The following is a 60,948-nucleotide window of genomic DNA, read 5'->3' on the forward strand; positions in this document are numbered from 1 at the left end:
TTATGAGTTCTCCGAGCTTTTGTCTCGCTGCGCCGCTGCTGTTTCCTTCATTAATGCGGCTGTATTCTCGTGTTTCTGTGTGTTTTTTTCAGGACAAACACGCCGAGGAAGTGAGGAAGAACAAGGAGATGAAAGAGGAGGCCTGCCGGTAGACGAGAGTGGGAAGGAGCGAGACTGGGAGTTTTAAAATAAAAAGAAAAGATGTCAAAAAACCAGGAAAAAAAGAGAAGAAAAAAAAAAGGAACTCCGCAACTCAAATTAAGAGGAAAAGGCGAGTTTTTCGTATTTGATGTAACGATTCTGAATAAGCTGTACAAAGTTTAGCCGACTCTTGATGTTGATTTTTTTTTTCTAAATGAAAGTGGGTTTAAAAAAAAAAAAGGAAGTGTCAGCTTGAATTTTTTTATTTATTTTTTGGGTGAAAATGTCCCTTAGAGCTCTTCATTTTAGCTTTTTAGCATCAACACCCGAGCTGTGTGTTTTTTTCCTGCGAGACGCTTGGAAACAAACAGTCTCGCAGGTGTAATCCGAACAAAAAGGATTCAATTAAAGTGAACACACAAGTGCTTGTTTAACAGTCAACCAAAAGGCCCCTAGAGGTTTTGAGTCGCAGGATGATTACGTGTGTTTTTGCTCGCCTGCGCCACGAGAACAGCGAAGACAAGCTTCTGCTGTTTATGGAGCAAAAAAAAATCACTCCACCCCCCCCAGTCCACCGCTCTCCTGCGTCGATTCTGGAGTCGTTCGGTCTGAAGCTCGGAAAATCTCCCCCAAACGCTTCATGAATACCAAATAAAGAATGAGTACTTTGTTTGTCTCTCCAGATGCGAAGAGGAAAAGATAATTTGAAGAATAACAGAAAAAAAAAAAAATAAAAAAAGCCTAAAAACTGAGGTCGTTCTGCTGTAATCTGCCGTCTGTGAAACTTTAGCTGTAGTGTAGTCGTAGATCAGTGACATGCATTTGAGCCTCTTAGATTTAGAGCACTGATTGCACTCTTATTTCATTAAGCACAACTCCAAAGCACATATGCATACGGGCAAGACGGTCCATGGTAAAAAAAACAAAAAAACAACAACACCACCACGAGGAGAGGAGTGACAGCAGTTTATAGACAGACGGGGGCGTAGGGGGCGACTCCGAGGGGGCGACTCCGAGGGGGTTTGTGGCAAACCAGCAGTTTCCGTTCGCTTTGGCATGTGTCGCTGTGCTCTTGATTGTCAGTTTGTGATTTACCCGACGAGAGTAAAAAGAGAAGTTCAGTTGTTGAGTCATACTGACTTGATTGAAATGTGTGAGCTGTTTGCACTGTAGCTGGGGGGGTGGGGGGGAGTCGTGATATGGGGGTTTGTACTTGCTGTAACTGTGTGTTGCTGTATATCTTCAAGGCTGGATTGGTTCTCTCTATTTGGCATGGTCAGTAAAAAAAAAACAAAAAAAAACAGCTTGAGTGATTTTCGTCTTCCTGTTTGTCTTTTCTTGCTGAGTCAGCACATTTATAAATTAATACTGTGTGTTATGGGTTATAAGGCCCCGTTTACACGATAACATTTTGAAGTGAAAACGTAAAAACTGTGTTTTGGGTGTACGATTGCGACAACAGTGCTCGGAGCCACCAAAAAAATGCATTTTTTTGAGAGACAGCTCCAACTCTGTCTCCGTGGAAACGATGGAAAATGCAAGTTTTTGAAAACATTGTGTTCGCAGTCCAACTGTCATTCGTCCATAAAAATGTCCATGTAGTCAGTGTTTATACCTTCTTGTTCTCTGCGCGCATGCGTGTGTGATTTCATACCAAACACAACCAATGGCACCCACTAGTGGCCCTACAGGAAAACTACTTCACAAAAAACAAAAATAACCAGAGTCATCATGTAAACAAAGCCTTAATCACACTTTTTTTTTTTTGTTTGTCCAGTCATATGACTTATATATCAAGCTATATTGGGACATACCTCCTGTGACCACTAGATGTCACTGTATGAAAACAGAATGCTGCTACAGTATCACAGAAAACCCTCCATTACTACTGGATTTGACTGACAGAGCAAGAAAAGTGTATTAAAAAAGAAAATCTACATGGCAGAATTTAAAGCAAAACTGATATAAAACGTGCAGCAGAAAGAGTTCAGAGTGTGTGAGAAACTGTTTCCCGGAAACACGGTACATTGCATACATAAAGGCTAGGAAACTCTTAAAATATGTAATTGCAATTATGAAATAAAAAAGTAGTTTAACATTCTATAAACACAGCGAAATCATAAAACATGTAATATTATTTGCTTAAAAATTGTTTCAAGAAATAATTTGCTTTCAACAGCAGAGCTTCTATTACAGAGTTGGAATTAATTTATTTAACAGAAAATTTAGAAAAGACAATAGAAGCACCTTAATGTTTCATCTACCTGGTTATAGCAGAATAAGTAAGAGTCCAGAACTGCCTTAATGACACTGTATTAGTCTGTTTTTAACATGTTTTTGTTTTCCCTGGAGGAAGCAGGGTGGTCATCGGCCACGTTGACACGACAACGAATATGAGTGTATCCGCAAACCGGAGTCCGTTTACGTGACAGCGGTGTGCGGATCCACTGTATCCGTGAAGTTTTTATACCGGCTCCCAAGGTGGAAAGACTCTTTCACGGCCACGATTCCCCCTCGCAAAGACTGCCGAAGGCTCCTACTGCACAAGCATTAAGGCTTCAATTTCCAAGATTTGCAGCTCTAATTATACTTCATTACATTATTGGCTGTACTCATTACATCTTGAAAGTCTTTTTTTAAAACTACTTTAATCATGTAAAAGCATATTATATTATTAGCAAAATGTTATTACAATATTGGATCATGTTAAATGAAATTATGTGAAAATTGCTTTCTGAATTTATGGTCAATGAATTTCACTTTTATAATTCTTTTCCACAGCTTGAAAAGTCCCCAGCGCCTCACACTCTTAATTACATTCACACAACAATGGAGGCAGCAGCCGTGAAAGTTGCTCAGTCCATCCATTGGGGCAATTTGGGCTTCAGTGTCTCGCTGATGGGGAATGGAACCTGCAACCTTCTGAGTGCGAGCGGACCGCTCTGCCAACTAAGCCAGAGTTCGGCCGATCTACACAGTTGTTGTTAGAAACAAAGAAAGTTGTAAATTAAAATGGAAATAAACAACGTAGAATATTCAGTTTTGAAGCAATAAGAGTATAAATAGATTTAAAATGGATCAAATGAAATAAACACTGTTTGAACAGTGTATGTAAATATATACAGTATGTCCACCTATAAGTTTACCAATTGATGCATTTATGCCACAATGGCATTAAGCATTAACTTGGATTAATACAGTATGACTTAAAGTTTAATTTATATGAGTATAAAGGCAACGGAATCTCTGTTTTGTCATATATTTCCTCATCTAGATTAAATTAGATATACATTAATACGAGCACAACACTGAGAAACACGTTTCCAATATCACCAGACTCAGGAAATTGAATATAATTGTGTTTTTTCTGCTTTGTAAAAAGCTTGTTTTAGTTTACCTTTAGGTTACACCTGCAATGAGCAATAACTACCACGAAAGGGAGGCAGAAAAACTGAGCACGCTTGAAGTTATTTGCAGGTTTTTGTTTTATATTATGCAATAAACTCCTTCCAGAAAATGCCTTACGTTCTTTACATTGTCAAAAAGAAAATGTTAAAATGACCTAAACATGTATAAAACCTGATGTCTTGAAATTCAAAACAACTTGTTTTGAAGTTTTATGTAAATGAAACTTGCAGCACTTCCCAACTAAGATCTGTATATGAGTACAATAATTAAAAAAAACAAACAAAAAAAAACAAACAGGATTCATCGCTGTTACTGTTGCACTAAAACAGTGGGCCTCACGCAGGTGCAGCCCACTGTGATCTCCTCCGTCCCCAGTCGGAGCTCATACTTCTGCCTCCGTCTTCTTCTGGTGGGGAGGTTTTGTCTCGGTACTCTGCAGAGAAAGAACGTCAGGGCAGCCTCGTCAGGGAAGGAGGCAGAAACAGGAGGAGAAAAGCTATTAACCCTTTACCGCACACGGCATGAAACTCCAGTGAAATCACACTTTCCAGGAAGTGCATCGCCAGTGTTCTTAGAGTGACTGAATAATAACACGGGCGTTTCAATTCATTCATCCAAAAACAGTGAGGAGACTCAAGCGGTCCACGTTTGCCTCAGTCAGAGAGAGGACAGGGCCCTGAGCGTCTTCAACCGCCCCTGGACTCTTTATGCCTGAGATTTAAAAAAAAAAAACCACTCCTGCACACAATGAGGCCCGACTGCGACACTGGGGCGGCCAAGCAGAACAGCTGGAGAGTATTTCATCAGCTGCAATCAAAGAAAAATGATTTGTGACATTTTATCTCATGTCAGAGATTGTGTCTGGGTTTTTTTTTCTGTTGGATTTACACTCGGAAACCGAGTTCATACTTTAATGGCTTGAAATTGCAATTTTCAAAGAAAAAAAATTAATCCTTCCATTCAGAGTGTTTCAAAAAGTCCATCAAGCCGCCAAAAAGTTTCCCCACATCTGAAGACGTCCGTGAATCGATACGTGTTGAGGAATGTAAAAGGACTCCACAGAAAGATTAAAATTTCCGTCTGTTTTGCTGAAATGAGGCATTTATGTGAATGTTCTGACACTTGTTTGTCCCACATTTCCTACATCTTTTTTTGTTTAGTCTCTGTGACTCACTGAATCTTATTTCAGAACAATTCCCTTTTGTGGAAAATCGTTAAAAAAAATAATAAAAATACCACATTTTCCCTGGAGATTCTAATAAATGACCTCAGTAATACAAAAATGGAAATGTAGAAGTCAGAGAACTCAGCTTGATATTGTTTTGATATTTCATGTTTTGTTTATAAAAATTACAAAGGACAAGAAGTGATAGTACAAGAAAATACAAAATTTTAATATTCTTGATTTTTCTTTCATATAGTAACCATATGGACGTCCTGCTGTGCTGAGATTTGTGGAAATGTCAAAAAAAAACTAATATAGATTCAATAATTAAACTAAACTACAGAAAAGAGCAATTAGATTAATGAACAGCACTGCTTTTGATTCCATAAATCTATGATTGACACGGTTCTGCTCTTTTAAATGTTGAAACATTGAGTAATTAAAAACGTTAAATATATTATTCTGGGGTCGTAATAAAAGATTGTATTTGTAAGTATTTGTTACCTGTAAAGAGTTAAACCAGGTTAAAATAGGGGGCTCACGGGGGGTGCCTCTTCCTGAAAGGCAATGTTCTCTTTCTTTTGTTTTTCAATTTTCCAGAAGATTAGAATAGTAATTATTATAAAATACATGTCAGTTTGAAGACATGAGTATCATAACAGTTGCAGACGATGGAGGAAGCCATCAGGGTTCAAATGTGAAGCCTCTAAAACGCATGCAACACTCTTTTTCTTTGTCTCGACAGTCAATGAAGTGATACGTTTCAGTGTGTTTACTGATCCACATTAAAGCGGGAGCTCACTTGTGGAGAACCAGGACTTGGTATTTGATGGGCCGGGCCTGCAGGTCTGTCAGCTCCTCTCCACCCCGGGGGTCCAGGCAGCTGGAGGTCAGACACTCGGCCTGCGAGATCCACTTGGGGATCCGAGACGCCACAAAGGAGTCTCTAAAGAAGAAACCACATGTTTGATCGTGATCCAACTCATAACTCACAATCACTATTTTTGTATTATTTATTTATTTTTTCTAAACGAGCCCTCGGATCCCTCGGTTGCTCCTCACCTGTAGGTCCAGGGTGACAGAGACATTTTGGCTGTGGTGGGGGTAGACTGGATGGAGACTTTCTTGAGCACTGAGGGGTCCAGAAACAGTTTCACAGTCCTTTGCTTCGGTGGAGCTGTGTTGGGGGTAGACTGGCTGCAGACATTATTGAGCACTGAGGGGTTCAGAAACAGCCTCCCGGTCCTTTGCTTCGGTGGCTTCTGAGAGACCGCCGGCTCCGTCCTGGAGGGGGGCAGCAGCGAGGCCACAGCCAGCAGGAGAGCAGCTCTGAGCACCTGAGACACAAGAAGATCATTCCACTCCTTTTAAAGCAGCTCTGACAGGATTGGGAGGAGTATCCAGAGAAAAAAACATGCAAACTCCAGAAAGACAGACCCCAAACTGCAGATTGAAGTGCTGAACACATGAAGTAGCTGAAAGCACTGCACCACTGTTGGAGAACATCTCACACAATATTGCCTAATTGTGAACAAGTGTTGCAGAAAATCGAAAGGATTTTTGAAAACAAAGCAAATAGAAAGACTTGGTGCTGTTATTGTTTGAATTAAATATTTTATATTTGCTACTTTCCAACCCTGTTTGAAGTTATTTGATTCCTTTTAGAGTCTTTATTTCAAACTGCTTGTATGACCTTGAAGTTCCTATATTTTTTTCATTTCTGCTTCATTTTGTCTTTTGTTTCCACAGCTTTTTCTATCTACTGCCTGCATTTGGACACAATCGTCGAACTCCTGTGGCTCAGTGATCAAACATGACAAACAGCATTTCTTATCGGTTCACAATATTTAGGAAGAAAACAGACAGAGAACATGTGCAAGGACACGTTGAAGCTTCTGGTTTCTTTTCTCATTTAAACAATCATTCCATAGTGAACACATGTTGCTGGTAATGTTTTTTTTTTTTTATTATTATTATTTACACAGACACCCTGCATTAAGCCTCTCAATGTCAAGTGTTATCAAATTGAGGTAGGTGCTGCCTACATGTTCTCAGTTCGTCTGATTGATGCATTTCACTTGCAAATAAAATACATAAACTATGAAAAAAACAACCATTATGGTGCAGAAGTTTTAAATCTTTTCTAATTTAAGGTACTTAATGTGCAAAGAGAGCATTATGTAGTCGGGAAGTGGTGTTGAATGGCGTGTAGCCAATCTGTTACTAAAAACCCTTTTTAAACTAGATATAGTGAAAGATATAAAGTTTTAGTAATTCCAACGAGTTTCAACATGACTTGAATTAATTCCCTATAAAAAGTGAAAGACTCACCAGCAGCATGACTGCAACGCCTTGGATAATCAGTCCAAATTCAACTGTGAAGCTCTTCTTCTGCATCTACTTATATCTGTGTGTGTGTGTGTGTGTGTGTGTGTGTGTGTGTGTGTGTGTGTGTGTGTGTGTGTGTGTGTGTGTGTGTGTGTGTGTGTGTGTGTGTGTGTGTGTGTGTGTGTGTGTGTGTGTGTGTGTGTGTGTGTGTGTGTGTGTGTCTGTGTGTGTGTGTGTGCAGCATTTCCGCTCTGACTGTGTCTGATTATGAAGATTGTACTTTTGTCCAAAGCGCTTCTCCATTCGTTCCGTGAACATTTTCTCCATCGTGATGAATTGTGTCACCACAGGATATGAGAGAAGAAAGAAAAACAAAAAAGAACATCAATAAAACTTTTACGTCTTCACACGTTAATCAGGCAGCAGAAATGTGTGAGAATGTTCCTTTCGGTTCTTGTTCAAGAACAGAGTAAGAAAGTGGAAATGTGTAGAAGAAGCAGCAAAAAGCTTGAACCCGTCACTGCAGCGGTTGGTATTTCAGAGCTGTATCTCCAGAACTCGGCATTACCTTTTAGAAAAGAAAAACTGCTGGATTCATTCAAATAATTTACCTCTATGTGGGTGTTTGTGTCTGTTTATTATTGCACCTTCGGCGTCTTTGCATAACATGTTAGTTGTAATTCTAAACCAAATTGCAGGTTATAACTATGAACTATTTGCATCAACTCAAATACCACAAGAGCTTCAAAACGCTTCAGCCTTTATACTGCAATTTTACTTTATTTAAAAATGTTTAATTTTTAGTTAAAGAGTATTTCAAGACCTGATTGTTTTTAAATTTTCTGACTGGATTTTATTTCCAGTTGGAAAATGTCAAATTGACCAAAATGACGTCGTATTTTTAGACGCTCAACTCTGAATAGGTTCAAATTCTCACTGGATGTCTTAAAAAAAGCTTTTGCGATGCTGTAGTCTCATTCTGATTACCACATGGAGATAATGTCCTGCAAAATAATGTGGTTTGATCTCATAAGTGATGTTATAAGCTTCTAATGGTTAGTTTAAATTAAAATTTAAAAAAAAAACTATAGGTGAACATATGCATTGTATATAATCTTCAAAATCAACTTTCACTTTGTAGTATTGTAGTTGAGTACAGTTCAGTTTCCTTAAAAGAAGTTGCATCAATACGTTCACTTTAGCGTATTTTTTTGACAGAAGTGTCTGTACTTCTAACTAAAGTAATCTCTTTGATCACAGCCAGACTGAAATGAATTTGTTTAACTGTAATCTGCTTTAATCTCACGGACGATATAATCTGGGTCAGAGAACAGTAGCTGCACCTACACAACGCTAAGAGAAATGTAGGTCGAGGAAACGCTGACAGTGGTTCTGGTAACTTATGAGCACAAACCTGAACTGGGTGATAATAATCTTCTGCCCACATGCTCCGTTTGAGTAAAGATCTGAAAACTGGAGCACGACTCCAGTGGCGGAGAATTTTATCAGCTCCACCGAGAAGATCTGCGGCATTAATGCTTTAATATCACACGTAATTCCTTAACGGAGTAAAATGAAATGTTGAAAGTGGCGTCTGTTTTCGCCCATCGTTGGCCAGGTTTAGCTCCAGCGTCTCAGAGAATAACACGTCTGTGAATTCTAAGGTAATCTTGAGACTTTGGGCCTGATTTACTAAATAATGCTTAAAATAACGGCATAATGCTGAATTGCAACAATCTGAAACTGTCAGATTGAGAGACCACCCACCATCTGCATAAAATCCAAATATGGTGTTTTCGCCCGTCAATTTTGTTTTATGTTGATAGTTATTCTCAAAATGGTAAATAGACTCAGCGGTTCAACGCCGCAGTCTCTCACTTGGCTACTGAACTAGTCTAACTGTCGGCTCATGATTTGTTTTTCCCCTATATGCTAACTTAAAACTGGTTTTATTCCAGTTTATCAAAGAGAAAATAACACTGTATTCATTCAATTGGTTTGGAGGAAGGTATCTCTGTTGCAGGGCATCCCCCAGGGTTCGGTGCTCGGCCCACTCCTGTTCATCCTGTGCATTCTCCCCCTTTGCAATATCATATGCAAACATGGTCTCCATTTTCTTTTATTATGTGTGTTTACTACTGTTTTTGATATTTCTCCATTTTCTGCTGGTTGATTTTACATTATGATGATGCAAAATGTATTTGAGTGTCTTGAAAAGCGCTATGCAAATAGAAATGTATGAAGTGGTGGCCGAGAGGCTTGGGGTCCGGAGTTCACCCGTTCGACTCGGTTCACCACCAGAGGGCCCCCGAGCATGACCCTTGACCCCCATCAGCTCCCCAGAGAGCCTTAATGTAGGTGCCCGCCGCATCACACAGGTTAATGTGAAAAAAGGGAATTCCCCGAGGGGATTATGACTGAAAGGTTGATCGCAAACTCATGGTCTGAGGTCGGTGCAGGACCCGACAGTTTCCCGGTTTCATCTTCAGTTCAGGACACGATATGAAACCGAAACCTATTTAGTTTGACGCCTGAGTGTGGCATCCGATGAAATACTCGATAGTCAGTTATCAGGCGATCAACCAGAGCAAGTGAGAACTAAAGAGTAATCGACAGACAGGCTTTCACACTTCCACTTCAGAGAGTCTGGTTAGTCAAGTTGATGTGGCTTTGTGGCTTCTTGCATGTTCTCCCCCTGTCTTTGGATAAGAACCTAAATGGTGCCCGGAACTTTCCGGTCTGCCTTCAACTTAATGCTAACTGAACAACCGGCGACACTGCATTTATTGAACACTTAAAAAAGAATGATGGATCAAAATTATGACTGTCATATGAACTGAGCAGAAACTATCCATCAAAAGCCTCGATTCCACAGTGCCCCTTGGTGCCGGTGCCGGTCGGGTGGGGTCGGCTATCCGTAACCAGACCCATATCAGTGCCGCGTTTCCATTAAACGGGGTTCGGTTTGAAATGTAGGCGGGGTTATGAACGGTTGTGTAATCATGCAGGATGTGATGCCATAACCGGAGGACATTTTCAAAAAAGTTACCTGATTGCTGCAGAAGAACTGATTGGAAATGGCTGCTTGCTGGGAGTCCCCTGGCTAGCTCAGTTGGTAGAGCAAGAGACTCACAATCTCAGGGGTAGTGCGTTCGTGTCCCACGCCGGGCGTCACCTTCCCGTGGGCTCACCACCTGCAGGAAGGTTCTTAATCGGTGCATTGTGATCTGGGTGACAGTGCTCAGACCGCGACCCGGAAACGGATAAGCGGAAGAAAATGAATGAATGAATGAATGGCTGCTTGCTGGGAGAACAGCGGTTGTCACGGACCAATGAGCAGATGGCAGTTTTGAAGCTCCTCCCCCTCATATCTGGTACCCCAAGTGGAGGGGTAGCGAGAAATGGTTACCAATGGTACCGGTTGGTAACGGTTCTGAGTCAGTGGAAACGCACAACAACCAGTTCCGACCTGACCCGTACCGGCACCAAGGGGCACTGTGGAAACGAGGCTAAAGTCATCCGCACACTCTTCCCCAATTTATAAGCGTCATTATGTGCATCATACATAGGGTGAACGTTATGAGTGACGTTCTCAGGCACTTTGCATTCCTGCTCTGCAAATAAAAAAATCAATGGATTTTAGATATCAAAGAAAAGTGCCACTAACTGCAATCAATTCATGAAGATTGTGCAATTGAGCGATCAAGAATACGTGCTGCTGTTTAGAAGAACAAATCTCAAATCACAGAGACATTAACTTCCAGGACTTCTACACACAATGGGAAAGTCAATTTGGGTTTTTTAAACAAGGCAAATCATTTTGTAATATTACAAGATGAGCTCAGGTTTAGCTTTCCCAATGCCCATAATAAGACGACTGGTTTCCTTGACACGTTTTCTTAGTGGAGATAAAAGTAGTACATGTTGCTGATATGTCGGAAAGAAAGTGGTTGTGATGAACAGCAGACAATCCTTCCATCTTGTATACAGCTTTCTCCTGTCCAGAAAACCAGTCCATCACAGAACAAACACAGAGACAAACATCCACACTCACAGCAGGTGGCAATTCATAGCTTAACCCATTAACCTCACATGTATGTTTTTTTTTTTTTTTTTTTTAAACCCACAAACACACAGGTAACTTGCAAACGCCACTCAAGAGAGGCCTTGCCCGTATTTGAACCCACTGCTTTCTTGCTGTGACGTGAGAGCGCCACCGATCGCTCAGCTGTTCAGCCCGTCGTCACCCCTCCTAACAACCGTCTACTCTACTACATCTGTTACACTGCAGACAGCACGCAGTCTGAAATGAGCAGATCCTGGATTCTTCAGTGGTAAAGTGACAAAAACAAAAACAAAAAAAATTCATTCAACATTGATTTCACAGATGGACACTGGCCTCTTCTCACAGCCTTTGCAAAAACAAATCAAAACCCCTCCCGAGCAGTTTCCTCATTGTTCTTTTATCCCCGGTGCTCCTGATTGGCTGGACAATCGGGCAGACAGGTGATTTCAATCTCTATCTCCCTGCAGCTGGGGAAGAGCCAACTGTTAAACGCCACAAAACAATCAAAACATCTTTCCTTATTTTATCTTATTTTTTAAACAAAATAAAACAAAACTTCCAACCCTTCTTTAAAAGAAACTTCAAATATCAACATTCATGTGATGGCGAGTGGAACGTGCACCTTCTTTTTACCCAAAGATCAACACTGATCCAAGATCTATTATTTGATAAATCTATTTTTGATAAGCAGTGTGCAGAAAATCCCCCACAAAAAATTTGCTTTTACTTCCAAAGAACATGCTGCTCTATTTATGCATTACCAATAGTGGCTGTTTTATAAATACTGCTTCAATAATATAATACATAATACAAACTTGGTTCTCTACCATACCGAGTCATGACAGTGACTTAACGATCTACTACCATCATGAACCCTCACTGAATGAATCCACCTCAACTTTAATCATAGCGCAGCTTTTAGAAAATTAAAAATGAGAACTAAATTCATATCGTGAAGGGTGAGGGGGAATTTAAAGAGGTACTGACTTAAAAAGTCTGGGAAAGTGAGTTCTAAGAAGCTCTTAGAGGGAAAATTCAGATTCTCCTGATGGAAAAGGTTTGAGGATGGAAAACATCTGTCATGGAGATTAAAAACAGTCGAGCTTCAAAGGTAACAAATAAACGGGCTCAAATTGTGATGTGATGACATCCCGTTAAATCTTGTCGCCATTAATTGGGAGGAAAATGTTTAACATCAGTCTCAATCCACAAATAAACACATCTGCTCACAAAAATCCAGTTTTACAGGAAATCTTGACCTTTGAAAGTACAAAACTCAGTCGAATAAAAAAAAAAGCCCCAAAAAGACGTTTATAGTCAAGCATGTCAATTTATTTTTAATACACAAGAAAAGTTCACTCACAAGGTCACAACTCAACTATTTACAAATCCAGACAGGAAGGTAGATTTACTTTAAAGCATTTCTACTGTAGGTTTCATTGTTTGTACAGAAAATAACCCAGCAGACAAGTCTTCTTGTTTGTGCTTCTTGTCGAGACGCGAAGCAAAACTACCCAGAGGAACCCAGAGGAACAGAAAGGCGGGTGATGCTCATGCGGTCAGATGAGGAAGACGATGTCGTCGGCCACCATGACCTGGTTGTCATCCTGCATGCGGGCCAGGGCGGCTCGGACCTCGGCCTCCGAGAACAGCTCCTGGCGCGCCTTGTTCACGTCGTCCATGAGCGCCGCCATCTTCACCGACTGAGCGTGGGCGGACTGGAAGACGGCGAACAGGGAGGACTTGAACTCCTTCAGCCTGGAGCAGGGACGGGGGAGGACAGGTTAGATTCCGAGGACTGATCGGGAAGCTGCTGCACCGAAGCCGGAGCCTCACCTCTCTGCAGACAGCTCGGCGCCCCCAGCCTGCGGCGTGGCGTCCATCGGCTCCTCCTGAGGCTGCTTGGCTGGTTTTGGGGTCCCTGCTTGAACTGCAGAACAGAAACCAAACGGTGAAACAAAGTGATGGAAACATGTAAATTAAAAAGGTCTAATCTTTTGTTTTTTCCTTTTAAATTTGAAACTAACTCCGGCTCAAAGGAATGGGGACGCAGACTGATACTCACTCTCTGGCACCTCCTGATCTTCACTGAACTCGTATGGGCTGTATGGCTCACCGCTCTGAGACGTACGACGCCCCCTGCAGGAAACAAAGAGCTACTGACAAACCATCCCAATAAACCTGGCGTCCAAAAACACCAAACTGAGACGTCACCTCTTCCTCTGGGTCCTCTGTGATGGCTGTGTCTGCGATGGCTGCGTCTGCTCCGCGTCCTCGTCCTCCGAGGCAGAGTCTCGCTCCTGTCTGGACCGTTTCTTCACCTTCTCCAGGACCTGCACAGGAAGCAGCTCATCAGCAGCTCATTCACAAAGACACACCCGTCAAACCGAGGGAGACCGGGATGGTGAGCGGGGCCGACCTTCTTGAAGTAGGCGAACTGGACGAGCTCCACAGCCACCTCCGAGTCCTCCAGCTCCACCGCTTTGCTCATGCGCGCCTTGGCGTGCGCGGTGGAGAGACGGATCAACGTCTCCAGAGACCGAGCCGTCACCGGAGCGGTCTGAGGAGGAAGAAAGAAGATTATATATACACTTACTGTATGATAACGTGTGTGTGTGTGTGTGTGTGTGTGTGTGTGTGTGTGCGCTCACCCTGGCGATGTCTGCTCCCATCTGCTCCTGGCTCCGCAGCCTGGTGTACTCCTCTGCGATGTGCTTGGCCGCCTCCTCGGTGAGCACAGGTGAGACGGCCTTGGCGATGTGGATGTACTTCCTCATGAACTCCTTACTCACGATCTTATCCCTGAAAACACCACACACACACGTGACGGGAGGACCGGTCGAGCTCGTCAGGGAATCCAAACAAATTGAATTTGTAGCTTTTTGTTTGTCCTGTCCCAACTATTTTGAAAAGCGTGGCTTCCATTGAATATGAATTCAGATTTCCAATGAAAGGGTAAAATATATTTGGTGTTTTTTTACAAACATTTAAAAGTCCATGCGTTTAGTTTTCATTATATTTAGGGTTTATTTATTGCATCTGTAACATAAACTTAACAAAAAGTATCTAAACATAAAGTATATGTGTTATTTTACTTTGAAATATTGTACTTTCATACTTTACCTAAGACTACATACATATAGGCAAACAGAAATACTGTTCAATAAGTTTTATATATACAATTTATAATGTCAAGCAGTCATTCAATACATAGAAATATTACTGCAGCTAAAATCACAACTGCATTTGTGGGATGGGCTCATTTGTCTGTACTTTCTAATCATATGTGCAAACATTAATAAAATTTAACCACTGGTCACTCTGTCCTCTGAAACCTCTCCTCTTCCTCTTGGAGCCGTGCAGCAGGTTGTTGTGTTTCTCGTAGACCTGCAGCTCCTCGTGTTCCTCCACCATGGCGTCTGGATCTTCTGTGGCCAGAACGTCCACCGTCCCGCCCAGAGCCATCGCTGAAACGACAAGCGCAACGTGAGACTCTCTTCTCCTCCTCACGCCGGCGTCTGCAGTGCAGCGATTCGGGTCTCGAGCGCAGCACCTGTGCCCTCCTGCTCGTGAGGGTCCCGGTAGCGGTGCATCCTGAGCACGTGGTCGGAGATCTCCCGGTCCTGCTCGGGGTCCATCTGGTCCAGCATGATGAAGAGGAGGTCGAAACGGGACAGCAGGGAGTCCTGCAGGCCGATGTTCTCCATGGGGGTTTTATACTGGTCGTACTGCGGAGGAGGAAGAGGAGGAGGAAGGTGAACGCTGTGTCAGAGTCTCACTCAGATTAAACTTCGGTCACAGGCGGATCCTCCGCTTACCCTGCCGTACACCGGGTTGGCGGCGGCGAGCACGGAGCAGCGGGCGTTGAGGCGGGCGTGGATGCCGGCCTTGGCGATGGTGACGCGGCCCTGCTCCATCACCTCATGGATGGCCGTGCGGTCCATGTCGGACATCTTGTCAAACTCGTCGATGCACACGACGCCGCGGTCAGCCAGCACCATGGCGCCCGCCTCCAAGCGACGCTCCCCTGTTGGAGGGGGAAAGAAAAACACCGTACGTGAGATTGGAAGCACTTTGTGCATTAGGGGGCAGCAGCGAGCAGGAGTGAAGGCTCACCCGTCTCCTGATCGGTGGTGACGGCTGCAGTCAGGCCGACGCCGGACGAGCCCCGGCCTGTGGTGGGGATGGCCCTCGGCGCCGTGTGGAGGACGTAACGCAGCAGCTGAGATTTAGCCACTGAAGGATCGCCTGGGAAAGAAGAAAACGTCAGACACGCCTCAGAAGCAGCCCGAGAGGGAGGACCGGCGTTCTGACCCGCGGCCGTACCGATGAGCAGAATGTTGATGTCCCCTCGGATTCTCGAACCGTTCTCCAGAACCTTCTCCACGCCGCCCAGTAGCATGCATAGGATGGCCTTCTTGATGTACTCGTGTCCGTGGATGCTGGGAGCCAGAGAGCGAGCCAACTGATCGAACACATCCTGCAAAGAGGCGAGAAAAAAAGCCAACAACATTCAGTTCAAATCTGACTTTTGTGTTGGAAAAAATAAAAGACAGCGACAGATGGAGATTCAATTACAGAATGTGTCAGAGGTCTCGAAAGTGCCTGAGTTAACACTTCAACAATTACAAAGGAAAATGACTACAAACTTAACAGGAATCCAATTTAGTGAAACATTATACATGTTTTTACACACAGAGCATGGCTTTTACTCTAGTTTTCAAGGTTTCATGGCAGCATCACCAACATCTCAGCTCGGGACTCAATATTGTGTCCACTACTCTTAAGACATTTGTTTAAAAAAAATAAAATAATCCAATTTGCTTGGTTGCTTCCTGGGTCGGATCGGAGCCTCTTGCAGGCCGGTTCTAGAATGCGTCAGAGAAGTTATCTGAAATAGAGTTCTTACGATGGAGCGGCTCTGACTGAAGTTCCTGATTTTGGCCACGTCGCCCGCGGAGAAGTGCGGCGAAACCTCTTTGCTCATCTGCTTGACGTTGCAGGCGATCATGATGGTCCTGAAGGGAGTTCAAACATCATGAGGAAGAACAGACACAGAAGTTCTGCTGCTCGTCTTTCCAAACTGAAATGACCACGTCAGAGGGCTGAATAAGTTCTGTCTCACCTGAACGTGCCTGAGGTGAAGCCCCCCTTCTTTCCTGGCAGGCAGCGGTACGTCCCGACCACCTGCACTCTGTCCCCCGGTTTGACCACGTCCACCAGGTCGTTGTCCAGGATGATGTCGATGGAGCGAGGGAGCTGCCCGGCGGGGGCTTTCTCTGGCATCTCCTGCACCGTGATGGTCTGGTGGTCCTTGTAGATGGACAGACCGAACTCGGTCTCCAGAGGGTTGTTCTCCTCGTCCTGTTGGGGGGTGAAAACAAAACAAATACACAAAAGCTCTATTAGTCTTTAGAGACTTCACACCTGCCTGAACTAAATAGAATTCCTGAAATATATTGTGGGTATGCTTAAGTACTAAGCACTTCACACTCTTTTGTTTCCCCAGAACGCTGTTTTAAAACTGTCCCTTACTCGGGTACTGTTGGGTCTCGAGGTCCAACTAGTGGCAGGCTGGTGCATAACAGTTAAGTCACTGCCCTAAAAATGGACACTGATCAATACTTCTGAAGCTGATGGTTAAATATTTGTCAGACATAAGAAAGATACGAAAAAACCGTTGCAACTAAAAAGGAGGGAAAACAGTGAGAAAAACAATAAAATGGTATAATTAAAAAAAAAAAGGATGAAAAGACAGAAAGAAAATGTGAAATTGCTGAAAAAGCAAAACCAGAACTAAGATAAGATAGTTGTTGTGAATAAAGAAATTATCATTATGTATTGTGTATGTAATTTTTCTGTGTTTGTTTTTGTTCTGGTTGTGAATGCCCCCGTAGTGATATTATTTGGTGCGTTGGAAAGGTTTCTGGATCTTTAATGGACGCAAGACTTCTCTGGACCACAGGAAGACTGGTTGTCACTACTGTGGTAACTAATGGGGATCCTAAAAACAAACTTAAGTAGCTAAAATGTTTAAATCCTCTTAAAATGGCCCAAAAGAGTAAAATCACTAAGCTAAAGATACACAGAACTTTAAGCTCGGGTCTAGAATAAGTTTGTGGCGATACTTGGAGAAGAAGAGCAGAAATAGAGAAACTTGTACCATCACACACACATACGTACCTTGGTGGGATAGATGGCGCTTGAGGGGAAGGCGTCCAGCGAGGTCATGTCCGTGTATTTTCTCTCCATGGTCTTCTTGGTGGCGGGGCAGTAGTGAACGCTGCGCACCACTTTGGGCCGGACCAGAGAACCTGCATTAGAAACACGGAGGGGGAATTAATGCCGCCATGAAGCATCTTCATGAAATCTGGAGACGTGGTCACAGAGACGCTCCCTCACACTTTGTGATGATGCCCTCCACACAGACCATGCTGCCCAGCAGTCGGGAGGTGAGGGTCCGGGGGGAGACGTGCTTGGATCCGAAGCTCCCCTCCAGCCCGATGAAGAACTCCTCGTACTGCTTGGCGTAGGTGGCGTCCACCGAGGCCACCAGGTCCTTCAGGGCGCGCTGGAAGGCCAGCAGCTCCTCGAAGGCATTGCTCATCAGCCTGGGACCAAGAAATGAACAGAAAAAAACCTTATATAACCAAAAAGGGTTTTAGCTGGCACTCATCAGCATCGATAGACATAAACAGAGCTAACACGTTGGATTTTAATTAAAGAGTGGGTCCAAAGTAAATCATATCTTGTTAAATACTTCTAACAAGAAAACCTGCTGATCCACAACAAGCTCAATGATGCACTCTTAAAAATCACTTCAAAACTTTACTGTATACATGATCACTAAAGAGACAAGTATGTATTTTAGAGGGGCCCAAACCATTAGGGAGCAGCATAAAGTCTAGACAAAGAACAAGAACTATTAATTTAATGTTTTATTGTAAACATGTAAACGTGCACAGCTCAAACATCTCAATTACACAGACGACCAGGGAAATAATAGAAATATGTGACTCGATTAAATAATTCATCTTCACGTTTTTCTTTCTTCAAACAGAATTTCTTAAGACACTGACTCCCTAACTGTTGCTTGCAGGGCTCACATTTTGAGAACCACGAAGTTAAAACAGTGGAACTGTGCGTTACAATCAAACACCGTGACCTCCCGTTCCACACACACGGGGGCTCTCCTCCTTACTTTGCAGCCCGGGTGTCGTTGCGCCTCCTCAGATCGTTGATGTTGACGATGAGTCGGGCTTTATTCTCACTGATCATGTCCCGCACTTTGCTCTGGTAGACGCCCTGATCCTGCTGCAGATCCCACAAAAAAAAAAGGACAAACATTTCACCAGGGTGCGGGCATATTCACCTGAAAACACCATAAACGACACTCGCTTCTTTTGTTACGACCTCATGGTTTCCCCTCCTCATCTATAATTCTTCAACGGAGAAAAGTATCACTTACGTCGTCGTCCAGAAAGTCCAGGTAGTCCCTCTGAGCCTCCCGCATCGCCTGGTCATCCACCACGTCGGTCGCCATGATGTCTCGGTCTTTAGTTTCTTTATAAAACAGTTTATAAAGTTTCGCAGTGCTTCCCCACCTCTCTGCTCCGCTGCAGTCAAACCGCACGACTGACGGGGTTTCGCGCCACTGCGTGTCCCCGCGAGCGCAGCGTGCTACGCAATTGGTCCTTGGGCCCGGGAAAACGCCGAGCTGGCCAATAGGCTTATCATGACGCGAGAAGCCCCGCCCTCCTGAAAAAGTCCCGCGCAAACAGCAGGAAGTGACGGACTACTGAAAAAACGAGAAGGAGCTTCATTTGTATAATCTTTTATTCCAGCAGATGGAGACAGAAACTAGATTTGTTTGGGATGATTGTCATCCTCACCCTCATCCTCATCCTCACCCTCATCATCATCCTCATCATCATCATCATCATCCGAGGTGTCAAACACATTTTAGTTCCACACAATTTCATCTGGAGTGGGTCATACAAGTAAAATAGTGCCATAATCACATTAAAATTTAAACTGTAAAGTTTTTCTTTGTTGTGATGCAGAATGTGAGGAAAATTATGATATATTTGCAAAGCCAAACAAATACCACCAACAATTACTGCAATCTCAACAAAAAGCTCATTCTAATGAAACTTTTATCTTTCTAATGATGGCTAAGAGGTATTAAGGAACTAGAACTGTCAATTAAACGTTTTAAAATGAGTGTAATCACACAATTTTTGTAAATTCATTTCAATCAATCTAACATTTCTTTCATATTTAATATTTTGTCATTTGGATTTTGCAGAGCATCAAAGCATAGTGTATGGAAACATCTTTTATTGTAGTTCAGTCAATCTTTTTTTTTGCCATAATGTGCATGTTGATATTGAAATATAGATTCATTTGGAATACTGCACAAGAAAATAAGCAAACCTCGTAGAGAAATGATTTAAAACGTGGAGTCAAACCTTGGCTAAATTGCTGTGAAGGGGAAGTGCCAACCACTGCGTCCTTGTGTTTGATGCCATTTCAGAGCTGCACACTGATGTAGTTCACAGTATCAGACGGTAGGTGGGGATATTTGTGCAGAATTAAAAGTACATACCAACATCTTTCCCCGTAATTTATCACTGATATTAAAATTTTCATGCCTGTGAGGATCATACCACCAGTCATTATTAAGAATGGCTCATTGTCTTTTGAGGACAATAATGCATTTTACTGACGGAAAAGGCAACTTTTATTGAAAACTTTTATTGAAACTAACAGTGTGAATTGTTTTCCAGTAATTGTAATATTTCCAGTTAGTGTCACACAGTGAGTACTAACTCTGACCTCTGAGAGGCGGATCGTGCGTTTTGGGGGCGTTTCTGGTCTTTTTTTTTTTTTTTTTAAACCCCGCCCACCATTCCCTCTTCTCCGGGCTGTGCTGACAGCTGAGATTGTCCTCTGTCGTTACTTTCGTGGACATCACCTTTTCTCCACAGCATGTGACAGCCAGCTCCATCTGCAGGTAGGACGGTCTCACACACACACACACACACACACACACACACACACACACACACACACACACACACACACACACACACACACACACAGCTTCGTCTGTGCTTGCGGGGATCATCCCTCCTGAGGTCCACAGGTGTTCAGGCGACGCAAACAGGTGAGCTGATGTTTCTCCTGCCTCCTCTCAATCAGGCTGACAGTCACTTTTAAGACGCGCAAAACACATTTTCTGCACTGGAGGTTGTAGATTCCTGCTCGTGAAGTCAAAGTCAATGCGTTGGAAGTGACATTTGGCTTTGTTTTGTGAAAGATAAATCCCACAAAGACGTTTTTCCCACCACAAAATGATTCAACTCTGTATATATTGTAGGATTTTATACAAGGACCGAGATTTGATGTCAAAAACTTGTTTATGTTGCACCAAATGACAGTGACTTGAGCAAGACACACCTCTTGTGTTTTTGAAAAAGAAAAAGAAAAAACACATGACAAACCTTTTATTTTTCCCTTAAAATGACACGTGGATTGCTCTATACAATACTCTGTACAAGTTAAATCAATCATGACAATATCTCTTGAATTGTGTTTATTTTATTAGAAATAATTTATAATAATAAATGTATCCTTTGACATATTCCAATGTGTCATATTCCATCGATGTGTGTGGCTCGGACCACAACTATACCAAACATAGTTCAAAATTTCAAAAGTTCAGAAGGGATCCTGAAGCTGTGCGAGTGATGAGTTTGTTTTCTCACATGAGAGGGTGCTGCGACGCTCCTTCACTCTATAGCAACAATGCTCTGCATTCCTCTGTGTTCTTGGCGATGGGCGCAGGTTTGACTACATACCTGTGTTTCCGGCGTGCGTGACGCTCGCAGAGAAGAATGAACGCGGAGACGTCCGTGTGTTGGCTTTATTATAGATCTCCATGTGTTGGATCGCAGTGTGCCAACGGATGTGTCACCAAACTACAGAATCTACGTCGGCGTGCCTCGTGTGGCCTGGTTACCTCTGTGTCGTCGTGTTTGAAACGGTCAGAGTTACTTCCGGAGGCAGTGTTTTCGGGGATTGCAGAGCCAGCCTCAGTGTGTTCGTCTGATCTAGGCCGACTATAGGCGACCCGCATGTTACACCCTGGATACACAGATTCAGAAATACAAGTAATTTACAGTCACTAATTAGGAGGGTGGAAACCCACACACACACAAAACATGCAAACTCCAAACAGAAAGCCCCCCCTATGCTGGACTCAAACTGAGGATTAGCAAAGAGTGCTATATAAGTAGTTTTACTCTTAAGTACAGCTGGAACTGAGTACACACTGAAGTTTCTATCTGTAACTAATAAGTTCATTATTTTAACTTCCTCCTTTAATTCTACATTTGTGTACATTTGTCATTTTTCTATAATAAAATGCAAGAAATGAGCTTTGAGTACAGATATTGTATTGATTTAAATTGATTTGAATGCCAGCTGCTGATAATGCAATTACATGTGGTCAAAGATTATTAAGAAATAATTTAAGAAAGTGTCAAGTATCAATTAACTGCAAGACTTACAATTATTCGTTAGATCTGTTCTTAATACCAGTGCTCTTTCTCTTGCCCCTAATTTACACCAGCTATGACTGGCCTGTGCTTTTGTCTTTTAACATTCTCACCCGTTTTCCCGTAGTTTGTTGTTTTTGGTTCTTTTTTCTTGGTTCTTGTGCTTTGATAAAGTGAAATGTGCTCCATCGTCAGGACGCCTTCATTCGATTGATCTGAACTGATGTTTATGTAGAAGATGAAAGTACAGTGCTGGAAACAATTGATCACAGTTCAGTCACTCTTGCTGACATTGCAATGACAATAAATCTGCGATAATTTATGCAGCCCTTAATTTAACCATCTAAATATCCACTTTTACCAAATTAAGAGTTCAAAGGAGCAGCCTCCTCTATAACGTCATTTCACCGTCTTTCCTCAGTGTGTCATCAAACCAAGATGGCCGATGTTCTGCAGCGACTCAGCACTTTGACCCTGAGCGTGAAGCACCTCAGTCGCCTCCCTCGCCTCACAGACCTTGTCCTCCCGTCTCTGCCATCGCCCAGCCAAACCGTCGCCGCCTCGCAGGTTCCCAGCCTCTTCCGCGAGCCCTACATCCTGTCGGGTTACCGTCCCACCAAGCAGGACTGGCGCTGCTACCTCCTCAGCGTCTTCCAGCGGCACAACGAGTCCCTGAACGTGTGGACTCACCTGCTGGCGGCTCCCGTCCTGCTATTCCGCTGGTGGGCCAACGTAGGTGCCCTGGGGTACGCCCTAGATGCAGCCTCTCTACCTCTCATGCTCTTTTTGTTGTCGTCTTTCACCTACCTCTGCCTGAGCGTGACGGCACACCTGTTGCAGTCTCACTCTGAACGTGCACACTACTTCTTCTTCTTCCTGGACTATGTGGGCGTCGCTCAGTATCAGTACGGCTGCTCTCTTGGGCATTATTTCTACTCGTCGGAGCCGGCGTGGAGAGAAAGCGTGGGGCCGCTGTTTCTACCCGGGGCGGCCTTCCTCGGGTGGCTGTCCTGTGCCGGCTGCTGTTTCGCCAAGTCCAGGTACAGACGGCCTTATCCGCCGCAACGTAAAATCTGCCAGCTGATCCCCACCAGCCTGGCGTACCTGCTGGACATCAGCCCCGTAGCCCACCGCCTGCTCACCGCCTCCTGGACGGACGAGCCTTCGCTGCTCTTCCACGCGCTGCAGGTCGCCTGCTTCATGCTGTCGGCGCTGTTCTTCTCCTGCCCCATCCCCGAGCGCTTCTTCCCGGGCCGGTGCGACTTCGTGGGCCAGGGCCACCAGATCTTCCACCTGTTTCTGTCCCTGTGCACCGTGTTCCAGCTGGAGGCTCTATTCAGGGACTACGCCAGGCGGAGGGACGCGGTGGTGGAGGTGTTTGGAGAGCAGCAGCTGTGGTGGGCATGGGTGTCCTTCCCGTTACTCTTCATATGCTGCATCCTGACCGCTTTATTCACGATGAGGCACGTCAGTAAGAAACTTCAGAGCAAACAGGAGCAGGGCAAGTCTTCATAAGAGCCAAAGTGCTCCATAGAAACATGTCGAGTTTACTGATATTGATGTTGTAAAAATGAAGCTAAAATTGTTTTTAAATTGTATTTGTATAAAAGATAAATTGTGCAATAAAATATTTTGAAATAGCTTCTCGTCTTGTACTGTTATCTGAATTATTCCCACATCATATGCGTCATGAAAAGATGTGTAATTAGAGAAGAAAGTCAAAGTTAGCTGACGGTTCAGTTTAAGACATCCTTAAGGTTCAAATACGCAATGTAAGTTTTTCACAGTGTAACAAAACCTGAATGAAAATCTGAAGTAAGTGGCATTCGGTGGTATTTTTTTTTAACAATAGACTTGGATGTGTAAGTTTGGAGGTTGCCATATAAAGAACCCATCAACACAAATCCGCTATATGGCGTGTGTTTGCGTCTTGTCAGGTCAGTGAGAGTCAGTTTTAACAAACATATCGAGGCCCAGATATTTGTTTGAATATGTCACTTTAGCCCCTTTTATGTAACCTGATATAGAGCTGTTGTGCTCTTGTGTCGCTTCGCTGTTCTGCATAAAAAGGGTGAGATAGAAGCTTCATTGTTCCTGTTATGTCGGCTGCAAGGGAGGAATCTGCCAAAACAAATAGAAAAGAGAGACCTACTAATGCCGAAGCTGGTGTGTTAGAAGTTTTGTCTTTGATTGCAGAAAGCTGGTGAAGTACTTCAAATCCAACTCTGGGATTAATTTCATTTATTTCTTTATTTATTTTTGTTGACATCTCAGTTCCACATCTAATCATAATCATTTCCCTGAGCTATGAGTGATTCTCATCTGTGTCTTTTATTTTATTTTAATGCAAAAGTGACCAAAAAATTTAGAAAATATTGTACACTGCAAGGAAAAACAGTGCCTTGTCATGCTTTTTTTTTTTTTTTTATAGAAAAGGTCACGAGGTGAGAAATGTAAAATATTTTTCTCTCAAGGCTTGGAAGAATTGTCAGTGGCTCTGAGCTGCGTTATCATGGCAGCGGACCCCTAAAACGCTACAAAACTTTTTCGGTTTTCACTTGAATCTATTACCGTGAAAAAAGAGTCCTCAATTGTGGTCTGACTCCGCCCACATGGCTCCACCTCCTCAGTACCCTTAATTGCTGTCCGCTGTGCCTCATTAAGCCCTCGTGCCATCAACAGGCTTTCTGGTTCATCTTCTCTGCTTTCTCTTTCATTTGTGTCCCCGTTCTCAGTTCCTCGCCTGATCTTTTTTTTTTTTTTTTTTAATTTCCTTTTGGTTTAACATTAGTTTCATTAGATTGCTTTATATTTTCCAAGCCTCTGTCTACATCTTCTGACTTGAGCATCACCTCTCGGAGATGTGAGTATACCCCTGTTTCCCAACAATCTTCAGTCTTCATGCAAAGCAAGCTGGTTGTCAAATTGACAGTTTGATAAATAATACATGGTGTGAGTGAAAAAGTGGCGTCTCAGTGGTGTAATAATAAGCCCTTTGACAGCTTTACTAGATGCGTGTACACACCCTGATCCCACTGTTCTCTGCAGTGTTGGCAGCGTGTGGAGGGTTATTATTTTCTCAATTTGCCACAAACAAGAGAGTATTTGTGAACTGGATTCATCCCCATGTGAGCAAATTGTGCTTTTGAGATTAGGTTACAAATATTCTAAATTGCCCCCCCCACACACACACACGCACACACACACTGTGAAAAGAGTGGCTATTGATTTCGTCTATGTGCCCCCAGAAAGCAAGTCTCACACAGAGCTCAGTGTAGAGAACAAATGAAAATCTCTGAGGGGAATGAGACGTATGGATCGAGCTTCAGGAGACAATTATGACACAATGGAGCTGTAAAGCAAGGAATGGGCGTGGGCGTCACAGCTGACGAATGTGTCAGTGAAGCGTCTGGGTGTATTGGATACACAAGTGGAATTCTTCAATCTTTCCTCTGTGTCTTCATAAGTCTAACGTTCCGTAAATGAACTGCGCTCAGGATCAGTTTCTAGACTCCATGTATTGAACTATGCGGTGAGAATACATTCAACATGCACTCGCACTATGACAGAAGTTTGCTTTGAACTGTGATAACAACCTGGATCGTTCCTCACGTCCTAAACATAGAGCATTACTGCTAAACGTTGCTCCTACTGTACCTGTCTGCATGTTTTAGATGTTTTCCTGCTCCTGCGGGTGTATCGAAGCAGGGAGACGTCTGAAACCTGCAGGCCAGTGGGACATGAAGGGAAGGGTTAGGAAGTTTGGCCAAAGGTCAATGAGAAATGATTGATCAAATGAAAATCTGTGTTCATGTTGCATGCAACAGAATTACTCTGCTCTTTACCTTTTTACCAGACTAAAATGTGGGTTGGTGGTAAATAAAAGAAGCAGAGACTGTCTGATGCAGAACCAAATCACAACACCTAATCAAATCCATACAAGTTACAGCTTTTTTTTTATAAAGAAATGTATAAATATTGAGCAGAATTGAAGGACATATATGACTCGGGTCTTTTGTAGTGTTCCCAGGATGTTTTTTTTTTTATGTAGCCTGTTTTATTTTTAATTTTTTTTAAACCGGATTGGCCCATTGTCGTTTAGTTACAGTAATGCGATGCCACTGATCCCCTTTATGACTCGAAAGTAAAACCAGAGCTTGTGCCACAGACACCAATGCAATGCCTCTATTGTGCAAAGCTGAATATCAAAGTGTAACCCTGAGCTTATGTAGGAAGAAAAAGGTATTTTGTTTCAAATTGTAGAGATAATAAAAGGCCGACTATTTAGTATTATGCTTGATCTTGACTCTAAACATGACTGTTGGCAGTGAGACATCATCTGGACACTTCTCAACTTCTGGTGAGTGGAACTATAGCATACAATTGGACTTAAATGTTTTTTGGTTTTGTTTTAACTTTCAAAGACTAAACACATCTAAACTATTAAAATGTGAACGTTGCTATTTGAACAAGAGCTGCCTGCCCATATAGATGTTTCCTCTCCAAACATTTCCTGTCCTAACTATCTTACGTTTCCATGTTCTTCCTGTGACTACAAACACGTCTTCGGGTATTTCAGCTCCCTCCCACAACTTAAAGCTTCTCCTGTGACATTAGATTGACTGCAGTTTGCTTTCACCCAGTGTTGGCTGGCATTGGGTCCAACCTTCAAGACCCTCACTCAGATAAATATACTGTATAATGGAAAAATACAGAATTAAACACTTGGCTGTAACAATTGACCATAGTCTGAGAACTGCCGACAGGACCATGAAACTATCATGAAAGCTATCGTGATAATTTACTACACTGATAACTTTTCGTATCAGGATGTTCTCAGATAAACGTCTTCCCACTATTGCTGGAATATGAACTCACATTTAACTCTTAAAAGACCCAATCATGACTTGTTCTTCAGTTGTCTCTGGACTCTTATCCCATATACATGCAACTCTTTGCTGCAACTTAAATTTTAACTAGGCCTCAAGACTCCATTGTTTCTGTTCGTCTTTTTTGTTTTTAAGCGAAAATCCTTCTAATAATGTACAAAATATAGATTAACTGATGGATTTTACCTAAATAATCAAAAGTTCTTCCAAATTTCACATTGGAAAACTCACTACTCCTGCAGATTTCAGACAGTGACGAACACCTCCTGAGTCTGAAATGCTTTGGGCTCAATAATGTCCCCGACCTGCTAAATACTTCAATAAGTGGTGAGAAGTTACACTTTCTGTTTGGAAATTTGTTGCTGACGTCCAAATAAAAAGAAAATGCAGCCAGCTTTGTTCTGCATTTGATAATCTGTGTTGTGCTATATTCACTGCAATCCCGAGTTTATATTATATCATTCTGCACAGTTTTTGACACTTTAAAAGTCATAACATTAGTGACAATAAGTCTTTCTTCTTAAAAAAAAAAAAAAAAAAAAAAAGATTAGATATTAATTTAGGGAGCTGTTGATATTCAGTAATTGCTAAATATAATTCCACGCTGAATTATTACACTAAAACTGTCTGCAGGAGGTTATGTTGCTGTGCCTTCCATAAACATTGTAACGCTACACTGTGTTGTCGTCGCCACCTTTCACACCCACTTTTGCACAGTTTTCATCAGTCAGCATGTTTGGTCTGACTCTGTCCGTCACGTGTTGAACCGGTCCTTCCGGTCTGATCACTTGGTATCCACTGTTGACCACACCGAGGAGTGCTTCAACCCCCAAGAACTGGCACTGCAAGCCACAACCACAGTAATCTAATTACACCAGATCCGAGCTGCGCCCAGCGTCAGGACAAAGATTTTTTTTTTTACTGTAATACCTCAGTTGTGAGATTAATTTCAGGGTTAAAGTCTCTGAGCCAATCAGCACTTTGTTCAAAGAGTAATATAAGGGAACATGCAGCACATGCAGCAGTCAATTAATCACTGTAATAATTAATACTGCACGCACTGTTATGTGTATATATTGGCTTTGGCACATGATAGTGGATCTCCAGTTTAATTTGAAATGTTACGAAAACAATTACCACGTGTATAAACATTTACAATGTCTACTTAAACACGTCACTTTAAGCTCAAACAGTATGTGATGGCTAAGATATAGATATGTATAAATATTAGTGCTGTCAAACGATAAAACATTTTAATCAGATTAATCACAGGGTTGCCGCGGATTCATTTGGAATAATCATGATTAAATATTCATTCTTACAAATCTGAATTAATTGTGTTTCATTTTGCATGAGCAAACAGACTCAAAAATATCTGCACTCAACGTGTTTATTAAACATTATTTACCAGTTCATGTTAACAGAATTTCTGTTGGTCAAAACAAACTTTACTCCACATTAAAATGGCCTTGGTACTCCTTCTTCATTCAGCTACTAAGACAAACTAACTGGTTTACATAGTCCAAGAGGAGACTCGTCACTCTCTGTCTGTCTGCTCCTGGAGTTCAAACCAGACCAACATGTTGCCTCCGTCACAAATGTTTGGTTTTTTCTTTTAATCACTAAAACAGTTTAGCGAAAAGCATTTCTGAAAACATTTGAGGCGAGAAATACGCTGTACAGTTGTTGAATCTGTCCTCGTTTACAGCTAGTTGAGACGTTTTACGAAGGTATCGTGATGCGCCGGACCATTTGCATAGAGGTGGCAGGATTCCATTTTATGAAAAATTAGCAATGTGGCTCGAAACGCGCCACACTGCACACAGCATGCACCGCGGTGCGTTACACATAGACAATGAATGGGAAACGGGAAACTGACTGATCCTGTGGACACGTACTTTCATTCTGCACTGTAGATAGGTTAATTGCATTTAAAAAAAATTATCAGATTAATCATGACAATGGATTAATCCATGTTAATGCGTTAATTTTGACAGGTCTAACACATATATACTGTATTTACTGTAATGTTTAATATAAGAGGAAGGGCTATGGCTGCTTCTTTGTGATGAGCAAGTCCACACATAATACCCTGTTTAGCTTTTAAAAGGCAAACACAAAACTACACACATTCTTCAATCCATTTGATTAATCTCTTAAAGGGGACATATCATGCAAAATCCACTTTTTTAGCCCTTAAATGCATTTTGTTGTATATTTAGAGTGTTTAGAAGTACAGAAAAGTTCAAAGTAGTCTCTTCAGGTGCTCCGTTGATATCTTTATATTCTGTTTTGGTCATATTTTGCGATCGGTTTCGATTTTTCTATTCTCTATTACGTTTTTTGAACAATGACGTCACAGTATTCTCAGCGGAACTGCCAAATTAGGACATCGACATTTCGAGCAATCCGCCATTTTTGTTTCTCGCTGCGATTTTGTAGTCCAACCGAAGTTACGAGAGGATAAGTCGAAATGTTCGGTTGTTGGATGTAGTAACCCACAAGCTTCGTTACACCGTCTCCCAGCATCAGAACCTTTTCGAAGTGCCTGGTTGAGTTTTATTTTTCACAGAAATGTACCCACATCTGTGGGTAAGGTCATTTTTGTGTGCGCGAATCACTTCAAGAATGACTGCTTCAGCAACCTCCGCCAGTATAAAGAAGGATTTGCCGAAAGACTTCGTCTGATTGAGCGGTCAGTTCCTTCTATCTATGGAGACGACGAACAGAGCACTTCGGTAAGCTGTATATAACGCTAAAAAGTGTGATAAGACGTCCCTGTCATTGTTTTGTTAGCATTAGCAGTTGCACCGTCTTCATATGTTAGCGCTGTGTGCTCGTTTTAGATTATAATGTAACTTCTGTGTTAAATAGTCGTTGTAATACAGGCAGTATTGTAGTAGTGGGCATGGATGGAGAAGTTAGTGTAAATATAGTAACACACCATTGCGTTACATCCATATGAAGACGTTGTTCTGAAGGTGCATCATCGTCATTTTCATCTCGCTCCGCCGGGTCCGACTCTGGCTCCAACATGTATGGCTGGATGGACAAATCTTCCGTTGTTGACATTTTGTAAATAATGTGTGAATATAAAGTTTCTGCGCCGCTAGATAATTGTATCTGTTCTATCAAACTACAAAGATGGCCGAACAGGGTGGCGTTGAACCGAGTATCACCTCTGCAACCTGGAGAGGAGGAGGGGTATGAAGTGTCTCATTTGCATTTGAAGAGACCGCCCCAAAACGAGTTGCTCTCAGAAGCACATCAGAAAAGGGGTTGAAAAGGGGCCTGTGGAGCTCTAATAATGAGGAATTCAGACCCAAGCATTGCAGTTCCGCGTTGTATAGACCACAACTGTATGATTTATATGTAAAAAGGAAGGATTTAGAAGCATGATATGTCTCCTTTAAGTTAAAATCAAACTCCAAAGTTCAGTTTGTGACTTCAGACGTTACGGTTTCCATTTCTTTCTCTCTTCCGTTTTTTTTTTTTAAAGTCTTTTTAGTTCAGTTATTGACACAAAACAAACAATTCATTACAAAACAAAGTTTCCAAGTTATGAATGAAAGGGAGCATAAGGAAGAATGATCTTATCTAATGGGCTCCATTGTGCATCAGCGACATTCCTGTTCACGACGGGGTCGGCAGGTGTCCAGGTGCTCGGGGCCGGTTTCAATTGGCCTCAATAAACAAGACAATGGGCTTTCTGTGCGTTGGTGTCGGCACCTCCTTCGTACCAGACAGGATACCGATGAGCAGAGCCCCACCCTAACTCACCTTTAAAGCTGCGAGTTACACAGTGCGGGCTCAGTTGACTGACGAGGTTGGTGACGGAGCAACAGGCAGGGCAACATCTGAGCCAGGCAGCGCACACTGTAAGTGATAAGAAAAATATGTTCTACCTGTTGTGTGGGAATGTTGTGAAAAGACGCTCATCTGAGGGGGTGGTAGTTATCGCAGATACTTTGAAGTGACTTGAGGGAAGCTTCTCTGACCTTGGACCACAATTCAAAGCGTTTGTTATAAATGTCACTTTTGAATCGGGTGAATACTTTTGCTGTGATTCTTTCCAGATCTCCAGGACAATGGCTCCTCCACTAGGAATAAATGATGTGGTGAATTTGCTCGAAGGTCGTTCGGGTGGAGGCTATGGCGTCGTTGCACTTGTCGGCTTGTTCGTTCTCGGCATCATTTGCGTCGCATTGTGCATGGGACGCAAAAAGTAAGTTTATGTGGTTAATTCACTGTTTAGATGAGACACTGCTAACGACATTTCTTATGTTTGCTTCAAATCCGACCGTCCTGGACAGAACAAGTCTGCCCCTGTTAGAGGAGTGGAAGAGATGATTCATTTTTCAGCATCAGCAAGACTAATTGCTTGTGAATGGCTCCCAAAAGCACAGAAGAGGGACTTGTTTGACTCGATCGGTGGTTTCAGATGAAGGGTGTTGCCAAACTTCAACTGAGGCCACTGAGTCAAATGGGCTGGGCTCAATAAACTTGACTAATCTGACGTCCCGGTGACATTTTAGAATGTGAACACATGCTGAAGAGGGTGTTTTCAGTGTATGACGTGCTTGTTTACTCGCCCTTTTCTACGGTTGACACGCCAGACATACCAGTGACCCTGTGGTGCCTCGGGCAAAATCAACAATCTTTTTTTTTTTTTCCTGCAATCTTTTGTCACGCTTTCCAGGTGTTGTTGAACTCAGAGGAACGAGACGACCGTGATAGGCTGTAATCTTAAGCAAAAACTAAAGACTGCTGATGACTTTGTCTTTTAAGGCAAATATATAGATTTAGTTAATTGTGGATCGTACTTTTCTTCTTTGGATAGGTCAAAGAAAATCTCTCAATAAAACAAGTCGTGGCTCAACCTTGGGTCTTTTAGAGTTCAGTCGATGGACTTAACACTCAAATCCTGACAAATCCGAGTGAAATCTTAAACACTGTATTCTTTTTAGATAGGGGTTGTAACGTTGGCCAAGTATCTTGAATTAAGTCTTGCCAAATAAATTACAGGCCTCATCTCAAGGCTGATTTTGTGCACTAAACTATTGGTGCACATTCCAGATGACCTTTTGGTTCAAGTGAACTTAAAGTGAAGTCACAATTTAAACCAAAACAAGTATCAGGAAGGGTTTCCCAAAGCAAAGCTGAAGTCACATGAATTTTTGATCGTGATTCCCAAAATGCAATTCAAGTCCATAATCTCTTTTCAACGTAAAGGTCCATTTAAAATCTGTCCGAATCAGATTAAAGAGAAGTCCGAAATGAAGCAAAGCCACTTGATGCAACCAGTTCTAAAAATAGATGGAATCAAAGTCCCGGTTTCAAAGTCTTGCCCTAAACTCGGCAACTGAACTAGAAATGCAACTTTGGATAAATCGGTCAGATCTTATCGACTTCCACTCGATTCATGCGACCGGAATGCACGGTACGTGCACCAGATGTTGGACCAGATCAGCGATGAGTGTTGAGAGCACGATAATGACCATGATCGTACAATATTGAAGGGAGTAACGTGTGAGCAAAGGAGCCGGTGTACCAAGATCTATATTAACATTAAGTCAAGATCAATTAAGGTAGACGGACTGCAAAAAAAAAAAAAAAGGGGGGGGATAAAACCGGTGACCTAAAGTTTTACCTTAAACCGCAATTATATATGTAAAGAAAGGTGTTTATTACAGTATACAGAGTTTAATTTGCCCTCTTGTTTTCCACAGGGCCACCAACGCCTATGACGTGAGCGGATCAAAGGTATGAACCATCCTTCCATTTTTACCCTCCACTCGCTCTTTATTTCACACACATTTTATTGATGCAGCAGGCCCCTTCAAACGCTAAATGTACCAAGTAGCGTCTTCGGCAGTTCATTAGCCACTAATTAGGTGCAATGAGCAGCTGATTATCAGCAATCAGTAGGAGGACGTCGGCCCCCGGGATGGTGGCGTTGCCTCATTACAATCAAACCGTGTGAACCCGAGTCGCAAATAAAAATAGATTACACCATCGGCGAGAGAGCCTAATCATGTGTATGTGAAATGCTGCAGGAATATCAGAAACAAAAACAACATACGGGGAATAAGAGATGATCATTATAAATATGACACTGATTGGACTTAAGTGTTGACGAGTTGGCTTCAGTATTTGTCATTAAGCATCTTTGTCATACTGGAAACCTGGTCCGACGTACAACACAACAACCACAAAAACATGTCGCAATGTTCTCCTGCTCGTCAACACGTTTACAGTTTCCAATATATTCAACAGTAGTTGGAGAAAAAGGAGGAAAAAACGGTCTAAATTGTGTCAAATGTCTGTAGTACAGTGTCTTTTTCAAGGAATATAATGTCTTAAAATTTCACCAGATTGACGACACAACATACAAAAAAATTTTTAATCTGATATTAAGGTACAAATTTTCTCGTGTCTCTATCTAATGCCTCAGTCTTTTATGCACTCTATAGAAACTCTCTTTAAAAGAAAATGCTATTGCTCTTCTTTTGAAGCCTGCTGTCTTTTGTTTGTATGTGGGATTGTTTGTGTCCACCCGTCCTTGGTTTCACCGTAATATTTGTTCAGAACATAAACGGTCCATGGACTTTTCCTAGAGGCTGCCTGGTTTGAAGTTCATCGATAATCCTCTCATTATCAATGTATGAATAGATCAATACGGATGTATGTTTGTAAAAGGTGTCATTGAACTGGTCTTAAACTAATAAAACTAAGAAACATATAAAAGCACTTCGTTTCAGTGACACTGAAAGAATCATTTCTCGTGAGCTTTGATCAGAACTGAGATTGTTGTACTTCTGGACAGACGGGTGAGAAAGGGGGCAAGTTTATGGAGATGATAGTTGTGTTGTCTGATGCAGACATCTTTATTCAGACTGTCAGGTGTTGCCACATACCAGGCTTTCAGATGGTTCCACCACAGCGCGTCCACAAAACAGATGCAGCCCAGTTTCACATGTAAGCAGCAGGAAATATAAAGTTCACAGCCACAAGTCGAAGAAGAGGATTTGTTTATGACGAAAGGCCATTTGAAGGCAAATGAGATGAAAGGCGACACGGTGTCTGAATACAGAAACTCAACTCTGGTATCAACCAATACACCCAAACCACTTTGTTTGCTCTTGTCGGATCATAAAATTGGATGACGTCTATCAATGGCAGGATCCTTATTTCCGGTTATTTAAGAAGAATTCAGCACTTGTGGTCCCAGTTTCAAAACGTTTAGTCTTTGCGGAGTCGGAGTGTTTTCAGATTGTTGTGTTTTCAATAGCTGTCGTGTGAACGGAGAAACGACAGCTTCGCTTTTTCACTTGAAAACATTTTCAGTTAAACTTGACCTAAGAAGGCTCATTTTTTATAGTAAAACAACTCTGAAATCATGATTGAATTTGTAAAAAAATACATTCATATATTATAATAAATTGATTGTTATAATCATAACAGTGGGTTTTTTTCATGATCAACTCTCAATGATGCTAAATAACATTTCTGACACGGCTCCTTGGCTTCAAAATTCACAAGTTTAATAATTATCCTCTCAACAGTATAAAAACCTTTTAATTTATTTGAGAGTAGGTTCAATTTATTATTTGAGCAACGCTAATGCTAAGCTACATGCTACCTAGCCAGCTATCTGTATGAATGAAGTGAACAAAATGGAAACTTTCACACAAAATGTTGAAAAAAAATGTCTTTCTTCGGATTAAAATACACATGGATCTGCGACAAAGCGTGGTCTTATGTCTTTTCAAGATTGCATGTTTGTTCAAATTTAGTTTGTTCGTGGTTTCACGACTTTGTTTTATTTCACACATATCAAAACTGAATGAATGTGTTTTAAAAATGCCACATGAAAATAATAACTGTGCAGGAAGGTGAGAAAAACTTGCACCTTATAATAATAAAAAAAAAAAAAGAATGTATGCTTCTCCTACAAACAGTAAACAATTTTATTTGAAAAATTCTTCAGAAATATTATTTATAACTGACACAACTATTGGGAAATATAAAGACTGACCACTGGATCAGGGCGAAAACATGCGATTCTCTTTAGATTTTCCAGTTAAATGAATCCCATCCTGTCTTGATGTAATATTGTAATCAGTGAGGGTTAAACATGTTTCCATTAAGCTTGGAATGAAAGCAATGTAAAAAGTTAATGAAATTAACCATTTATGAGACAGTTTTTCTTTTGCCTGAGAGAGGCCAGCCGTCATTACTAAACCAATTAGATGTCGTTCTCCATTTGAAATCTAAAATGACCTTGTGTTTGTCTTTCAGAGTGACGGAGCCAATGGGACAAGCACTACCAGGACAAATGCATCAGGTAGTTTTGGTTTAGTTTTCTTCAATGAATGTAGAAAATTGTCAACAAAACCTATGTATGTAAATTCACTTTTTTTTTTTTTTTAAATAAACATTTCAGACTACTCATGGAGAAGCCACGAGAACATGCCACCAAGCACACTCCAGAGGGCCATGCCACAGACCCATTAAACGTCCAGCTCCAGTACCGCGTCACAAACTCCACAACCGCGTAACAAACACACCCCACCGAAAACAGGAGGTCCCGCTCTCCAACATCGGGCGGCAGAGAAGAGGAAAGAGTGCACACCCAACCCCACTTTTTGACTGTTTCCCAAATGCACAGATGGACAAGGAATGAGAGGAAGGGCAGGAGGAGGAGTTGGCCCTGTCCTCTGCCAGCTCGGGCTATCGTCCACACCTCGTCTGGACGCGCGTTTAGAAGAGGAACCTTTTTCGTTTGTCCCCTCAGGTCTTCACCAACAGGACGCTGAAAGTCTTGATTTTGTAGATTGATCTTTTCTGTCCAATTTAGTCAGTACACCAATTCTAGATGATTGTATGTTTTTAGTGTGCAATTTCTTCAATAAAAAAAAAAAAGAAGAAAGAAAAACGAAAACTCTTGACGGCAACAAAATGATTTCGTCTTGGAAATTTTAAAAGTGCCATTTGCACAAATGTAGTAAAACTTATTTGGTTCATTGCATGTTGGTGGGAAGTCACTGTAGCGTTCTCAGTCCTTGGTCCACCTCTTCAAGTTTTGAATTTCCAGATCCTTTTATCATAGAAAAGGCTGCTTCTTCTTCCTCATACGTTTGAAACAGGGCAAATTCGATGCTAGAATGACCTACAACCCCAGTTTTTTGTACACCGACACTGGAACCATCAGTCCTCGTAATCACATCTGAGTTAATGTGAAAACGTCGGTCCAATTTAGTTTATTTCATCATTCGGATGCTTCAAAGGTGTCGACTAGAAATGTATTCGTCCTATTTTTGACCGACTTGAGCTTCAGGAGTCAGACTGAATCTGTCGGGTTTTTTAATTTTTTTAATTTTTTTTTATATTTTTGGTGAAGTAAAAAGGTTGACACAACTAGGCTTACAAAACTATGTAATTGTCTCAATCGTGGTTGAATGTGAAACAATTCGTGAGAAAACCGCTTTTAGGTTGGTGGAATTTCCCTCGCAGAACTTGGCTGATTACCACATCGTGTTGGTGAATTTCTGCGCAGTGGCCCTTTTTTCTTCAGCAGCTAAAACACTGAATCCACCATCTGACTGTAACAGTCTTGCTTACGAGAGTCGTTTTAAGTGGTGAAGGTGGCTTTGTGGAGTGCTTGGCGTTCTTATGTTCGTTCTTATGTTAGTTCTTATGTTAAGCTCCGAGTATCAATATCATTGTGAGTATTTTTTATGCATGTTGCAGTTTGGGGTAGTTAAATATCTTCCAACTTTTTTATTACCAATTAAAGGGTTTCATTTCTGTTTTTATTCATCCTTTCGTGTTCTCGCCCCTCAATTCCATGCATATATGCGGACATGCCGCTGCTGTGGAATTCAACTTCTGTAGTGGTGGTTAAGATGCAGAATGAGATAAGATGGGAGTGGAACGTGAGTTCGCAAACTTATGCAACAAAGGTCAGAAAACCTCAATGCAGGGTGGAGCTGCTGTTCCTGAAATGCCTGTTATGCCACCTGTTGCTATTGATCCACAGAACATCTCCAATAAAACACACCCACAGTTACGCCAGTGCTTTGTTCACCACGGGACTAAAAAATAAATTTAAAAAAATCTACTTCCTAAAGCTTGCAAAACAAATATTATGGTCAGAGATGCACAATAAATCCGCTACTTTACTTTAAGCCGATATCGGGAAAGTGACCATATGGCCAACTGTTTTTCTCTCATTTCTTCAAACCAAAAAACTAAAAAAAATATTAATTTACACAATATAAAAGTTGAGATGTTTTGGGTGGAGATTGGAGAATTGAAGAGTTTTGCTAAACTTCCCATAATATGGAACAATGTTCAATATTATAAAATGTTAAAGATCACATGCACTCAGTCAAAATTAAGTAATCTTTCATGAATAACACTATATATTAACTTTAGTAGTCTAACCTTTCAGGAGAAAAAGTAATTTTGCTAGGTGTCCCTTTAAAGTCATTTTAATTAATATTTTTGACATAAAATAACATTTACTAACCTAAAAAAAATACATGAATGTGTAAATACTTTCTTTACACTTCCAGGGATGTTGTATTTCAATAGGTGCCATACAAAAGGATATAATGTTTGTGGTTTCTTATGTTTGGGATTACTTTCAGGTGTGTTTCAGGGCTCTGCGGAGACTGTTAGCCTTTCTTTAGATTCTTTCGATCAAGAGGTGGCAATGTTTTTCACGTCAGCGTTTAAAATGATTAAAATAACTGTGCCACAATCACCAGCAGGCTAAAAGAAAGCTAAATGACAAATGGTAAAACATTTACCTCACACCTAGGGTTATATTCCATACATAAAGGCCATGTTAACAGGAGTTACCATATAAGCATGGATCCTAATCCCAAAAAGTAATTTAGTCAATTGTGTAAAACATATTGGATTGGAAGGAGAAAAAAAACCAGCAAACAGTTATTGAAATAGTCAAACGACATGTTAAGCTATATGTTGATCCATGCATCAATCCTGTATTTCATAGGAAATGGCCACATTAACCTTTAAATGTATGGAGACAAAATGATTATAACACAGTTCATGTAGATTTTAGATATTAGAAGTTATTTTCCTGATTCCAAGTCCATATTCTCCAGGGACTTGGCAGTTTTATAGTCGAGAGTCACCCAGAATAGCGATTCTGTTTGGTCTTCTGTCCATACGAATGAACGTGTACTCGCCAATGTTCATGTCTATAGCTTATTGTCCTCTGCACGTCTATGTGTGTGGTTTCGTGACACAAAACAGCGACCACTAGTGGTCCTACATGCGAACTCCATCGTTTTTAGCATTTCTGCCTCTTTTTGTGATGGACTTTACCGAACCTCCTCTATCTACCAGCTGACATGATAAAAACAACTTTATTTCAACTTATTTAATTCAGTTGATGGAAACAACAAACAAGGGAAGGTAAAACATGTGAACCACCACAGAAAAACTGTATTTCAGATGCAAGTTTTGCATTACGTAAATAAAGATATGCAGAGGTTTTAGTTGTCAATGAAAAGGTTAAGCAAAAAAATCGAATGGCCACCTGACTAGTTATTACAGTGGGATCGATGAGTTCCGCAGTCCTTCTGCTGTTCTTCCACGTTTCTAATATGAGCTTCTGAAGAACTGCCATTCGACGGCAATAAGCCGGGTGTAGACATGGAGGTTTAGACAGACCTATATAGACGTCATCATTGTTATACATACTCACACATACACTCCTACAACATGCTCAGTAATTGAACTAATGAGTAAAGTGGACTCCAGGAGCAGTGTGACATTGCACCACCCACTAACTGAAGCTGGTGGAACAAACCAGGACGGACTGGATGAACTGGGTTCACCTACTCAATCATTAACGTCAACGGCAGGTAAAACACCAACGTTCACACGTTCAATGTGACCACGGACAGGTAAAGTGCAGACATTGTGAGGCCACTGTTTTTTGACAAATTATGTTGTTTTAATGACATTTTGAAGTCAATTTTTCTGTTCTCTTCTGGGTACAGCAAAATGACTTGTCCGTTTGTTCTTTTGTGGTTACAGACGGTAGGTAGGTATTTATGTTGGTCTTAGAGGTGTTCCTAAGAAAATATTCCAACAGAAAAACAAGCACAGAATGGGAAAGGATTATTATTATTATTTTTACACTAACAACCAACTGAGAACATCATCCAATTTGCCAAATAACTCCTCAGATCTTTGTCTCACGTACTTCATTAATTGGAAAAATATTTAACTGAAGATTAAACACTTGTCTACCATGAGGTGTAATATATCATCCCAAAATATATCGGTTTGTCTTAGAAATGTTCAAGACCTATTGTATTTTTCTTTAGCACTCCTGACACATCTGTCAAATGTCCTTATGTAATGGCCAAACTAAATCTTAATTCTATTTTCCTCCATTCCAATCTGTTCACCAAGAAAGAGGCTTTCTACTACAGCTGCTATAAATGGAGACCTTCAACCAATGTTATCTGTTCATTATTTCTTACCGGTGATGCGTTTTAACAGTTCAGGCTTTTATCAGGGGCCTGCGGGGCCACACGCCACCAGGAATGAGTGAACCAAGACGAAAGAAGGAGTTCAGTCTGGTTTGAGAATCAGATCAGGACTGCAGGACTGGGTTACTCTCTTCGACTGTGTCGGCGCTCAGACCCTAAAATCCCTGCTGACTGGATGTCTGGTGGAGAGGGTGCAGACAGCCGACACTAATCCGGTCTCACACACACACACACACACACACACACACACACACACACACACACACACACACACACACACACACACACACACACACACACACACACACACACACACACACACACACACACACACACACACACACACACACACACACACACACACACACAGGCTCATGGGCTCTGGTGCGCCCGCTAAGTGCACACATGCAGGATGTGTTTGATCTCCATGCAGGCAATTTATCATGTGATGATGGGGGTCGATCGACTCAAGTGACGGTGTCAGCAGTTTTCCAAGGGTTTGTCTTTTTCCCTGTTCATTTGTGCTTGAGTTATTCTTATCTGTAGTTTCTCTATGTTCGTATTTACCCTGTCGAATCGGTCTGTAAATTGAATTAGCGATAGAATTTAATAAAATATTGCCACATGACTGCCTTTCCAGTTGTCTGAGCCTAACTCGCATAGAGGACTGCTGATTTGCCCTGGCTGCTGGATTATTGATTGAGTAGGTTTGGGGTCAAAAAGAGTGATCAAGCATGTTAGGCTGGAGTTGCATCAGAGACATGAAGTTAATCAATCTTTGCAGTATCACATTTTCACACAAACCCCACTGATTCACAAAGAAACACCAGAACTGTAACAATATCTCATATGACTACATAAACTTCATAGACCTTTTTTTGCAATACTGACTCAATAATATTACTATATGCCTTTATGTTCCCCCCTTTAGGGAGGAACCGTGAGCTAAAATACCTGATCTTTGTGAGAATAAATGGCAGCCTACCAGGGGCTGTGCAGCGGTGAGCATCCCTGCCTCATTGTGAGATTGGACCCGGTTAGAGACGAGGTAGGGCCTGGGGGTGTTGGGGTTGCATGTTATCACAGTCCATAAGGGTTCTTTTGGGGGCTAAATTGTGAGTTTAAAGTGTTACTTTATGTGAGTGTGACTTGTTTTTCCTATGATAGACTGGCTGGGATCAGCTACAGCAATCTGTGACCTTTAGTAGTAGTACTAGCACTGCTAAGTGGTAGTGCTAGTTATAGTAGCAATAGAAGTTATATAGAGAGCGAGCAATAGTAATAGTAGTATTAGTTGTAGTTGTTGTTATTGTATATAGTTATAGCTAGGGGTAGCTATGGCTTGGTTGGTAGAATGGCCACCCCTCCATTGGAAGATTATGGGTTCAAATCACATTCTCCATAGTTCATATGTAGAAATGTCTTTAAACAGAACACTGCACCTCGAGTGAATGAATAGAACATCAGTACTGCCGCTTACAGTATTAGTGGTTATTGTAGTGTACTATCATTTTTCAAACGTTTTGAGAATTTAATAATAGCCCCACCATTTGAGAAAAAAATAGTGAGAACAATAATTTATGATCATTGTTACAGACACATGGAGAAAATGTTTAGTAGGGAAATGTATTTTAAGGAGAATCTAAAGATAAGATCTACTGTTGACGTATTTTTGGGATTTTGCTTTTTATTTGCAAACATGCAAGCATAATAAAATCATGTTGTGTGTGCGTGTGTGCGTGTGTGCGTGTGTGCGTGTGTGTGTGTGTGTGTGTGTGTTGCATGCAGATTGCAGATGATGCTGCTGCTGCTCTGATAACCCCTCACCTACATCATCCCCTCCGTGCGCGCGCGCGCGGTGCGCTGCAGGCGGATGTCTGCGCGCTCTGCCCAGCTGTCACCCCCGGCATTGGTCCACCGAGCAGACACACGTAGGCACGTATCCGACCAACCCCCCTTCATCCTCCTCCTCCTCCTCCGGCTGGAAGCAGGCAAACTGAAGCGGAGAGCCGGCGACTGGCGGGACATCCAGCCAGCGACAAGCCGCTGCTGCAGCGGACCGGACCGGACCGGACGGACGTGCGCGCGCCCTCAGAGTGAGTCCAGCTCTGGTTTCCGTGGGTGGTGTTGCGTTCTCTGCAGGAAAACAGTTTTTCTCTGGGTGCCGTGAGCCGGGGGAGGGAGGGGGGTGTTTCTCTGAGCTCAGTCTGCGTTGCCGGGTACAGATCAGCGATGTATCTGAGCCGTGATGAACCGGGATTCCTCTTAGTTCTGAAATACACCTCCATCGTAAACAAGCGCATTAACCCTGTTTATTTATTTATTTATTTAGAGAAGGCTAAATGCTAACATTTATGTTTAACTGCCATACATCGTATGCATGCAAATGCAGCAGCTTAAAACACTCAAGAGAGTGTAATTTTAATCATGCATGAAAAATATTATTTCTAAACCCATATTAATGTGAATATGACGTAGGTTGTTTATTTTGACAGCCGTGTTCGCACATAGCGCTGATCCACGCTCACATTCTTCAGCTATAACATGCTTTGTGTAGGTTTTTCGATTTTTAAAGCATTTTGGTGCCGCTTTGTGTTGAAATCGGGGTTATTTGGGGCCATATCGCCTCATCCAGCTCTGATCCTCCCGGCCAAGCTCGTGTCTGAACACGTTGTCAGTAAGGAGGTGTGTCCCCTGTAGTCAGCGCTCAGCCAATCAGCGCCGACTCCCGCCCTCTGCGTCGCTTGTTTACAACGGAGGCTCGGCGCTGATTGGCTGAGAGCCCGCTGGGAATCTGGGTTTTGTGATGAGTTTGTGTGCCGGGAGAAGAATGGGACACTTGTAGTGAAAGTACCGCTAGTAATAGTAATAGTACTGTTGGTATAAATAGTAGGCCGGCTCGTGATGACAGTAGTAGTTTTAGGAACAGTCACACTAGTAGCACTGGCACTGTTAGTAGCATGAATGCTGGTAGTAGTTTTCGGAGTAATAGTGCTAGTAGACTAGTTTGCTACTATTAGTAATTGTATCAGTACTAATGCTTGTAGTACTGGTAGTATTGATAGTAGTGTTACTAGTAATGACAGTAATAGTAGTAGTGTTGGCAATAGTGCTAGTAGTGTTGCTGCTAATATTTGTGGGTGATTTGGGAGGCCAAATACCAATATGGGAAAAGGTCAAAGTAAAGTTGATCCAGTACTTATAGGGAATAGTGTTTTTCTTTCAGTTAATCGCTTAAGATTGATTCTTAATTGCTTGCTTTAGTGTATTTCTTTGTAAAGCTTTCATGTATTTCTTTTTTTCCCTTTTGAAAGCACTTTGAATGCCTGAATGGTGCTCTATAAATTAATGTGTATTATTTTTATTGCGACAAGTGATAGATGTAGTATTAATAAATAAAGTAATAGCAGTATTTGGAATTGTTCCAAATAGGATAAGTCTTTATGAGGGTCAGTGTATTTAAAAAGACAGGTGTGTTTGTGCATTAAGACAAACCTCATGCTCGGCCCTGTGTGTTTTTGTCTGCAGGTGAGTGTGACACTGTGCTGAGTCCCTTCACGGTGTGCAGCGGCACCATGGCAGCTATGGGACCCGGGGACAGAGCTGGAGCGGGACATCAGGGCAGCGTCTCTACAATGCCACGCAGCAGCCACGGACCTGACCGGCAGCTGACTACGGTGAGCAGAGCGAGCGGTTGTGGATGAGTGCAGCAAAGTAACTCTTAAGTGCCTCCATTTGTTTTAGTGCGAATAATTAAAAGTCTATTATGAAAAACTCTTAAAGCAGTGCTAACGACATTTCACATGCTAATGCTACTATCTAACAGGTGGCTGGCTTCAACTGCTGCGTCACATGACCTCTGCTCATGTCTCAGTGTGATATGCTTGCTATGCTAAAACCTTTATTGTTTTAACACCTTGCAAAGTCAGACTTTGGGCCAGAATGAACACTCTGGAGGGCCAGTTTTTGGGCCCGCCTGCCATATGTTTGACACTCATTCTTTTAAGGCCAAATTCTCACATTTTAGAACTTGTAAAACCTGCAGAAGTGCATGCAAAAAGGTTGCTTCTCGCTTCTCCGGTTTATGCTTGCATTTTTTTCCCGAAGAGATAATTCCACATTCCCTCTCCCTCCCTCTGCAGGTGTTCACACAGAGCTGTGTGCAGGCTCAGAAAGCTTCCGGACCGGAGAGGAGGAGTGGACTGGCCACCTCGGGGCAACCCCCTGAGGCTGCGTACAGGTGAGGGGTGCCGCTGCAGTGTTAAGTCAGCTCTTTTTTTTTTTTTTTTTTTTAAATCTGCTCACTGTGTTAAAGAAATGTCTCATCGCTGTCTCCAGCTTCCGCAGCCCGGAGTCTGTGGAGATGGACGAGATCATGGCCGCCATGGTCCTGACCACCCTGTCCTGCAGCCCCGTGGTGCAGAGTCTTCCACAAATGGACCCAGGAGCAGGTCTGTTTCGCCAATCGCACCCTCCATAAGAGGACCGTCACTACCACAAAAAAGTCAGCAGCTACACAAATGTAATCTGAAAAAAACTACTGCAAAAGCAGGACCTCAATGTCGCCCAACGTGCAACACAGAAATTTGTAACTACACGTGGAAGCAATGCAGACCGTCCTGACTGTAGAGGTCAAAAAAGTACGATAACCTCGACAATCCCTCTTGTACGAATTATAAAGACAGTCAAGCGATACAGTTGGTGGAGTGCAATTGCCCAAAACATCGGTATAGATGCCCCGTAGTGTTATTGTGGTGAATTACTTTGCCACACATTCAACCTCATTGCAGAACCTCGAAGATTCTGTTTGTTAGATAGTGGAATCTAAGACTAAAAGAGGCCTGAACTGAGGTTGGACCATGTTTGTTGAGTCTTTAATAATTAGTGTTAATCCCTGATTAATGTCATTAAAACATGCAACAACTTAACGGAAATGAAGCATCAAATAAACTCGTGACTTGAATGAATTTCATGCACAGTCAGCTGGGATCTTCTCCTGCCCCACCGGGGTCCCGGGTTAGATGAAGCGGGTTTAGAAAATAGACGGACCATCTCGCCCATGTGCACTCATATAAGCGCCTCTTATAGTTGTTTGACTTTGAGGTTCATGCGTGTCTTTTCCCTGAATTTTTATAACGTGGAGATCCCAAAATCCCGAGAACAATGGACTCATACATTTTTCAGTACTTTTTCTCCGCAGAGCTGCCTCTCATGCAAACAGATGTGAGCAAGGGCGCGTGTAGGCTTCTCTCTGTTCTGGAACGAAAGCTAAAGAAATACAGTCTATGTCATGATGTCTGCTCGATATTTTGTAGAGAAGTATATCCAATGTGGCAGACTTGAAAAATAGACTTGAATGTTTACATCCAAAAACACAGCCTGGTCTTTCAAAACTGTTGAACACGAAAAAGCTGAAGTGTGTGTGTGCATCCTCATTTTCAGCAGACATGGAGTGCGGCGGCGGCGAGCTCTCCGACAGCGGCAGCAGCGGCTATTGGAGCTGGGACCACGGCAACGTAAGCCCCGCCCCCTCGCCGTCTGTCCCCGAGGTGGACAGCAGCCCGGACGAGGGCCTGGGGGAGGAGCTTAGTGCGAAGAAGCCAAAGGTGTGTGAAGGCTTGATGGAAAACACTGATCTTTGTGTGTGTGTGTGTGTGTGTGTGTGTGTGTGTGTGTGTGTGTGTGTGTGTGCGCATTGTCACATATCTCCCGTCTCCACTGTGTCCTCCTGCAGAGCTCCCTCATGGGGATGTACAAATGTCTGTGGCCGAGCTGCGGGAAGATGCTGACCACGTCAGTGGGAATAAAGAGACACATCCGCGTGGTGCATCTGCGGTGAGCCGGCCTTTACTGTCTCTGAACTCTGTCCTCCGCCAAATAAAACATCTTTAAACTTCAGAGAAATAAAGATAACACAGCTTATGAACTTAACTCACATTGAATTCACAGGATTCTCTAATAACTCTAATGAGAAACTATTGACATTTTAGTGTATTTAGCCGTTTTTAGCTGTTTTTAAATCTTATTTTGCCAGTTTAAACTTGCATTGCAACTTCATTTCATATTTTATTGTCTTTAGCAACTTATTAGCTGGTTTATCCATTTTAGCTGTTTTTCTTATTTAGCCATTTTTTTTGCGCTATTTTAGATAATTACATTTTTTTGTTGTTGTGGTTTTTAATCATTTTTAGCCATTTTAACCCTTTTATAATCTTATTTCACTATTTTAACCACTTTAGTTGTTTAGCCATTTTTGTACTACTTTACCATTTCTTGCCACTTCAGCTATTTTGTTTCTTATTTGGACATTCTTTTTTTACAATTTTAGTCAATTAGGCTTTTTTTTAAACATTTACTATTTTGTGATTTTTAACTGTTTGTGTTATAGCTACTTTAGTTGTTTACTCATTTTGTTCTGTCCTTTTTAGCCATTTTAGATGTTTTATTATATCTTATTTAGCCATCTTTACATGTTTTAGCCATTTTTTGCTATATTCGCTCTTGTTTATTTACATTCTAACATTTTGTTTCCCGCTGATTTTGAAAAATTTTTGCCACTACTATTTTTAGTTCTTTCACCTGTTTGTTTTGATCTTCTTTTTTTTTTTTTTTTTAACCACTTTTAGCAGTTTTTACCATGTTAGTCGCTGTTTTTAAAATGTATGTACAAATCAAAAGCACTTTGCAGCAGATGAAAGACACGTTTCAGTCTGGACCAGCAGAGAATGTTCAGGTTCAGTCTTCTGGCCACGATTCACGTCTGTTTACACCTCTTCGTTCTAGTTTTTTCATGTCTGCATGCTCACTGTTGGGCCACATGTCGGCTTGTCGTCTGAGCCGAAGCAGAAACCAGACATTTACAACATTTCTCAGCTGCAAAACAACATTAAATTTTCAGGCAGTGGTTGAGCTGTGTCTGGGATCAGGGGGAGGGAGGCTGTTTATGTAGTCTGCGGTGAGCCGAACACACCAGTCACGTTATATTTTTCTGTGTCCACCACTCACAGCAGTGGATCCGATCAGTCCCGAAGGGAGGAGGACTTCTACTACACGAAGATCTCCTGCGAGTCCCCCGACGCCCAGCAGGCTCTGGGCCAGGCCGCCTCCTGTGCGTCTCCTCCGAGGCCGGAGCTCCAGATCCCCCCGGCTCCCAGGCCCAGGTCCAACTCCAGCTCCGGGCCGGGGTCCAGCAGGCCCAGCCCGCTCAGCCAGTCGGCGCCCAGCAGCTTCTGGCAGATCCACTCCGAGCATCTCTATCAGGTGGGAGCAGCAATGCTGGCAGGCAGAGGGTCCACACCACAGTCCAAGATGGACACAAATAGAAACCAACATGCATTTCACAAAACACTGCCTGAACTGATCGGTATGAGGGCGCAGCAGCTACAGGAGGACGGCGAGGGCTCGGATTTATGTAATGGAGAGTTAGCAATTCACGCTATCGCCAACTGATAAGCCAAATATTGACATTTGCGACGCATCGCTGTTATCACTGCACTGCGATACTTCATGTGCACTTTGCATTTCATGCTCCGCATCTTAACGTAAGTAAGGAAGTTAATCCAAAATATGTAGCGAAGCTCAGATTAGAACACAATTATGTTTCTAACTTCAGGTAATATTTGAGAACCTGGAGAGTATTCATTACTTGAATAAATACTTGTTTAGTTCCCGGAGTTTGAGCGTTTGAGTGTAAGAAGGAAAGACTTTGAGAGGAATGAAGGGGGACGGCGCGCTTCTTGTTTGCATGAATTAATAAACGTCAGGTTTGGATTTGAAAAAAAAGGAATTCACCTTCTAAACGTCACGCTTTCATTTGTAAATGAATGAAATCAGGTGGATTAAAAACAAACAAAGTGGTTAGATTGTACGGAACAGTCCAGCTCCAGTTTCAGGTTACATGGTGTTGTTGTTGTTTCAGAACCCCCCCCCCCCCTCCCGCCCCCAATCCTGTCCCCTCGTCCCCTCTCTCTCTCTAACAAGCCAATGAGCTCCAACTTTGTTTATGCATGACAAAGCAGCACATTTCACCGGTGACCTGCATTTACCCTGAGCCGCCGGCCTGTAAATGGATGCTTTGTGACAGAGGGAGCGAGGAGCCAGCGTGGGGGCTGAAAGAGGCTGGAAGACCCCCACCGAGTGGTCAGCCCTGGATGTGCACCCCCACCCACCCCCACCCCCACAATAATGAATCCCTGCTAAAAAAAAAATCCCGGTAAAATGAAATAAAAAGTAGAAGCAAAACTAATCGGTTAACAAAATAAAATAAAAGAGAATTCAAATCAAAAGGTTTTAACCTGATTTAAAAATAATATGAATAATATGAATAATAAGATTTTATTTTTTATTTTTGGTGCAGCTTCACTTTCTGTCTTTTCTTGTTTCCTGATGGGAACATTTATTAAAGCTTATTTTAAAGTGCGGTTTGGAGCATTTTGTAATTCAGTCCTAAGACATTGACAAACAAATGAAAGACTTTGAGAGTGTTGTATGCTCTGTTTTTTTGTATTTGTCAGCACGAGAGCTGTGAGGTTTTGCCAATAAATGACGTATCACATTACTCAAGTCAAGTCTTAAAAGGATGAATTGGTTCAATTCCTCGGCTTCTTGGGACTCCTGTTTTTTTGTTTTTTGTATTTTTAAACGGCTAAATATAAAATGACCTGCGAACTCACCGTGTGATTAATGTTGAACAAAATAAACGCTGATTTGTTTGCCTTTTTTTGTGTCTATATTGTTTCCAATGTCAAACATTTGCTCAAATTTAGTCCGTGACATGTGTTTCCTCTGTGTACTCCGTCAGGCCTGCAGCCCTGTCCAGGTATTAGTGGCCCCCAGGAGCCCCGGCAGCCAGTGTTGGACCCCACCTCCCACCGTGTCCGGCCCCAGTAACGCTCCGGTGGGTTTTCTCTCGCTTTTTACCTCTTGGTAAAGAAACCGGGTCATTCAAGACATTCAAACACCAAACAAGTTTCTGCTGAAGTGTCCACCACTCAGCAATTTAAAAAAAAAAGAAGCTGATTAAGGGTCCAAAATGGATGAGTTGTAAATTCTGTGCACTTTTCTCAGATGGTGAAGCCTCGCTGCCGGTCGGTCAGTGTCGGGGAACAGTGGCTCCAGCAGAATCGGCTGCAGCCCATGATCGTGTCGCCCTCTCGCACCCACTGTTCCTTCAGGTGAGTCTTCGTCCGGCAACCCACTGAAAACTATTCAAAGCAGGCGGGTGGAGGAACGCTGCGCCACAGACATTAAACCTACTGAAGAGGACTCAAAGAAAACGAGGCAAAAGACACTAGAAAAGGATTCAAGTTGAACCTCTGCTACCAAAACCAGCTCTGTAGCTTCTGTAGCACCAACACAACCCTGTGATCGTCATTGGTTGTGTTGTTGGTTGTCACGGCTTATACATACCTGAGGTAGTGTTTTCAGATTTCAGCTCGATTTCCCCAAATTTTAATGATTCATATATGAAAAAACCTTATGTGGAAACTCAGAAACAGCCACGGGTTGTCGACTCTGTAGCCTCTTAGCTCAGTCCCTTGGAGTCTATTATATTTGCACTTTGCGTGGTCACGCGTCAGACCGCAGTTGTGCCCTCTTGTGGCCGCCGGGCTGCATGCATGGCACCCCGACTCCAGGCTTACAATCTTCTTTTCTTTATTTTTTTTTTCTTACGATCGATTTTCACGCAGCATCTCCGAACACTAAGTTAGCCCGATAACATCAGATGAGTTTTGTTGCATGAAGACGTCGATGAGGCTGATGTCAAATTACGAGAAATAATGCTTCCTGGAACTTGGAACCGTGTTGAGAAAGTGGGCGTTTGACTCGCGATGATCTACTTTCACTCTGCGAGCGCCAGTGAAACCTTCCATTTCTTTGAGTTTCACCTCACTTTTGCTTCTCATACGGACTGAATGATTTGCTGTTTTTTTTTTTTGGCAGGAAGGGTCGTGGGGAGGCCAAGAAGTGTCGTAAGGTGTACGGAGTGGAGCGTAAAGACCAGTGGTGCACGGCCTGCCGCTGGAAAAAAGCCTGCCAGCGTTTCCCCGACTAGCCGGGCGAGTGACGGAGATCAAGAGACTTTTTATCAGAAAGAAAACCCGAATGGAGAGAAAACCCCCCCTTTTTTTTTCTTTTTCTATTTTTTTTTAAACTTTCCGAATGTTTCTTTCCTAAAAGAATGAACGTGTTTCCTGTATGTTTGTAATCCTGAAACCTGAGGTCTGCCATGGTGCTATCTGTTGACCGACTCCCACCATGTGACGTGCTAAAGCCCACAATACTCCTTATAGCTCCACCGTACTCAATAACTACCCGGCTCGTTCCTCCAGTCCTCTTCCAGTGGTTACGCAGTGGTGATGATATATTGTGTGATTCTTTTTTTTGTTGTTGTTGTTGTTGTTGTGTTTTTGTTACGTACGAGTGTTTTATACCTTCTTTTTTTTTTTTTTTTTTTTTATCATCTCATTCAGCCTAGGTATTTTTTCTTTTTTCATGTTTTTTGGCACTTTGTTGGAATTTAAACTCACAAGAATAAGCTACGTTTGGTTGGACTCAACCGACTTTAGTTCCTGCCCGCCCGTCGGCGTACAACCAGTATTCATGCTGTTATCGGCTGGCGTTAGTTTGTAATAGCAATAAAAGGAACAAAAAGAGGAAGATATATTGTCAAACACATTAAAACGCACCGAGAATTTGTTTCTTTTTTCTCTTCTGTCTCTTTCCCATCGCCAAAAAGAAGATCTCTGGTCTCTGGGCACATTTCACACTCACAATGAAAAGAAAATCATGTTGACGCACACGAGGCAAGCGAGGAACATGCGTAGAAGCCCAAACGTGTTTTAGTGTGTACATTCTCTCAACTCTCAGCGCACTGGAGAAAATTTACTTGGAATTTCTCAGTTCTTCCATTTGGACAATTTAAATCAAATTTAAGTCAAATACATTTTAGTTCAGGGGCCACATGCAGTCTAGTTTTATCTTTGAGTTAGCCAGACCAGTAAAATGGCGCCGTAATAACCTTCGATTTTAAACTTTGGTATATACGTGCTGAAAATGTCTATTTTCCCAAACAGTATCAGTTACTACTGAAGATTACTGCAATCTCAACGTAAAGCCATTTTTAATGATCCTCTGTGGTGCAAAATACAATGAAACGTCCCAAAAATGTGTCGCTGTTGCATTGTGTACGTGATTACAGACTCACCCTGACAGCATGGCTTTGAGGCTCGTTTGATAGCAACGAGGTTACTCTCTGTCATGGGGGCATCGCCCGTATCTCAGCTTGGGTCTCTGTCATTTCTAGTACTTTAAAGTTGTCTTAAGAAAATCTGTTTTCTTTTAAATCTTTACAATGTGCTTGGTGGTTTGACTGGATTAGAGCCTCTTGCAGACCAGTTTTAGCCCACCACCTCAAACAGAATATAAAGTCAATATTTTCCTATAAAGTCAATTTTTTATTTTTTTTTATAAAATAATGTAACATAAAAATGATCAAGTTAAAGTAATTCAATAGTCAGAAAGTCTTTTTTGATTTAAATTGATATTTGAGAATAAAATAAGTCAGTTGGAATAAATTCAGCATTATAGAAGGAAGTATCTATTTCAGCACCAAGTCATAAGTCAAAATCATTGAACTTGATTAATGACATTCATTGTCAATTGTACAAAGTTTTAAATGATCTGAAACATTTTGAACGACGCGATACCTTCCCGTATTGTTCAACACACCATCACATTTACTTTCTATGTTTCTCTTTGTAAAGAGTGTACACCTGGCTTCATTTCTCTCATCAGCATTGTCAGTGATTAAATAGTGACATTTATGCCAATCTAAAACTTATCATCATTAAGCCGGTAATAATTAAAGTCCTACACTTAGTCTTTAGATTCCTTTCAGCTTTGACTTTTATTTCCTTTTTATAATACAATGACACAGGGCTACTTTACATGGTTATTTACATTATTAAGAAGAAAATGGGGGGGAAAAAAATACTCCTTTTATGTAATAATGTCATGATGTCATTCTTAATTCCCAGACCTTCACAGGAAGAAAATAGACCACGAGATGCGACCTTCCTTCTTCCCTACAATGTGCAGACTTTTGTAAGATTCAGAATCCCCCCCCCTCCCCCAGAAAAAGCAATAAACGTGCTCAACCCGTTCCGTGTGTTTGCTCTTCAGCCACCAGAGGGCAGTGTGGATCCATTGAGAGGAAATAATGAGCCCCAACCTGCTGTGTGTGCCATCAACAAAAACCATCATCTGCCAGGTTTGCCACAAAAATCCCCATTTTAATGACCCAAATCAGAACACAGTGACATTATCTGTCAGTTCTACTGAACCAATAGGAACAAAGCCTCTTTTTTTTAAAGGAACGATTAAGAGTTTTGTAACATTTAAAAAAAAAAAAAAAAAAAACAAGTCCCCAAAAAAACCAATTTGGCCTCCGTTGTGTTTAATTAATTAAGTTTCTTAAGCAGAAAATTGGATTCTCATACTGGTGATTAAGTGTTTGTGCTTCAGCAGCTGCTCTGTAGGGCCGTATTTACATCTGCGGAGAGAAAGCGAGCCGATCCACAGCTAATACAAGACAAATCGTGAGCTGTCTGTGTCCCAAATCAACAGAGGCTTTAAAAGAGGGAACCTATAGGTTAACGTTACATGAGTCCGTTTGTTTTCCAACCACAGAGTGCAAAAAGCTGCAGACGCCGCCACGCCAGTCCCATGAAAGTGCATTCAGGATGATTTGAAATGTCACACCCAAACTCATTCCCCCCCCCCCCCCCCCCCCCCCCCCGCCCCTTTCTTTTATTATACTGACACACAAAAATATATATTCATTTGCACTTCTCTACTTTATTTCACGGAATGGCATGTCAATATGATCTCTAGGCAGGACATCACGGTCAAAACATTGGTTGTTACTGAGCGACACAAAGAGAGGATGGTGGAGTCTAGTTCTGGTGACGGTGGGCTCACAGTTCAAACTTTGGGAGGGGGGGCTGCTGGAAAAACACAAAAACCAAAAGAAAAGTGTTGGGGAGGTGGAGGGTACCCGGGGCTGTGGGGGTGTGGAGGCCTCTGAGTGTTACAGTTTGTTTTGCCTCCAGACCCGGGTCACGGGCCCACTGTTGAACCTGCCGCTGCGGCTGCTCCTCATGCCCAGGTACTGCCGGAGCAGCTGGTTCACCCGTTTCTGACTGTTCCATTTGCGGGCCGACTTCCGGACCCCGATGAATCCGCCGTAGCGCTTCTGTAGAGGCCTGACGGGCGAGCCGATGAGCTTCCTGTATCCATGGCGCCCCCTCTGGAAGCCGCCGAAGCGTTTGGACAAGGCCACACCCTCCAAGCTGTCCCCGCCCCCCTCTGCGTTCCTCTCCTCTCTCGGCTGCCTGTCTCGGAGATTCAGGCCCTCCTCCTCTTCCTCGTCCTCGTCCTCCTCCTCCTCTTCCTGCACCTGCCCCTCCTGCCCCACCTCCCTGGAGTCATACTGGATGCTGCGATGCTCGAAGGGCGCCTCGTCCCCGCCGGCCCCCTCCCGGAGCAGCTCGCCATCAGAGTCCAGATCGAGGGAGGTCAGCTCCAGCCCCTCCCCCGCCCTCTTGAGCAGAGCGCCCCCATCTGGATGGGTGGGATAGTGGGACAGCTTCACGGCGCGCTTGCACACTTCCCATGTGAGCGCGGAGGTGACGTGACCCTCACACTCCAGCAGACACACCTGTGGATGGAGCAGAGCAGCCAAGAGTTAAAATCATCCTTTCTGCTCACGATGTACGACGTACGATATACTACGTCTTCAGCCGATACCGAGTTAAAGCACAGCTGGTATCAGTAATACCAATACAAAATCATTACAAACCTGATACAATACTCAGAGGATACCAATACTTTACTATACTAGCCATAATATATGATATCACTCAGATATGATATCAATATGACACTGATACCAAACCAATACTCCAAACCAGTACAAACAATACAATATAATATTCATTTTCTTCCGCTTATCCGTTTCCGGGTCGCGGGGGTGACAGTCTGAGCACCGTCACCCAGATCACATCGCACCATTTAAGAATCTTCCTGCAGGTGGTGAGCCCACGGGAAGGTGGCGCCCGGCGTGGGACACGAACCCACTACCTTGAGATTGTGGGTCTCATGCTCTACCAACTGAGCTATATATATTTATCTATGTAAATAGTAATGAACTTCACTGGTTTATTTATATTTTTATCAATTTGAATCAAATTTGTTCTGAGGTTATGTGCGGAGTACAAATACTGGTCACAAACCCGCCACAAGCACATTTATCTGAAAATAGTAAGCACATATGTAAGTAGTAAGTAAATAAGTAAATATGGATATTTGAACGGAGGCAGACCTACGTGGCCTCAGAAGTCTTAGTATCGGATTGGCACATCGATACTTCATGCAACAGGCATCCATCAGGTCTGAGAGCTAATGAGAGCAGGAGGACTTCAGTCAGGCGCTTACATTTGATTCAAAGCTCTCGGGTCCAATATCTCATTACAGCAACACAATAAACGATCCAGGCAAATAGTTACAAGCGTTTAATCTGCACAGGCAGCAGCGTGAAGGGTTGACGAGTCTTCAGAGTGAGCCGGTCTTCAAACACCTCCAATACTTTATTATTCTTTTCAGAGGGCGAACCGAGAAAAGAAGCTTCACTAAAAGACAGGCTTTAAAGTGTTTCTCAAAGTGGAAATTCAACGACTTCCTCCAGAACATCTCAGGAAGCAGCATCACATGAGTCCGGAGCCTTTGGAAGCCACTGCTCAGTAGAAACATATCTATTGTTTCAAAAGCAGTTTGTTACATGGTTTTGAACGACTGCATCAATCCTGAGTCTTGTCTGGTACACAAGGCTTGACCTTTGTGTTTATTACCTCAAAGTGAAACTCACGGAGAAGCACTATATAAGCACTATATAAGCACTATATAAGCACTATATAAGTATAGAATTCCATTGATCAACAATCATTCCAGCAATGATCAACCATCGAACACGACGTCCAGTGTGCACGTTTGTCTTCATCATGAGAGGAAAAACAACGCAGCACCAAATGCAGAGAATAAATCTCCTTTATATCGCACACGCAGGCTGTTCTTGTTGTGAAAGAGCCTCGCTCCTCCGTAAATATTCCGTTGGGCAGAAAATTTATGGCACCTCTTTCCACTGCGGACCCCCGGGGCTGACGAGGCAGTCTTTTTGGCCCGCGAGCCGCGGGAGTTAATGGGCCCTGCCGCAGGCCGCCGCCGCCGCCGCCGCTGCTGCCTTCAGCATATATTCAGCATACGTGGAAAGTTCAGTGGCCAAATGAGACGTCAATCATTCGTCGATGACTGACAGAACCAGACCGGGAGAAAGCGGTTTGAAGGACAGCAGGTAAATGATGACGTTTGCTGACAAAATTGAAACTTTTCCGATGAGTGAATGGTTCTTTAACTTTTGATAATGACTGAAGTGAGACCTAAATGGAACTCTGTCGGCGCCACACGCCACTGACTTTTTCCAGTTTTAATGACGTCCCCTTTCAAATTATCTTCACCCCTGACAGTCTGACACCTTCAGGATGATGAATGTGACGAGAAAATATCACGACGGGTAGAAGTATGTGTATATCAGGAAACAGATATTCTGTTAGAATATGAAAATTGAGTGAAAGTGTTCTGATAATATAATGCAAGACACTTCTAAAATGTAAAAGGTGCTGCAGTTTGTAAATACAGAGATTTATGATAGCTGGTATTTTTAAAGTGAATCCATTCATTGCCAATGGATCAGATTTGATTAGTATATTAATACAGGGAATCCAGTAATGGATTAAAATCTTCTACTTGATGTAAGACAGTTTTTTAATTATGGAAGTTTTCCAACAGTTTTCTCACTGTCTTGTTACTCTACCCTTCATGGGTTTTGACATGATTGCTTCCACCTGTGTCTCATCACGGCCTCCCTCCTGATGTGTTGTCACGTGTCTCTGCTTGTCTCTTTAGTTCTCTGCTGCGAATCAGTTTTCATCATCTTTCATAATGATGGCCTTCAGTTTTGAACCTGATCTTTCTTTGAAAGTAAATACATATCTTCTTAGTTTTAAAATCTTACCACATGTAAATTGGCTTTTCAGTTCATATTTGATCTTTCTCTTTGTACAAACATGTTGAGGAAATCATTTGATTACATCTTTATTCTATTGTCTCTGATCTTGTCAACAATCAGGGAATTCTTACATTTTGAAGGTTATGAACCGACTATTATTCAGTTCTCTGTCAGTCTAATGCCTGTTTTTAGTCAAATTAGAAATTTTCTTTGATGTGATTTTGGCTGCAACAACCAGTTCTGCTTAACTTAAGCCAGAATTTCGCATTCACACCTCAAAAACATCACATTATTTCTGTGGACAGAGTAAATCTACCTGAAAATAAGCTGCAGCTGCTTCCTTTTAAATAAATGCCTCAGCATCTCTACAGGCTCTCTCTCTGTCTCTCTCCCTCCCTCCCCCCCCCCCCCCCTCTCTCTCTCTCTCTCTCTCTCTCTCCCTCTCCCTCTCTCTCTCTCCCTCTCTCTCCCTCTCTCTCTCTCTCTATTTCTCTCTTTCTCTCTCTCTCTCTCTCTCTCTCTCTCTCTCTCTCTCTCTCTCTCTCTCTCTCCCTCTCCCTCTCCCTCTCCCTCTCCCTCTCCCTCTCCCTCTCCCTCTCCGAAACTCCCGGGCCTTCTCCGAGTTAAATTTCAGTTTGAGGTAAGCAGCAAATCCCATTTACTCGTCAAATCTCGCTCCAAAGAGATAACGCACATTGTTATCAGAAAACCTGCTCACATCAAAGAGGACGTGAGGAGAGAGGGAGATCCGCTGTGAATCTATCAACGGGAATTAATTATCCATCGTAAATGAAATGAGCACACCAGGGGATTCTCCACGTCAGATCAATGGAGCAATCTCCAGGAGTTTATGAGTGAGAGGAGGAGGTGTGTGTGTGTGTGTGTGCGTGTGTGCGTGTGCGCGTGCGTGCTTGCGTGCGTGCGTGCGTGCGTGCGTGTGTGCGTGCGTGTGTGTGTGTGTGTGTCCGCCACGCACGCACACGCGCACACGCACACACACAGCATCTGTGAGTCTATACTTGTGAGGGCAGCAGGAGTTTCAGAGAAGCTTCATTTTCTGAAAAACCACAGATTTCTTAAGGTGTGTGCTTCAGTCTGATTGGATATCTGAGGCTGCACCTGCTTAAAAGAGTAAAGGTAGAGGAAGAACACTCCATAGAGAAAGTGATATAATTATTTGAGTGTTGAGACACACTAAGAGCAGAAGTTCCCCCAAGAAAATGTGGAACAGCGTGGAGCATTATTTCATGTGAAAAGTAACAAAAACTTGTGTAATGAATGTCGGAGAAGTTCAGAGCCTGTTTCCCTGACCGATTGCTGAGTGAAACAAGCATCCAGGTAGGAAAAATGAACGATCACTGCGCCGTCAACTCTGAAAGGATGGAGGCAGACGAAGCCATTCAGCTGCTTGACAGGCACTCCTGATGAAGCGCGGCAGCCCAGTGGAGCCTCTGCTGGGACTTCAATCACACACACACACACACACACACACACACACACACACACACACACACACACACACACACACACACACACACACACACACACACACACACACACACACACACACACACACACACACTAAAAGGAGCAGACAGACATCCACCGGCACATAGAGACGGAAACATGGCAAACGAGACACAGGGACACAAAAAATACAAACAAAGACATACTGAGTGACCACAAAGAAATGTGAATGTATATCAGAGAGACAAAAGTACTGGAGACAGATACAAAATGACCACAAATGGACACAAAACTGCAACAAAAATATACAGAATGTCCACAGGAAACAAAGAAAATTACAATTCGGACACGGAGAGAAAAAATGCAAAATGGTGGGAAAAGAAATACAGAATGTAATCACAAACAAACAATAGAATGACCATGAACATAAACAAAATGAACCGACAAATGATCATAAACCGAATAAAGGAGCAGAACAGATGAAAAATGACCATTAGAGACACAAAATGAGCAGAAACAGAAAAATCATGCCCACAAACAAACTAAAAAGATTCGAAACAGACATAAAATAAACACGGACACAAATTGACCACAAACACCCACAAAAGGACCAAAGAAGCAGCTCCAAGGCGCATGGAGATCTGCAGCGTTGAAGGTATATCATCACACTTCCAGGGTGGCAGCTCAGAGGGGAAGGTGAACCGCAGTGTTACTCATTGTAAGGAGGTCGTCGTACGGCGGGTATAATTTCGTCTCCTCAAACTGCCGCTCACGATGCCACGTGGAGAAAAATGCTATGACCTTCTCATAACCCGATCGGACACCACAGAATCACACAGAGAAATGATGCAGGAAGCGGAACGGTGCAGGTCTACACAACTGCTGGCATTTGGCTGTTGAGGATGTGTGCTGTTTGTGTGCGAGTCTGTGCGCGTCTGACGATGTGCACAAAAACAAATCGATGGGTCCTGACATGATAACAAACACCAGCAGGCCTCCCTCTCTCTCACACACACACACACACACACACACACACACACACACACACACACACACACACACACACACACACACACACACACACACACACACACACACACACACACACACACACACACACACACACACACACACACACACACACACACACACACACACACACACACTTTCTCCCTCTCCGCCCGGGCTCGGAGAGAATGGAATTGTTCGGTGGATTCCATCTGCGGCTCAATGGGGAGGCGGCGCGCACAATGAGGAGCTGATAAAATGTGTCAGTCACCGGTGTAAGCCCGGCCTGATGATACTGAGCAGCAGTCAATTACATACTTCTATTACAAGTTCCAAAAAGGTCCCAGCTGTCTCTCTCTCGGCATCATTATCGGCTAAATTAGCCACTCGCGGACGCCAGCGGACTATTTTTACCCGCCGACTGTTTGGAAATGAGATTGTGCCACGGGCTGAAGTTTTGGGGATGGAGTTGGAGGAGAGCACAGAGGCTGATGTTTGTGTTCAGGCGATGTAAATGATCCCAGCAGGCTGAGACCTGAGATCACAAAGCAGCTCTGCATCTCAGGAGGCCTTTGTTTTTGCTTCATTCCCTCTCAATGTCAAAAATGACGTGTAATTTGGATTTTGCTTTTTACCTCCACAATCACAATAAGTATTTATTTAGTCATTTAAATAATGAAAAACTAAACATCAGCAGAATAAAATTAAGATTTTATTGCTGCTTGCAAGCTGTATCATTATACAATATTTGTCTTAAAACATTTAGATTTCTAAAGCGAATCAGGTCCACCGGACGTGTTCGTACATCTTGAAACCCTTTTTGCCCCTTGTGAAAATCTCATGCCAGCGGGGTATTTAACCAGCTGACCTGGTTCATTTGCTTTAAGGAGCCTTATTTGTCACCTCACACCTTTCTCAAAAACGTGCGTTTGAGATTCATCGGAAACTGTAAATTGACCCCATTGCATTGGTAACATGGGTGTGATGGTCCTCGCCTGATGTTTAGCTCAGATTTATTCCTTTCCTGTGGGGAGTTTGCACGTTCCGCCTGCGCATACGTGACTTTTCTCCACGTTCTCTGACTCGCTCATCAGCAGTGATGTAGTTAGACGATGAACTCAAGCCATCCATGAAGTAGTTCAGGTCTTTGTCTTCTTGTTTGTTTTAGTTTGGTTTTCGGTAGGTTAGAGGTTAGAGGCTGGACTAGAACACACTATAAACAAGCCAACGGTGATTATCTAAATCCTGTCGAACTTAGGTTTCCTTAAATAAGCACAAACTAAGTCAGACAACTGTTAAAATGGCGTCAAAAAGATGGAAAATTTCAACATGGAGACACAGGGTGAGTAAAAACAACCACAGAGACTCACAAAATAATTAAAAACACAAATATTACACATTTAGAAGTTACACATTTTCATACCAGGTATTCTTTTTTCACTCTATATTATGGCCGGATTTTGATTAGATTTACTCACACATTATAGTTGTAGTGCAAAAACAAGCCTCTTTTTCTGTGGTTTTAAACACTCATTCCATCATTTGTGTTTGTTTCTAAATATAAAGCCTGGAAGAGAAAGTGTGTTTACAATTCCATTCGTCTTCTACACCGTTTTATCTAACTCAGGGTCACAGGGGGCTTCAGCCAATCACAACTGACAATAGACGGGCCACAGGGTTGACTACAGTCCATCACAGACAGACGGAGCATTTAAAGTCACCAGTTACCTTCAAATAAATGTTTCTGAGTAGTGGAAGGAAACCGGAGAAAAACTACTCACACAAAAGCAACAGAAGAACAACTAAAATCCACAGATATTGGTCCTGAAGCTCAATGTTATATCTCAATAATACAGACCTGTATATTTTATAATTCAGTGTATCTCTCACTTTACATATTTTAAGATAAATATAATCCATTTTTGCACCAAATGTCTCAAGATTTATGGCTGTGAGGAAAGAGTGTTCACCACATCTGACCTCGACTATAATATTCACCCCCGAAACAACCTGAAAGCACAGTCAAACTGTACATCAGACATGGTCAAAGGGTCAAAGGTCACATTTTCCTTCCAGCTACATACTTTACAGACCATGAGCCATTTAAAAAATATTTTAAAATGATATATTTCACAGTTAATAGTAGGATGATGGTCATTTTAAGCATATTTGAAGCAGGCATCAGTTGAAATGCCTCCAATTCAAACTGAACTGGAGACATACTGTTAGTCTTTTTTCTTAAATAAGCTGTTAATACTCTTATAAATCTCTGTATTCACACTTTGGCCCTCCAGAAGTCAAACAGCAATGATGAAATAAACATGGTTTATTCTTTACATATCTTTAGACCAAACATGAGGCAAAATCTAAAAAGTAAAACAAACTTATTATTGACATGTATGGTCAATTCCAGATTTATATTGTTTACCTAAAGTTAACCATTATAAGATGTAACAATTCCTGTTTTTTTTTTGCAGGACAGTAGCAATTTTAGCCCATTTCGTTTTAAATGTCCAAGTTATAAAATGCAATGCCATTGTTGTCACTTTTACACTTTCCAACACAGTAGTTTGGATATTATTAAAATTGTATGGTTTTTTTTTGTTATATATTTAAAATTTAGCAACATCTAAGTGTTGATAGTCCCCATTCTTTGGGGGATATTTTGAGCAACAAAAGGGTTAAATTATCATGCAACACTGCCATACACAGCAAGTGCATACCTCACCTACACTGCTGCAGCAGGGCCATTGGATGACCCTCATCAAGACACACACACTGTACACACACCGTATCCATGCACACACACACACACACACACACACACACACACACACACTCACCATGGTGTTGAAGGTTTGCTGTAGTTGCTGCTGCTGCAGTAGCAGACCACAGGCCACACACTCCCCCTGACAGTCACTGCTTCCAGGGCTGAAGAGACATGCCAGCAGCACCACCAGGCACCACAGAGGGATCTTCATCACTCAACACACCCACACGGCCCGGGGACGGGACAGCAGCCCAGCGGGGAGGAGAGTCTGGAGCGGGCAGCAGGGTCTGGGTGGTCCAACCTGCAGGATCGGGGTCCAGCCTGCAGGGAGAGAGCGGGCAGAGTGAGCGGACCGCCGGGACAGTGAGGTGGATTTGGGTGGTGGGCGGACGTGAGCGTGCGGCCGGGCAGCAGGCGACGGGCAGCGTGGGTGGGATGGAGCGAGAGCACATCTCGAGGCAATAACCCAGTAAATGGGTCCG

General features: G+C 42.5%; 6 protein-coding genes and 1 long non-coding RNA gene across 8 annotated transcripts in view; 4 read left to right on the top strand and 3 right to left on the bottom strand.

Moving 5' to 3' along the window:
- Window positions 1-859, top strand: part of stmn4 (stathmin-like 4) — an 11,633-nt gene extending 10,774 nt beyond the window's left edge. Inside the window, exon 6 of the mRNA XM_080491037.1 lies at window positions 93-859. Within this exon, the coding sequence (XP_080347163.1) occupies window positions 93-152 (60 nt within the window). The 3' untranslated portion in view covers window positions 153-859. The remainder of the gene's footprint in view (window positions 1-92) is intronic.
- A 2,755-nt stretch (window positions 860-3,614) lies between these two features.
- On the bottom strand, window positions 3,615-7,126 carry il17a/f3 (interleukin 17a/f3). Its single transcript, XM_080491046.1, has 4 exons — window positions 7,046-7,126; window positions 5,777-6,051; window positions 5,517-5,660; window positions 3,615-3,982 (listed from the first exon to the last, which is right to left on the bottom strand). The coding sequence occupies exons 1-4, from the start codon at window positions 7,109-7,111 to the stop codon at window positions 3,859-3,861; spliced, it is 609 nt and encodes a 202-aa protein (XP_080347172.1). The 5' UTR covers window positions 7,112-7,126; the 3' UTR covers window positions 3,615-3,858.
- Window positions 7,127-12,414: 5,288 nt separating this feature from the next.
- On the bottom strand, window positions 12,415-18,755 carry mcm3 (minichromosome maintenance complex component 3). The gene is made up of 17 exons (XM_080490807.1): window positions 18,577-18,755; window positions 18,310-18,422; window positions 17,511-17,719; window positions 17,292-17,422; window positions 16,234-16,472; window positions 16,018-16,126; window positions 15,435-15,588; window positions 15,225-15,356; window positions 14,927-15,135; window positions 14,662-14,836; window positions 14,448-14,575; window positions 13,760-13,909; window positions 13,528-13,668; window positions 13,323-13,441; window positions 13,174-13,247; window positions 12,945-13,038; window positions 12,415-12,866 (listed from the first exon to the last, which is right to left on the bottom strand). The coding sequence occupies exons 1-17, from the start codon at window positions 18,649-18,651 to the stop codon at window positions 12,668-12,670; spliced, it is 2,451 nt and encodes an 816-aa protein (XP_080346933.1). The 5' UTR covers window positions 18,652-18,755; the 3' UTR covers window positions 12,415-12,667.
- Window positions 18,756-20,055: 1,300 nt separating this feature from the next.
- Window positions 20,056-23,312, top strand: paqr8 (progestin and adipoQ receptor family member VIII). Of its 2 annotated transcripts, none has more exons than XM_080490898.1 (2): window positions 20,056-20,124; window positions 22,092-23,305. In XM_080490898.1, exon 2 carries the CDS (start codon window positions 22,109-22,111, stop codon window positions 23,183-23,185), a length of 1,077 nt encoding a protein of 358 aa, XP_080347024.1. In that variant the 5' UTR covers window positions 20,056-20,124; window positions 22,092-22,108; the 3' UTR covers window positions 23,186-23,305. The 2 variants fall into 2 exon arrangements, with proteins under 2 accessions (XP_080347024.1, XP_080347023.1); XM_080490897.1 differs by lacking the exon at window positions 20,056-20,124 and adding an exon at window positions 20,186-20,277 and having other exon boundaries at window positions 22,092-23,312.
- Window positions 23,313-30,099: 6,787 nt separating this feature from the next.
- Window positions 30,100-36,369, top strand: LOC308126770. Its single transcript, XR_013936463.1, has 5 exons — window positions 30,100-30,437; window positions 30,636-30,784; window positions 32,289-32,322; window positions 34,861-34,906; window positions 35,006-36,369. It is a non-coding gene; the product is annotated as an uncharacterized lncRNA (long non-coding RNA).
- Window positions 36,370-40,885: 4,516 nt separating this feature from the next.
- Window positions 40,886-49,796, top strand: znf395b (zinc finger protein 395b). Its single transcript, XM_080491407.1, has 10 exons — window positions 40,886-41,194; window positions 42,627-42,775; window positions 43,241-43,338; window positions 43,437-43,549; window positions 44,541-44,704; window positions 44,833-44,933; window positions 46,106-46,358; window positions 47,899-47,994; window positions 48,165-48,271; window positions 49,041-49,796. Exons 1-10 carry the CDS (start codon window positions 40,972-40,974, stop codon window positions 49,150-49,152), a joined length of 1,416 nt encoding a protein of 471 aa, XP_080347533.1. The 5' UTR covers window positions 40,886-40,971; the 3' UTR covers window positions 49,153-49,796.
- A 2,392-nt stretch (window positions 49,797-52,188) lies between these two features.
- LOC308126698 (prepronociceptin-like) lies at window positions 52,189-60,677 on the bottom strand (the record flags this gene model as incomplete). The annotated part of the gene is made up of 2 exons (XM_080491255.1): window positions 52,189-52,818; window positions 60,540-60,677. The coding sequence occupies 2 exons, from the start codon at window positions 60,675-60,677 to the stop codon at window positions 52,189-52,191; spliced, it is 768 nt and encodes a 255-aa protein (XP_080347381.1).
- Window positions 60,678-60,948: the final 271 nt, after the last annotated feature.

This window comes from Lipophrys pholis (genome assembly GCF_963383615.2).
Source record: "Lipophrys pholis genome assembly, chromosome: 21".
NCBI lineage: Eukaryota > Metazoa > Chordata > Actinopteri > Blenniiformes > Blenniidae > Lipophrys > Lipophrys pholis.

Bases quoted from the DNA above. Each gene is read 5' to 3' on its own strand.
- il17a/f3 (XM_080491046.1), bottom strand. From the start codon at position 7,111: ATGCAGAAGAAGAGCTTCACAGTTGAATTTGGACTGATTATCCAAGGC. The intron at 6,052-7,045 runs GTGAGTCTTTCA...CTTGTGTCTCAG, and splicing joins GCGTTGCAGTCATGCTGCTG to GTGCTCAGAGCTGCTCTCCT. The intron at 3,983-5,516 runs GTGAGCTCCCGC...CTTTCTCTGCAG, and splicing joins CAAGTCCTGGTTCTCCACAA to AGTACCGAGACAAAACCTCC.
- mcm3 (XM_080490807.1), bottom strand. From the start codon at position 18,651: ATGGCGACCGACGTGGTGGATGACCAGGCGATGCGGGAGGCTCAGAGG. The intron at 18,423-18,576 runs GTAAGTGATACT...TGGGATCTGCAG, and splicing joins TGGACTTTCTGGACGACGAC to CAGGATCAGGGCGTCTACCA. The intron at 15,136-15,224 runs GTGAGCCTTCAC...CCCCTCCAACAG, and splicing joins CACCACCGATCAGGAGACGG to GGGAGCGTCGCTTGGAGGCG.
- paqr8 (XM_080490898.1), top strand. From the start codon at position 22,109: ATGGCCGATGTTCTGCAGCGACTCAGCACTTTGACCCTGAGCGTGAAG.
- znf395b (XM_080491407.1), top strand. From the start codon at position 40,972: ATGTCTGCGCGCTCTGCCCAGCTGTCACCCCCGGCATTGGTCCACCGA. The intron at 41,195-42,626 runs GTGAGTCCAGCT...TTTTGTCTGCAG, and splicing joins GACGTGCGCGCGCCCTCAGA to GTGAGTGTGACACTGTGCTG. The intron at 42,776-43,240 runs GTGAGCAGAGCG...CTCCCTCTGCAG, and splicing joins CTGACCGGCAGCTGACTACG to GTGTTCACACAGAGCTGTGT.